The sequence below is a fragment of the Plectropomus leopardus genome, chromosome 18, assembly GCF_008729295.1.
Source record: "Plectropomus leopardus isolate mb chromosome 18, YSFRI_Pleo_2.0, whole genome shotgun sequence".
Taxonomy (NCBI): Eukaryota; Metazoa; Chordata; class Actinopteri; order Perciformes; family Serranidae; genus Plectropomus; species Plectropomus leopardus.
Genome location: NC_056480.1, coordinates 20368430 through 20432563, shown reverse-complemented (window position 1 = coordinate 20432563; position 64134 = coordinate 20368430). Strand labels below are relative to the sequence as shown.

Genomic DNA, 64134 nt, shown 5'->3' with positions numbered 1-64134 from the left:
CTTGTTTTTATAGTTTCCAACATCATTTTTGATAACAGTGAATGTTGGGTGGCAACACATAAGACCACTTTTTGAAGGTCTCGCCCTCTTAAGCAGAAGTAAAATTTAAGACTGTATGTTATTTTATGTTTTTAATCAATACATATATTTTGTATGTTATCATTTGTCATGTTTTGGTGGCTTTTTTAAATTTAATGTTGAGCTGCAATAGTGTGTTGTATTCTGTAACTTGAGTAACTGTAACTTGAGTTTGCTCCCAGTTACTTTCTCTGGTATAAAAAAAGGTTTTTGACTAGTCAAGCACTGCCCAGTACAGCACAAAAAAAAAAGCTGAGTCAAGAGTCTCCATACGAAATTTAACAGATGTTCAACGCAGAATTTAATCCTTTAAACTTTCTCTTTCATTTCTGCTCATCAAAGGATATCAGATCTCAGGAACTCAGTTTATGAGGAACATTCTTTAAACCATTTTGAACGATTGCCAAGTCGAGGTCGCAGAAAGGGACTACCTCCCAAAACTTTCTGTTTTAAATCATAACATGAGCTCTTCTATTTGATGTTAAAGTCCTCTTACAGGAACAGTAAACATGTGCATTTGCTTTAGTGTAGAGAGTTGGATAAGAAAATTGGTACTCTCATGTCTGTAAAATAAAGTAGCTTCTTATTTAAAAGTAAATAAGAAGCTGCTCAGTGATGACTGTTGGCAGCCAGAATCAGGACAAATCTGGGGCATCATTCATCCCTAGACTCGGCTGAGTCGGGCAACCGCATGCAATCTGACTTATTTCCTTCGGCATGCGGGGTTCAGACCGATGCACGGCCAGGTTATTTTGGCTATCTGGTAGTCAGCAGCTGGAAACGGGTGGAAACAGCTGGCTTGGTTTTTGTTTTGATTAAAAAAACAAGTTACAACCTTTTAATCATTGAGCTTTAGATGTGCTGGAAGGAAGATTTTGACACATTTGTGCAGAGCCAGGCCAGCTGTATCCTTTTGTCTCCAGTCTTTATGCTAAGCTAAGCTAACCAGCCACTGGCTAAAGCTTGAAACATTGTCTCTGTGTCCATCAAAGCGTTTTTTCTTTTCCCAGCTGAAAATACCAGGCGCTCCTCAGAAAAGGCTGGTTGCACCTGAAAGAGCTTTGGAGTCACTGCGTTTTTTCAGCTGAGACGCTTTGGTTGAGTTTGGTTGCTATGATACAGAATTTCCACAGAAGCAAAAAATGTCAATGTGAGATTTTAATATATTGTATATTAATATATTTCTTCTCCATTGTTGTTGTTGGTCAGTGATGTGATTGTTTGTCTTTGTGGTAATTTAACCGCCACTCTTCCACTGTGATTGGATGTTGGGTGAGAAGTGACAGTGACGAGCGCAGCATTTTACCCAAAGTTGAATACTTTTCATCTCTTGGTAACCGGAAAAATATGGAAAATGTGCAGATGCTCAGTGCCTTGTCATGCTGCTGTGGTCTCAAAACACAGACATGATAGTGTCAATCTTCCAACTCAATGCAAGAATAAGTTGGGGGTTTTTTTAAATTAAAAATAAATTTTGAACTCCTTTAAAAAGTTATGGGGCTTGTAAGCACTTTTAGATTTTCTTTAAAGTCAGCATATTTTGTCTCAACAGCGCATTCAGATTAATAGCCTTTTTAAAAATCAAAAGTCAAATTTTCTCAGTATTTTACAATTTAGAAATGTTCTTATTGTAATCATAATGATTTACGGTATGTTATTCTGAAGGACAGACAGGAAGCTCGGTGTGGGAGTCTGAGGGTGCAGGGGACAGAGAGAAGAGCACGACCCCAGTGTTAGTGTTGGTACGGCCACAGGGACCCAATAAAAACAGAGCTGTCAGTAGCGCTCCTGACTGTTAGGCTCTGTGTCAACCCACAGACCAAATAAACAGCAATCAGTGCTGCACTAACCACTCTGTGACAAAACACACACACTCACACACAGAAAAGCCAAGGCAGGGTGAGCGAACCCGAACTCAGATCATAGCAACCACACACAAAGAATAGGGGAGCATGCATGTGTGCGCTCACACAGATACACACGTGCATGCATGCGCACAAATGCATACACACGTCACTCACAAGTCCAAAAGCAAACAAGCCGGGGAAGTCTGTCTAATTAATGTTTTGAATTTGGCGTCTGAGTGATGTAATGACAACACGTAAGTCAGACTCTCTCAGCCCGGTGAGTGTGTGACTTCCCACAAACCTGGATTTGACTTGTGTGGGCACAACACACCAGGGTGTCATCTGCAAACTGAACAATAGGTTATATATTATATTTTATTATATCATCAACTAATATACATAATGTCATGTTTGTTATTCCATTTGATGGAGAAGTCATTAATTGGACGTTGAGAGATGATTTCTCTGACACAATATTACATTATATGGATTTCAGAGTTCTAGTTAAAAGTATTTATCCATAACATCATGTAAATGACGGCGGTTGATCATAATCAACCTATGATGATTACTAAACTTAAAGTGACAGTTCAGCCCAAAATTAAATACACATATCTTTCCTCTCACCTGGAGTGTTATTTGTCAGTGCTGATTTTTTGGTTCTGAGTTGCAGTCAAAATAAAAGTGAAAAAAAAACCAGTTTAAGTTAATACCATTAAAACAGATGATAGATCATTTATTTATCCTTCAGAGGAGATTACATTTGTCACTGCAGTTCCAGTTACAGCTGACCACACACAACCAACAATAACTGAAAAAAAACTGAAAAATTAAAAAAAAATCTTGAAAATAAATACTAAATAAATATACTAAAAAAATACTCACTGCTAAAAATATCAAATAATGATAAATGTAATGTAGTATATAAAAACTCAGTGTGCAAATTGCAGTAGTTAAAAACAGTGGTTATTTAAGAGCATTAAAAAGTCTAATGGCAGCAGGCAGGAAAGTCTCTCTGCAGCGTTCAGTCCTGCATCTTGGTGGCTGAAGTTACTCTAATTAAAACGTTTATATTGCATGCTGGAATATGGCCAGATTATACAGTTTAAATCAATACAGCAATGGTAATAAATATATTTTCTGTCATTAATCACAATAGAATCTTTGAGGCTTTCTAACCAATAATGCTGAATTATTGTGCAGCCTCTCTTAATAGTGGTTGGTGGTTTACAGTGTATTGCATCATATTGGGCATAAGGAAAACACATTGTTGCACTTTTACTAATGTCTCTTTCTGCATTGTTTCTCTTTAAAGGAAATGTGCAAGTCTTTCCCAGTTGGTCTGTTTGAAGTGACACCTTCCATTACCCTCACCACCCTTCACATCACAACACAGAGGACATCAGTTCTTGAAGACATTCATGGCATTACTTCAAAGGTATGGTAAATTCTTGAAAATTTTCTGTTTTTTCATTTAAGCAAACCTCAAGGAATTTCTGAACGGGGTGTGCCGCATTTCCACGCCGGCCCCATGTGCAGTGGAAGGATCAGACATCACAAGTCCCGACTAATAGATCTGATTGTTTCGAAATGTCTGCGCAAAGCCTCCAGGAGGGAGCAGACAGACAGAAAAGAGCTCACGAGATCCCTCTGTGATTGAATAAGCACGGGGAGGGATTGGTTTTGGAGCTGCCGTAACGAGCCTGCACATATGACTGAAGTGGTCGCATCTAAATAGGCAGAGCAGACAGACAGCAGAGGTTTAAGAAGAATAGCAGATGCTGGAGATGAAAGAGCAGCCAGGCCTTCACTGGAGGGGTCCGTCTCTCAGATACTGACACACGCACACATAAAACAACCTCTTCTCATGTGTCTCTTGCCCTCTTTAACGTTCAACTTGTCCCTATCTAAACTCATTTTTAAATTGCTTTAATGGGATTAGCAGATGAATTATCACTGATAAAACACGAAAAAGAAACGTCAATCTCATAAGGTTCTCTAGAGGCTGTTCTGGAGATTTCAGTCCGATCACATGATCTTCCTCAGCAGATTAGGTTGTCCCAGTTGTGATAGAATTGTAGATGTTTAGATTTCATCCATGTTGGCTTGTACTTGTTCTCATGTTCTTGAACAGCTGAAAAAGAAATAGGACAGCTCAGGAGGAAGGCTGGATTGTTTTTGATCACAAGTTTAGTGATTCAATCCCCGGCTCCTCCTGTCCTTACGTCAAAGTTTCATTGAACAAAACACTGAATCTCATATTGCTCCCTATGAGCACGCCAGTGTCTTGGATGCCAGGGGGTGCATGGTTAAACTTTAATTAATTGCCTGATAATGTTAAATGGTGCTATATGAATGCTGTCCAACTAACTAGCTGTATTTTCGGCAATACAGGTATACTTGAAGATTAATACTGCTCTTTCATTTGTCCGCAACCCAGTGGCCCGAGAAAAATGTTTGCATTTGGCGTTTCTGCAAACCACAGAGTGTTGAGTTTCTATGTTTGATATGCGGTGGATATGTCGACGCTTTACGTTTCTTACCATTTTAATTTTCAGTTTTACTTGTATGAGGTACCAATGCTGTCGTTACCATGCGGTTAGGCTTCGGTACAAAAACACTTGGTTAGGATTAGGAAAATAATACCTGGTTTTTGGGGGCACAATGCCATTAAGAAAAGCAGCAACACCTCAGCAAAAAACAAGTTTTGTTTTTGTGATAATATGCATAACACTGGCGTTTTGAGCCTAAAAAGCAAATAGAAAAATGCCAGCAGTCTTCTTGCAACAAACACAGATGGAAATGTCCCAACATGCAGTTAAAAATCCTGCTTTTGTTCTTTATTGTTCTCAAACAGTCGTCTGCTGCGTCCCTTCCTCCTTCTGATGAGAACCTCAAGTCGTACATGTAATCAGAACTACGTCACTCCAGAAATATGATGTTAAAAAATACAATGTCTCCATGGTTTGCAGAGACATACAATGTCAACATTTCATCATGGTGACTGGACTGTTCATTTTATGTGTGGCTAGTGCTTAGCTTAGCTTGGCATAAAAACTTGAAACTGGGGGAAAGGACTAGCCTTGTTACAAAAGTGATCAAGTCTGTTAGTAACTGAGCTTCCAGCCAAGGAATAGTCGGGCATATAACACCCTGTTGAGCCACTACTTCTAGTTTTTACATATACGTATTTGTTTGGACTAAACAAACAACATATAAGGAAATAATTAGTCAGTGTTGTAGATTGATCGTGGATTGTGTTACCCTAAGACGGGGCCCTGGTTCCGGTCTTCTAAGCTAAGCTAACTGGCTGTCTGCTCCAGCAGCATATCTTACTGTGGTGGTATCAATATTCTCATCTAACCCTCGAAAAGAAAGCGCGCTGCCCTTTTTTCTCACAGCCCAAAACTCTGAATCCCTGGTCTGAAAAATATGCCAGTAGCCTGAAAGCCCATTTTTCTGACAGCCCGTTATCCCTAAAGTAAACACCCATTGCTCCGAAGTCCTGTTTCTCCCAAAATACACACTTCTTGCTGCTTGACAACCCATGTCGAATGCATTGTGCGTTTCTGCAAACAACAGACATGTTTCATTGTACATTATTTTGTAGATGATATGTTGAAACTTGGTGCTTCTCAACAATGGTGTGTAGAATGTGTGGTTAGGTTTAGGCACAAAAACCACTTGGTTATGTTAGGTCAAGATCGTGTTTCAGCTAAAAACACCCTGATTTGGTGGCACAAAAGCCTTTGGAAAAGCAGGGATGGGTCAGTATAAACACTCTGGAACAGTGGCTCAAACGCAGCTGGGAAACGCTGCAAAGGGTCAGTAAAACACCTGGAATCCATGTCTCACATGCCACTGGAAAAAAAGAAACTAATTGTAGGGAGTGTGTATTATTGGATAAATAGGACTGTGGAGCAGTGGGTAACCAGCTATGGAAGAAATGGGCAGTCCAGTGGGACTTCTTTTGGACTAACAGGGTTTTGGAATTTTTGTGCACAAACAATAGCTTGGCACGTTTTAGTTTTACTTTTTCCCAAAATATCAAACAATTTTTTTCTGCTTTGTTGGCTTTTTGTGCTACATTTTGCTATTTTAACTATGAGAAATACTACTTCAGGGGCCTCATGTGCTTCTTTTTTCTGTCTCACAAGGCAGAGAAGCATAAAGTCGTCCCAAGCTTTTCCCTCCGCTGCCTCCTGTCACTCCTGCTGTAGACAGGCATGCAGACAGAGCACCCTGGTCACGGCAAGACAGGCCAACCACTGGGATCTACCATTTCCGCTGGTGTGTCTCCTGTCGCAGTCGCTCCCCTCCTACACGCACACATACACACACAACCACCACACATGAAAATAAATACACACCACTGCTCCCCTCTGGAGAGATCAATTTCACGGGATCACACGGCGAGCTCTGGTTCCCAGGCGCTCCCTCACGCGCTCTGCAGACGTAGACGGTTCCTTCACACAAACTGACTCCTGACCCTCCATCATTACCAGGGTCAGAGGACCAGCAACCCCTCGCTACAGCAGGAGAGGGTGGGGGTGGGGGCTGCCCTCTCCCAAGACTGCAAAGATACTGACGGGAGGCTCGTTTTGTCTTTTTTTCTTGAGGCCAAATGTCAAACGTTAAAACATGTTTCCACTGTTCAGGCTCGTTATCGAATTAGTGAGTAAAGATGAGTGATTAGAAGTTTGTGTGCCTGTTGGAGTGTGTGTGTGTGTATGTGTGTGTGTGTGTGTGTGTGTGTGTGTGTGTATGTGTGTGTATTTGGCAACTTGACATACCTTCATGTCAGGCCCAGAGATCACACTGCAGCCGTATCAAAGGATCAAATTTGAGGCAATCTGAGTCAATCCTCAGGCACAAACCATGAACTTCTGACGCTACTCGTGACTTCTGTCGCATGCCAGCAGGTTATCCTTGTCCTATATACTCTTCATTATATAAAATGTCAAAACAGAAAACTCCCAGTTTGCCAAGGGCACAAGGCCAGTTTGAAAGTGTGACTGGGTCAAATTCAAAGCGAATAATTACCTCAAGCTGAGATGAAAGTTAAATAACTGCCTTTGTTCTCCATGACTTTCTCTCACTCTCTCCTCACAGTGACCACCCACTAGGAGTTTCACCAACTCCAGACATGAGTCACACCCAAACCCCTACAAAACCAGCCGCTCCACTTCCCACTTTAGCTCTAGATTAAAGTCAGACAGCGCCGGTTATGACATCCTGTGAATATTCGCCAGCAGGTACTTCAGCCTTTTTGATTTGACTCGACTTGACGCAACAAATGGGAGTCAAAGAAAATATGACTCCCGTCCACCTGTTGAATTTAGATATCAAATGTACCAGACTGAGGATTAGCAGTTTGGAAGATCAGAGAATGTTAGATGACGGGGGTGTGCTCATTTCATCTGAGTTTCCTGTAGCCACAAAATCACAGACATGATCCCTGCAACAAATGTCCATCAAGCCTGTCTGGGAACTGCTACAGGTGCTTCACAGCCTCACATCCAGACTAACGAAACAGACTCTTTCCTGAAGCTGTTCAGCTAAACCCAGCTTAGATTATGCTAACTGAATCGTTTGTATTTACACATACTCAGTCCCAGCTCATCAAATACTGACACCCCACCTAGGCTTGTTGCATTCATTGTGTCTTTTCGAACAAAATTAGAACGAGGTAAAAAAAAATCTTTGGTTGTAGGTCTCGTGAGATATGTGACATACGTGATGTCGGGTATTTATAGTATTTCAGTTTTTCTACTTTTTCTGTATCAATGTATTTTAAAGGTTATGGCTGGTGACTGTCATTTTAAATCCAGTGAAAAGGCCAAAACTGACAATGAATTGATCTTATTAATGTACGTGGTTAGCAGTTTATTTTCAGACAATCCTACAAACAGCTGCTGCCGATATTCCACAGAGCACCAATTTTCAGCCTATTTTTGTAATGAAATTCTAAATTATATGAATCATTGTTAAAGGTTCTGTATGTGACATTCAAAGTATTAATACAGCAGCAAACCAGTATTTGCTATGTAAAGTAATGGCGTCCTAAGCAGAGAATGAAGTCACACAGTCTCTGTGTGTGTTGTAATCCAACCGTCTCTGCTCTCTCTGTGTTGTGGTAGCGGGCACAGGTGTGTGTGCATGTTAGCACATGTGAGTGTGTGTCAGTAGCCAGCTATTGTCTGCTGCTGTGCACTGCGCTTATACAGTGGTTACAGCTGATAACGCTGCCCCAATTCACATTGGCAGGACAGCATGCTGCAGTGGTGTAGCGCCCAGCCTCCAGTTCTTCAAGTTAACACCCTTAGTTCTGTCAGCACTATTGTCGTTGTTAGCACTGTTAGCTGATAGCTGCCGGCTCAGCCACCTCCATATTGAGAGCCGTGTGTAGACAACCTCTCAATCATAGATATGCTCCAAAAGTCCTGTAGATCTCCTTTGAATATTGGCATCGGGACTAAGAGCCACATGAGTAGGAAACATGGATGTATAAAGAGAACTGGACATGGTGTCTCAGAGGAGCATAGAGCCATAAAAGCTTGATTTCAACAATATGAAATTACCCAGATCTTCTGCATTGTGGTACCCATAGATTTACAGCAGCCAAGCGGAAAACTTCCCATTTATCTGTCCACTAACTTGGATGGGGATAAAATGATTAAGTTGTGCGGCTCTTGTAGACTTAAGAAATGTTACAGGACTGTATGGATCAAATCCTGATAGTAAAATGAAACATTTTGGGGTTGTGACACTCAAAAGCATGTATCCACTGATTTATAGTCTCTTTCACAGTGCAAGTCTATAGGAGAAAGTATTTTTGGGCCCCATCACATCATGTGATAGATATTGTAAGTCCATGTTTGGCTTAACAGCACGGTGCTGTTCCTGGGGGTTTGCTAGGAAGTCAGAAAGTAAAAGAGTTTATATCAATATATCATTGGTTTGGTCTTTTCTGCTGTGGTATTAGCATGTTATATGTTTACAATAAGGATAATCCAGAATACATTTTGCCTTATCCTCTTAATCTAAATCATGTACCACTAATTATTATCTTATTCTGCTTAATATAATGCCACTTTTTTTCGTTGTAGTTTCTAACTTTGAGTAGATTCATTGCAGTACAGGTCTACAATAAACAATACCATGATTTGTTTTATGCAAGTATAATGACAATAAAGCTAAACTGAATCAAATGGAATTGATAGTGTGTCTTTGAGGAATATTACAAGAGTTAATATTGTAAGTAAAAGGAAGAAAAGTAATTTAAGTACATTTTATAGATGTGCTTTATGAACCTTTTGCAGCTTAGCAGATAGGTTCAACACTTATTATGTCAATCAAAAACATAATTCAAATGGCAAAAAAAAAAAATCAAAATGTATCTAATGTTGAAAATTCCATACTCCTAGCAGATAGCACTACAAGGTGCTTTACTAAGCAGTTTATGAATAATATTGGCAGCTAAATGGTTAAAGTGTCCAGACTTTGAATAGTTTGGGTCAATAGAGAAAAACCAACTATCCAACCTGCGAAAAAGGGCTCTTTTTTGCATTTTGCAGTGTGTTCAAGAAATATAACCTATTTTTTGCAAAAAAAAAATGCACTTGTGGAGCACAAAAGGAGAAAAAGACATTTGTCTTGTGTCCTCGAGACAGAGGCAGTTTCTGTGTGAGTGTGACAGAGAGAGACAGAGGGAGGCCTTCAACACTTCCCATGGGGAGAAAAGACAGAGATGAGTGTCAGTGGGTCAACTTTGACATGTCCTTCACTTCCTCAATACACACACACACACACACACACACACACAGAGTGAGAAATATGTTCTGTGTAGAAACACTGTGAGAAGAAGACCCCATTAACAAAACTCACAGGGGAACAAACAATGAAACCACGTTTAAAGCCCCCACCCTCCTGAAGGACAATACCAGGGTGCCTCTCTCTCTCACACACACACACACACACACACACACACACACACAGAGTCCTCACCCCTGCCTCACAAACAACACACCCACCTAAAGACACACAAACAATGTCTCTATCTCCCTCGCCCTCTCTCTCTCTCTAAGGCACAATGGTCGGGTGTCACACACGTCTGGAGCAGAATTAGCCGCTGCTTCCTCTCCCTGTCAGGGGAAACAAAGTTAGCCTTCCTCAGTGCTCCACACAGCTCTATTTATAAACAATAACAAGGCTCGCCCCCCGCGGGGTTTCACCAGAGAGCGGCTCGCCGTATTGTTTTGGAGCGGACGAACATCTGTCTGTGGCTAACCTGCAGACGCCGCAGCTCTCAGTGGCTCACCGTGACTCACCGAGGGTCACACCTTTAAAATGGTAATATGCTGCCAAAGATATGTTTGTGACAGAAATATTTAAAGTTCCTCTCCACTCAAATGTGTATATTGAGCCTCACTGTGCAGAATGATGTTTAGATTTTAGATTCATCTGCTAAAGAAGGAAAGCCTTTCTGCGCTCTCCTTAAAGGGACAGTTCACCCCCCAAAAAAATCAAAATACACATTTTCCCTTTATCTATAGTGCTATTTATCAGTTTGGACTGTTTTGGTGTGAGTTGCTGAGTGTTGGAAATATGGACCGTAGAGATGTCTGTCTTCTATCAATTGGAACTAGAATACACTCGTTTTGTGGAGCTCAAAGCACCAACGTTTAAAAAAACAACAACTCAACAGCAATGTCTTTTTCCAGAAATTATGACCCAGTTTCTCAAGATAATACACAGACTTTGTTGTGAGCAGTTTCATGTAGGAACTATTTTCTTTCTAACAGACTACACCACCCCAACCGCATCCCTGCACAGAAGGAAATATGTGTGTGTATGACATCATAAGTAGATTTTAAGACATTTCAACAAGTTTATTGATATTTTTGTAAGACAACATTTAGTAAAGTAAAGGCTTTGTGCACTTCTAGCCCAAAATATTAACAACTCTTTAAGTGATTTTCATGCTTATTGGACATGCAATTACTCATTAAATGCACTCTGTATGCAGGATGAAATCTCCTCTTTAGACTGCTTAATATTTTCCCATGAAAAAGTTCCATATCTTTTGGTGGGGTTTTTGCAAATTACGGTTAGAAGAATAGATGCTTGTACAGTTTGTAAAGCCCTGAGGCAATTTTTTTTTATTTTTAAGGCTTGTAAAAGAACTTGACATTTTATTATACTGTGTGAAAAAATGGACGGGGGTTAAGAAGATGCTGGGATGAAGCAGGAAACAGAGGCAGAACAGAAAAGAACACCAGCTGTATCCTTTAATATCAGTGGTCACGAGTCAGTCAGGATCTGATTCATTTGTGTCGAACAGGTTTGACTGATACTTTAACTTTATTATTATACAATTATTTTGAGCTGGTTACATGTTGCACAGTTTTGGTCATTTCTCAAGACGTTTATTTCTATTGTTGTAGAATTTGCAGTTTACCCTCTTTCTGACTGAAACAAGAAACAATTTTTGTATCAAAATGTACACTGAATAGTCGTCCTCATTGTTTTTTTGTTTTTTTTCGTGTCAATCCAATCACCAGAAAAAATGTTGGCCTTATATGTGTCTTTAAACCATGGCTATGTAACATCTTCACTTTATTATGTAGTGGGTGTGTTGAAACTCTATTTCAACAATGCTGTGGTAGCTTTAGGCACTAAATCCACTTGTAAAAAATATCATATTTTGGCTTAAATATGTTTTGGGGACACAATCCCAGCAGGAAAACCAGCGATGTCTCGCTAAAAACCTATGACACTTAACCTGCTGATGGATTGCTAGAAAACACCCACGTTTGAAGCCTAAAAAGCCACTGGAAGAAGATGAATGCATCACTACAGAACACGATCTCGAGCCTAAAAAGCAGCTGGAAATACGCCTACAATTCGCTACAAAACAACAGTGTTAGGAGCCTATAAACACCCTGGAAAAACACAGACAAATTGCTATTAAACAACGGCATTTGAAACCTAAAAAATGTAATGGAATCGCATGATGAGTCGCTACAAAACCCTGACATTAGGAGCTTAAAAACCGCTGGAAAAACATTGACACATTACTACAAAACAATAGCATTTGAAGCCTAAATAGGTGATGAAATCACCTTGATGAGTCGCTACAAAACACTGACATTTGGAGCCTTAAAAGCCGCTGGAAAAACAGTTCGCTACAAATCAACAGTGTTTGGAGCCTACAAAGCTTCAGTGTAAATGTAATGGATGTTGTATTATTATTCTCCGGCCACTGAGCTGTTAATATTATTTCTGTAAAGTGAAAAAGCTTTTAATGACATGAGTCCTCGACCAGACTGACCTGAGGCGGACGATACCAAGAATATTTGAAGCAGTTAACAGTTTCGCATGACTTTGTTTGGTTTAGGAGTAACTGAGAGTTCCTGAATATGATATCAACATCATTCATCATCGTCACTCTGTCAGCATTGCCACGAAGCTTAATTTACACTCGCTGAAGTCATGTGAATCCACACGCTCTCAGCAGGAAATCAAATCTAAACAAACTCATACAGCTAAACACCTGATGACATGTGGATCATTGTGCAAATATGTACAGCAGAAGTCATTACACTTAATGCAGAAAATATGGACTGTGTACTGAACAGCGCTGAAGTGAATTTATTGGTGAAATCCGCCTTTAAAACAACTTCAAAGCCTGCGTGTGCACACATAACTCCAACCATTTCCCTCTAGTAAGACAGTCTAGACTCAATTTATGTCTGCACTGATGACATGTTATTGCTGAAAAAAATGCACTTGTGGCTTAGCGAAAAACTGAAATTCAATCCCCTTTTTGATTGTACAGTTTGAGTCGGCAGGAGCGGTGGAAACGTATGATTTTCTGGCCAAAATGTCAGGGCGATCCAACATTTAATTTTTAAATAAAGGTCTTAATGTTTCCCCTTTAAACTGACCCTAACCATGTGTATCAATAGTCAGTGTCTGAGAGGATTTGGCAGTTAAAAAGAGCCAAATTACCTTTGGGTTCAGTCTCAGCAGCAAATTACTGATTGAGAGAGAGAAAAGACAGAGCGAGGACACGATTCAAGAAAATAAGACGGAGGAAAATATGTGAAAACAGGAAATTAGACATGAAAGAAAAAGAGAAATGAATACAAGAGAGGAGAGAGCAACGGAGGTGAACCGTCACTGTGAGCCTGATTATTTTGGCCCTGAGTTTGAGTCGGTTTGGTGGCCTGATTTGCAGCAAAGAGAAGAGGGGAGGGAAGGTGGGAGGAGGAGGAGGAGGAGGAGGAGGAGGGTGGGGATTTGATGATGTTGTGTAGGCGGGCCCTCACCTTCAAAGGGCGGCCCCTGAAAGGCCCTACTAATCACAACATGTGATGAGACCGGTAGAACAAAGACAGCCGTGCAGAAAATAACAGCGTGGGAACTCTGGGTGAACTTGAAATACAACAAGAGGGCTCACCCCCACCCCCTCCCACTCCCCCTCCTCTCTCACACACACGCACACACACACCCGCGCACACACACACACACACACACACACACACACACAATCAGAAACTAATGTGGACTCACACCTGTGTTTATTGTGATAAAGGCTTCAGGTTGCATGAACTTGGACGTATGTGAACGCAACTCCCACACTCCCACTCTCCAGCACACACGCGCACACACACACACACACACACACACACATACACACACACACACACACACACACCCCAATAATCAGTTCGATGAATGTGAGAGTGCATCTGTGTGTCTGTGCTGCCTTAAGCGTAGCCTTGTGCGACAACAATAAGATGAAAACAGCCCTAAGTGCTTCCTCTCATTCATATAAACCAAACAAGGCGGCCTCCTCTCTCTCTGATGACTATTACGCCTCGGGTTGCTTTCGGCTCCCACTGATAAGGATCACCATATCACTGCGTGTGTGTTTGTGTGCCTGTGTGTGTGTGTGTGTGGTTAGTCACGACGGATCCATAATTTAGTGTTGATCTATATAAGATAAATATCAGCAACAGTACATTCCCACAGAGAATAAATGGCGGCGTGTTTGATTCATTTTGCAATATTCTTTTCATGTCTGACGAATCATGATTTTGTGTTTCCTCATTCTGTTCACACAGTAGTGCAGATTTTCTCGACTCATTCATAGAATTAAGTGTTGTTGCTTGGATGGGATATTAAACAGGAGACATTTATTAAAAAAAATATTTTAAAAGCGCGTTGTTGACATTTTGAAACTTGTTCTTTTCAGACGGTCGGATGACGTGTCAATAAACATCATGTAAACGTTACAGTATGTTTACATGATGTTACATTGTGTTAGGCTTAAAACTGGACTTTTAAAATATGTGTGAATATAGTAGTTGGTCTGGCTGAAAACTGAGCTGAATTACTCCTACACCTTAACTGGCCTGTGCGTTCCTCACATGCTTCATAGTCCCTGCGCTGGGCTTTGACTCGGAAGCCAAACAGCATAAATTTGCCAAGTGCTTGTTAAGTGCTTTTAAAACCATGTACGACACTTGAAGTTTTAATTTGAGGAATCAGTTACACAGTGTTATTTTCCCCTTGTGGTGCCTTGATATGGAGGTATTTCTTATATAAAGTATTATATGTCAAGGCATATTTCAGTAAAGTAACATCATAATATGATGCAATATGATTGTTTTTAATTAAAAGTAAAGTTGTAATAAAACCTAGCCCTCTTATATTATAGATAACGGGCCTGGGCAACAATTTTAAATAGATATCTGCAAGTGATATCTGTGATAAATATCAATAAAACTGCACCAACCTTTACGTAATAGTTTGAAATTTGGTAAAATACACGTATGTGCTCTCTGGTGGAGGATTAGATGAGAAGACCCATATTATTACATGTAGTATGTATATACTGTAAATGGATTTTCTTCATGTACCTCCATCTGTCTATCAATAGATTGATATTTATGCTTGATACTGAAATGTATGTTGTTTCTGCTTTCTGACTAATTATTTGCAGTGATTGAGGCATATAAGGTGTATTTGTAAGATGCCTTTAGTATATCATGGCTATCTGGCCAAAGACCTTTATGGAGTACTACAGGATTTGTACATATATATACTGATACTCTCCTTAATGTCCATACAGATATTTCCTTCATATACTTTTTTTGCACTTTACATATGCAGCCTTTGTGTGATATTGATGTATATGCATTCTTTACTACTATTTATTTATGATTTTTTAAAACAGTTGTGTGTCACATGATGCAAGTAGGCATCATGGGTAATTAAGATGGCAACTTTCTGTTTTTTTATCTGAAGTCTGATGAAGAGAAACTTGATTCGAAACATCACACAGAATTGAAATCATTCTAATGGGAGCTACTCGACGTGCAGATTTAATTGTTTCTACTTTGCGAGATCGATTCCATTCTGGTGTGTTTTGTAAGTGGTGAAGCTACAGCCAGCAGCTTAGCAGAAAGACTGGAAACAGGAGGAAACAACTCGCCTGGCTCTGTCAAAGCAAAGTGAACAGAATCTGCCCGCAGCTTTAACACCTTATACCTTTGAGAGTGTGGGAAAACAGCAATTCCCAGTTCTATGTGGGGTACTGGAGTATTTCTTGGCTAGGATCAGTAACTTCCTGAAGTATCCGCTGGTAGCCTTGCAACAGCTCAGAGGCAAGAAATATTCCAGCACATAACCTCCAATAAAATATGGAGTTTCACACTTTGTTTTTTATAAGGATTAAACAGAAAACAAGACAAGTTTGTGTTGTGTTCAGACGGTCTGACATTTCCTTGCGTCTTATTCACTGTATACAGGCAGCAGTGCAATGCATTGTGGTAGGGCTATATAGCATTTCAGAGTGTCGGGGCATCCACTACTTATTTGCATGAAGGTGACTTCACACCAATCAGTGGCGTTCAGCGTGACTTTTGCATCTTGAAACTCCGAAAAAACGCTTTAACTAACCATGTATTTTATGTGGTAGAACAAAACGTGAAAGTCTCTTAAGTTTGTGTTAACCTCAGACCCTATTTAAGGTTTCTGACCAAAAAACCCACTGACTTTGAGACAAGGGGACCAGGTCTGCCGAAATGCTAACTGATTTCTGGGTTTTAGGACTCTTTACGAGGGCGCTTTAAAACACTAAAATTACAAGGTGCTTTAACCCTTTGAAACTTGGATTGACATCCCTTTTTTTTGGTTATGTTACGTTCAGCCAACTTCTTAAGTATTCAAACCTTTGAACCCTGAGAAAATGTGCTTACTTTTAAAAAAAAGAAACATGGGGGGGCAATGAGCAACTTTGCAAGAAATGTCCTGCAAATGGCAAGAGTATAGTAGATTTAGAAAGTTATTTTTAAAAAAGCTTGGAAAAAATGTTAAAAAAGCCATATTTATAATTATCTTGATTATTATTAAGCACTTTTCCCCAGGGTATCTCCTTGTTTGTTTGTTTTTCTTTATTTTTTTGTTTCTACATTTTACTTTGTCTTGATATATACTTTTTTTTTTTTGGGCTAATATTTGGGTCACATCTTGCTAAGCTGCCCATTGCCTTCTTCCCATGTTTTTGAAAGAAATCAAGCCAATTTGCAAGCCAATTTGCTCAGGGTTCAGAGGGTCAAAGCAACAAAGTGCTTTTACATGTTGACGTAGAATGATTTAAGTTATGTAGGCTTAAGGCTTATTTTATGATGCTATCTTTTTCTACTGAATGCCAGTTTACTATTAAAATAAGCCACAGTCTGGTCCCTGCAGGAGACCCTCCACTGAAGAGCTGCAGCTCCTCATGCAGTAACATGAGCCCTTCATGTATACAAAACACACACCAGCGGCTCTGTCAAATCATTTGGAGAGTGTGACCATTATAGGAGCCACCAGTCTTGTGGTGGTGATGATGTGGAAACTCCTGCGGGAAAGGGACGGGGACGGCTTTGATTGCATTATGGTCTTTTGTTGAGAGTCCTTGAAGTCCCCACAGCGTCTTTACGGTGCATGAGGTCTCTCTGTGGGGTAAGATTAGACTTGGTGGCTTCCTCTGGTTGCGGCAGTGCTCCCTGTCTCTCCTCCCGGGCTGAGTTAGTATTGGATTACAGGTTCACACGCTCGCTCGCAGACCGCCCGTCGCCCCGACCAATTGCTCCATTCATTCCAGCGCCGGAGACGGCCGTCGGCCTCTGATTGGTTATCAGCGCTGGTTAGGGAACTTTCCCACGGCCAGCGCGTGCTGACAGCCGGCCAGCCACTCCTCATCACCACCGGGACGCACACGGGGGAGGAGGGGGCGGGCATGGGTGGGGGCAGTCACGGACCGAAAGTCCATTGGACCGCTGTCAAAGTTTCTCCAAAGATCCTCTATGTCGGGAAGAGGAATTACTCCAACGTGTGGTGTCACAGAAATCCATGAAGCTGCACTTAGAAGTAAAAAAAAAAAAAAAAAAAGCAGGGAACTTTATAAAGATAATGAACTTAAAATAGTTATTAAAATTACTGGACTTATCCAGATATTTTATACTCTGCTTTTTCCCTATCAATTTATATTAATATTTTAAAATTTAATGTTTTAAATTGTATTTTTCAACATTATAGTTTTTCGTTTTTTTATTTTTGTTTTCAAATCAGTTTTGTTTCATTTAGCTTCTAGTGTGTGTTTAAGAATAAGTTTGTTTATGTTGAATTTTAGTTTAGGGTTTAATAGTAGTCTCAGTTAGTTTTACTTATTATTTCTCTTATAATGTAGGGAATGTTTGTTAGATGCGTGATTTAAAATGCTCAGAATAAGTATTATGAGTATTATTTTGAAGGCAATAAGTTATGATCAGGAAAATGATGTTGCTGTTGTAAAAAGAACACCAAGCTTTAAGTGGCAAAAACAGTGTTCAGACAGCATCAGTGATTAGGTTTTGGCAACAAAACTACTTGGTTGTGGTCAGGAAAATGTTGTGGAGTCATGAACACTTGTGTTTGTTGGTCCTATTCAACTTGAGCAGATGTTTGTCCCATTTTAAGTACGTCCATTCATGTGAGGATGTAAAAAGTGGATGGGTTTAGATTTAAGTTGATGGAAAGCCTGGTGCATCTCTCACAAATGCTTCATGATACCTCTGTAGTGATGCCGGGGGCACAATCCAGGCAGTTTGTTTTGACGTCCTGGTAGTGAGATCAGGTTGGTTCTCCTTGAGTGTAGTTTTTATTATTTATTTCAGTTTAACTAGCCTAAATAGTTCACCTTGGACTGAACTCATAGATGCACCAAATGTTTATTGCACTTTGTTCAGATACTAAGCTTCTAAAAAGTTCAGATTAAAAATTCATTGTTGAACTTTGTAAAACAATCTCATCACCAGCTCCATTCTGTGGCTGTTCTGGAGCTTTTGATAATTCTCACAATTCAACAATCCGCCACAAATGAAATTTTCCAAACTGTTGTTTCTAAGGTTGAAAACAAACTTTTAATCTCAAATATAAAATCATGCGCATGATGTACTCAGAAATAATTAGTGGGTAAATCTTTCTGCCAAGAAAGTTAATGTGATGTGATCAAAAACTTTGTCAACGACAAAAAAAAACAACTTTTGTGTAAATGGTCACAAAACATTTAACATATTGAACATTTTATAAGATCATGAGACCTAAAAATGGAATTTCACCTTTTTTGTTTATTTATGTAGCTATTTTAGATGTAATTTTTTTTTTTTAAATTCTGGATGGCAAGATTAATAAGGCACTGATGGTCTCATCTCACTGACGGTACACTTTTACATAACTTCCACAGCCTACAGTAATTCCCACAGAGTGAGATGTCTTTTCTTTATGTCTCCTCTCTGACTTGTCAAAGCGCACTTAGATGTGCTTGGGCCAACTGCGCTGTCACTCAAACCCACGGCCGCTCTGTGATTGGCTGCTCTGTCCCCGGACCCCGCCCCTGCTGGCCGGCACCAGCGTTGAAATGACACCGTGGGAAAGCTGAGAGCTTCAAACGGAGGCGCTTCGGGCAGACCTGTGCAGACGCGCGTCTGGAAGACATAACGGGAACACTAAAGGACTATTGTGGACGAATCAAAATGAAAAGGAATCACGATTTTAGCTCCTCGGACAGCGAGCTGGATGAGACCATTGAGGTGGAGAAGGAGAGCGCGGATGAGAATGGGTAAGTTATTTGGCCCTTTAATGTGGGCTAGTTTGTCTGTCAAAGTCGTTCAAAATAAATGATGCAAAAATAAAAACGCCTTCAACATCAGATGTAACAGTTAAGACTCATATCTAAAACTACGTCTGCCGTCTTATTTCTTTTTAGGAACATGAGCTCGCCTCTCGGCTCCATGTCTCCCACAACATCTACTCAGGTGCAGGCGAGGAAAAGGCGTCGAGGAGTAAGTACATTTTTAAAGAAAAGTAGTGTCGGGGACTTTGTGCGTGATGTCATGTGCACATATTCTGTAAATTACCAAATAAATGACCACATGCATGCTGTCTTTCCTCAGATCATTGAGAAACGGCGCCGTGACAGGATCAACAACAGCCTGAGCGAGCTCCGCAGGCTGGTTCCCAGCGCCTTTGAGAAACAGGTAAGCAACAGGCAGCACCACTAATATCACCTATACAATGTACAAATGTATTTTTATGTTTAATTCCAACTTTGTTTATTTATGCACTTTTGATTTTTTTGTACCTAATCTTATTTTTTGTCACATTGAAGGGCTCAGCCAAACTGGAGAAAGCGGAAATATTGCAAATGACTGTTGACCATCTGAAGATGCTTCATGCTGCTGGAGGCAAAGGTATGTCTGAGATCCACTCACTGCCACAGAAACTTGTTAAAGAATCATATTCATGTGCTTAATAGGGAAAAAAATGGATATGTAATACTTTTTTTTATAATTTCTGCCAAAAAAGAGGGAAGAGCTAAATAAAAAACAGGAATGAATAAAATAAATGTGCAGATTAGAAACTGGTTTGTCCCGTTCTGACTGAGTATTTACTCTCTCACCGTCCTTTAAGCCAGGGGCGTATTGATTCATGTCAGACGCAGCTCCTTCAGCTCTGGACAAACTTGTTTGGTAGCAGTTCAGGTGACTTTTTAAACTCATCTGCTGTCTTCTTCCTGTCCCCTCAGGTTATTTTGACGCCCATGCTCTGGCGATGGACTACCGTGGTTTGGGTTTCAGGGAGTGCCTCACTGAGACGGCCCGCTATCTGAGCATAATCGAAGGCCTGGACGGCACAGACCCTCTACGGATCCGCCTGGTCTCCCACCTTAACAACTACGCCAGTCAAAGAGAGGCCCACTCCGGCCTCAGTCATCTGGCGTGGGGCTCTGCGTTCGGATCCCCTCCTGCCCACCTGACCCACCCCCTCCTCCTCCAGCATCAGCAGGGTGCACCGTTAGCACCTTTACCCCGCAGCGCCACCAGCAGCCCACAAACTCCTCTGTCGACTACATCCACCTCTTCCTCCTCCTCTTCGTCGTCATCCATTACAGAAACCCACGTCCCGGGCAGGCGCAGCGGCAGCGCCACCCCCCACACAGATCAAGGTCCGATCCGGGTTCCCCCCCCCACTGCGGCTCCCAGCACCGTCCCACACCCCGCCTTGGTGTCCTCATCAGCATCCAAGCTCTCCCCTCCTCTCCTCTCCTCCCTCTCGGCGTTCCCCTTCCCCTTCAGCGCCTTCCCCATCATCTCCCCCACCATCAGCGCCCCCGTCCCAACATCCAGTGTGGGCAAACCGTACAGACCCTGGGGGATGGAGATAGGAGCTTTCTGACTGAGATGAGAACACAATTTACACATAGACTCATGACCCAGCTGAGCTGGACTTTCAAGGACAAGACTTTTTTTTTCAGCTACGAAAGTACTATTTTTTCTATGATCATCCCACAGAGGATACACCTAGCTGCTCTGTAAAATCTGACAAGTTGATTTTTACAACAAAAAAAAAATCTAGGAAACTGATTGCCTTAAAAAATGTAAGTAAATGTAACTATTGATCTTAATTCATGTTGACTTTATATGTAATTGTTAAGTTTATTAAAAATTTTGTTATATGTACTTGATTTTGTGAAGTTATTGCAACTTAAAAATGACAAATTAAATTAAATCAATCTTCCTAAGTTTAAGCAGCTTCAGTAAACAAAGTATATCATGTTGTATATCTGTATTCTGCTGGTTGCAAACTAGTCAGTCATATTTGTATTTTCATAAACAGTGGGGAAACAGAACTGGCAGATTTTCTGACTTCATAATTTGCAAAATCATCTTTGTCATGATGAAGTTAAGTCAGACTAACTTGGTTAAGTTAAGTTGCTGACACTGAATAAACCAGATTTTTTTTTTTTTTAAGTTGCAACAACTTCACAAAATTAAGTAAATACAGCTACATTTTGAGTAAACTTAACAGTTAGACATAAACGAAACATAAATTAAGATTAATAGTTATATTTCCTTTTGCAAGGCAATCAATTTCCAAGATTATTTCAAGTAAGATCAACTTGACACATTTTATAGTGTGTAGGTTTTTTATTTTCTTGCTAATGCATTGTGTTTTTTATAGAAGAGAAAAACAGTGAGGAGGGAGACCGCGACTAAAAAGCAACACGAGTGATTTATCGTGATTGATCTCTGTTCCTGCCCACCCCCTTCAGAAGTTTCACCCACTGTTGTCAGCCTATCAGGAATGGCTTTTCCAGATGGTCAAGCAGTCGCCGCCCGTCAAGTTCCTGGGCGAAACTGTCCCCCCCTTTGTTTTCCCTCTGCGCTGAAACACCCAGCGCTGGTGCCCTGGTTACATACAGAGAGGGGCGCGAGAGAGGAGGGCTTGAGGTGGTTGAGAGTCACCCCCTTTTTACAGCATTTTATGGGGTGGAATAACCGAAACCAGGTGTTTGTTTGACTAAACACTGGGAACAGAAGTTAGCTACCAGCTTGGTTGAAATAAACATGATTTACCCACGACCTCTGGTGTTCGTATGGTGGTCTTTTGTTCAAACCTGCTTTCCCATGTTTCCTCTTTACAGTAAATTGTGACCTTAACATCTGAGGCTTCACATATGTTTTACCAGTTTCCACCACCTGTTCCATATGTTTTTGAAGTTCTCGTGTAACTGATGTTTGGGTGATTTTGTCATCACTTTGTGCTCAAAATAACAGCATTATTGAACAAGAGGGGAGCTCATATGTATTCGTCACAGTAGTAAAAAAAATTAATCTTTTTCCCATTTTCCACTTCATATTTGGTGTCTCCTGGTAAACCTCACTGTAAGTTTGTATATTTTATGCTTGTATAAAGCACAAGGAAGCACTGACAAATCAGATTTCAAAGTTGTTGCTGGTGTTAATGACAACTTCCCTGTAATAAAAGAGTTCTGTGAAATCACCTGTGGCTTTATCAGTGTCTTTTTATACGTGAATGTTCATTTGCATGTCTGTTTGCTCAAGTGTGAATGTTTGGTGTGTGTGTGTTTGCTTATCGATGCCCGCAGCTATTTGTGTGTGTGTGTGCGTGCAGTACGTGGCGACGCCTGGTATCAGATGCTTGTTTCTCTCAGCAGCCCTCTGTGTGTGCACAGGAAACCATTAACAAGGAGGGGATATCCTGGACAATAGCAGCCCGGCTGGCCCCATGTTCTGCGTGGGAACTAGAGGAGGAGGAAAGAAGGAGGGAGGGAAGGTTGGAAGAGGATGAAGAAGGAAAGGACGGAGGTATGGAGCGTGGAGTGGGTTATGGAGGGAAAGGGGGGAGAAACGGGACAGGGGGATCAAAGGAGAGAGAAGAAGAGAGGGACTGAAAAACTGTGAGAAAGGAAGTGTGCAGGCAGTTTTGTCCCTTTGCCATCGTTTCAGCTCTCACCAGCTGCACCTACTGTTCTCGGCTCCAGCATGCCGTCACCTCTTCTGCTCAACCAAAACTTTACTTCATGCCAAAATATCCCTCGCTCTTTCATCTATTTCTCCAAAATGTACACTCTGTTTCTCCCCTTTGATCTCTCTCGTCATTCTCCTTAACCCTTTTTCCCTTTATTACAGAGGATGATGCAGAGCCAGGTGATGATGTAAGCTTCACTGCAGCCAACATCACAAGGTCAGTGAGATGTCTCAGTCCAACTTGTCTTTTGTCTCCCCCAGCTGGTCGTAAACGGTACTTCATCAAGTGATAGCATCTCAAAGATGGCATTAGTGGCATGTAACAGTGTATAACAAGTTATGCGTCCTACATTAAAGACACCTCAGTAAATGTACTTAACCCTTTGAAACCTGGAGAGAAATCACTTCCCTTGTGCTTCCTTCAAATGCCTTTCACAAGTATTAAACTTTTGAACCCAGAGCAAAGTGCTGTGACTTCTTTAAAAAAAAAAAAAAAAAAAAAAACTTGGGAAAAAGGCAATCAACAACTGGGTAATAAAAGTTTTACAGATAGCAAGAAATCATTAGATTTAAAAAATATTTTTTTAAAAAGCTAGGGAAAATTGTTTGAGGAAAAAGAAAAAGCGAGGGAAAAATGTGTAGCGCAAAAAGAAAAAGCTTAGGAAAAGAACTACATTTCTAATTGTCATGATTACATATATAAAATTATGTAGCAAAATAGTGTAATTTTTTAAAGTACATTTTCCAGGTCATTTTTGTTTTCGTTTTTTAAATTTATTTTCTTAGTTTCAGCTACATTTCTTTTGCTCTTTTTGTTCTTATTTCTTACTAATTTTTGGGTAAATTTTTCTTTTGCTGCTAATTGCCTTCTTCCCATATTTTTGAAAGAAATCGAGTCAATTCGCTCAGGTTTCAAAGGGTTGAAGGTATTGATGCTTTTAAACCTTTGAAATTGTTATATTATGTTGTCTTTATTATATTATTGAATTATTATTGATGTATTAACTTGTAAGCAGTATTTTGTATGGGGTAGCTTATCAGTGTGTAGCAGGGATTGTTTAATGTTTAAATAGGCCATCACATGTAAATCTTGTAAATCTGTTTAAAATCACCAAAATACTGGTGCCATCCATGTGCTATGAAAGCACTGTTGGTGGTAAAGTGTTTTTTTGGTTCATTTCCTGAGGATATTTGTTTAGTTTGGTGTTTTTGACCGTGGATTTTGAAAGGGGCCTGAGAACATATGGTGACCAGCAACAGAGCTTCAAGCTTCCTGGAGCATATCTTTTTGTAAAAAAAAAAGGTTGAAAACATGGCGACAACAACTAAAAAGTTGGCAGAAGAGCTGGAAGAGATTAAAAAAACACTTCATTTCATGTCTGAGGAGATCAGCAAAGTGGTTAAGCAGCAAGCCAGTTTGATGGGCCTAGTGGAAGAAGTCCGTGAGCTGAAGGCCGCAATCAAACTTAAAGACCAGAAGATCCATCTGCTTGAAGAAAGGATTGATGACTTGGAGCAGTACTCCAGGGGAAATGATCTGATCATCACTGGGCTGGATACCAGACATCGTAGCTATGCCAGGGCTGCAGCCAGCGACCAGCAAGGTGAGGATGCACCACCTGAAGAACTGCTCACACTAGAGACACAAGTTGTTAAATTTTTGAGCAGTAAGAACATTGATCTGGATAGTGAGAACATCTCAGCCTGCCACAGCCTTCCACGTAAGGATAAAAATGCCAAACCAACCATTGTTGTTCAGCTTACTAACAGAAAGTATAAGATTAATTTACTACGACAGGCAAAAAAACTAAAGGGCACAGGGGTGTACATAAATGAACATCTGACGAAGAAGAATGCTGAAATAGCTAGACATAGCCGCATACTTAGAAAACAAAATAAAATTCATTCAACATGGACAAGGAATGGGAAAACATTTATCAAGCTAAATGGACCACCAGAGCAGGCAAAGGTGATTGCAGTGAGGAATCTGGGAGACTTGGAACAATACAAGTGACAATGGATGCAGCTTTGTTAGCAAATGGCACACTTAATGAGGATTGGAAAATGTTTGTTTGTTTATTGGAATAAAGAAGCAAGATAAAGAATTAATGCCAAGTTTGAAGTATGAAATTGGAATTTGTTGCTTTCACTTTGAGTTATATTCGGTGCTCTATGATAGTACGAGAATATAAGTATATTGTACAATCTTGTGACTTCTGTTTTGCTGATTTGTTGATTTTTACTTTTTTAGTTAAGATATGACAGATAAAAACATATCTTTTCCTTTAGAACAGGAGTATGAGGATTACTATGAGAATGAAAACTATTTAGCTGAGCCTTGTTTCAATAGAATATATGAAGAGTCACACTTAAGTTTTTTAAAGTCAGCTGAACATAAATCATTTAGTTTTGAGAATGACATTGATCCAGATGCAAATTTATATAAAGATTGGAACTCTAGGTCCAAATATTACACGGAAAATCAGTTTAATGAACTCAGTCTGAATGGATTTTCAATTATACACTTTAATAGTCGAAGCCTCTATGCAAATTTTGATCAAATCAAAGAAATTGTGCAATCATCAAAACATAGTTTTCAAGTCATTGCTATCAGTGAAACCTGGCTGACAAATGAAAAGGGCTCCAATTTTATATTAGAGGGATACAATCATTTTAGTGTAAACCGTAAGAATAAAAGGGGTGGTGGAGTGGCTTTCTTTGTACAGAAAGATTTGCAATGTAGAGTGGTTGACAGTACAGTTGTGGATGATATCATGGAGAGTCTGACGATTGAAATACACTCCACAAATCTGAAAAGTATTATTGTGAGTTGTATATATAGGACACCTGGCTCTTGCATTGATTCTTTTGTTAATTTCATGGTTGACATTTTAGGTAAGGTATGTGATAAGAAACAAGTTTTTGTTTGTGGTGATTTCAATATTGATTTAATGAAATGGAATGAACATAAAATGACAACAGAATTTTGTAACACAATGTTCAGTCTAGGTGTCTGGCCCCTGATTGACAACCCGAGTCGAATAACCAAAGACAGTGAAACACTAATAGACAATATTTTTACGAATACTCGTCACCAAGTAACAAGTGGTTTGCTCATAAGTGATGTAAGTGATCACCTTCCTGTTTTTGTAGTTGTGCATAATTTAATTGCAAAATGTTCGGTTGATAAGAATAAACGTCCCTACAAATTAAGGAGATTGACAACATTAGAAAGAATTGAAGCCTTAAAGATAGATCTTAGAAATTGTAACTGGGACGAGGTTTATGTTGATGATCCAGATCTAGCATATGAAGCATTTTTATTTGCATTTTTAAAATTATATAATAAGCATTGTCCTATAAAAATGTGTAGGGTGAAAGATCAATATGAAGGTAAACCCTGGATTACAAAAGGTCTGCAAAAGGCATGTAATAAGAAAAACCAACTGTACAAAAAGTTTTTACAGCTGAGAACTAGTGATAGTGAGGAAAAATACAAGCGCTATAAGAACAAACTAACTACTATTATGAGGACTCAAAAAAAGGAATACTATAGTAAATTGTTGGAGGACAGTAAAAATAACATACAAAAAACTTGGAAGGTGATCAATTATATTACACAGAATAAAAGTAATAATTCAGAACTCCCAGATTTCTTTATAAATAAAGTTAATAATAAAGTGCATGATTTAAGAAGTATTGTTGACGAGTTCAATGACTATTTTGTAGATGTTGGGGCTTCTTTGGCAAAACAGATTACTGTACCTGATGACAACAAATATATGTTTAATAATTTGATTAATACTAATGCTAGTTCTATGTTTTTAAGTGGGGTACATGAAACTGATATTATTGAAATTGTAAGAAAATTTAAAAATAAGAGATCACTTGACATACATTCCATTGATACTGTAATTATTAAAGATGTTATTGATTATATTGTCAGACCCTTGACCTATGTTTGTAATCTGTCTTTCCAAAAAGGAATTTTTCCTAACGACATGAAGTTGGCAAAGGTGATCCCAATTTATAAAAATGGAGATAAACACTATATGGAAAATTACAGACCAATATCACTTTTGCCACAATTTTCTAAAATTATAGAGAAATTGTTTGTGAAACAATTAAATTTGTTCATTCATAAAAATAAATTATTAAGTGAAAATCAATATGGATTCAGAGAGAGCAGAACTACTGCCTTTGCAGTAATGCAAATGGTAGAAGAAATAGCAAATGCAAATGAAAATGGTGAGTGTTCTATTGGTCTGTATATTGATCTGCAGAAGGCGTTTGACACCATAGATCACGGACAGTTATTGAAGAAGCTAGAGATGTATGGAATACGAGGGGTTGTTCATTCTTGGCTGGAAAGCTATTTAGGCAATAGACACCAGTGTGTACAAATTAATGATACTATGTCAGCACTGAGAAAGATTACATGTGGTGTACCACAAGGATCAGTGATTGGTCCAATACTGTTCATTCTTTATATAAATGACATCTGCAATGTAACCGATTTTTTTAGATATGTAATATTTGCAGATGATACCAATCTGTTTTGTTCGGGTAAGAATTTAAAGGAACTTTTGTGTTGTGTAGAAATGGAGCTGGAAAATCTCAAGACTTGGTTTGATGTCAACAAATTATCCTTAAATATTAAGAAAACAAAATTTATGGTATTTGGGAATCCAAATGAAAGTGACTGTAATGTTAAATTAAAAATCTGTAATATTGACATTGAAAGAGTCTCTGAGACTAAATTCCTTGGGGTTGTCATTGATCAAAAGCTAACATGGAAACAACACATTGAGTATATTAAAGGGAAAATCTCAAAATCACTTGCAATCCTATATAAATCCAGAAATGTGCTGAATTCCAAGGCTTTGCATTTGATCTATTACTCATTGATTGTTCCCTATATGTCTTACTGTGTGGAATTGTGGGGATCCACCTTTAAAACCACCATAAATTCAATTGTAAAATTGCAAAAACGAGCTATACGTATCATCAATAATGCTAACTATTATGCACACACAGAAATACTTTTTCTAAATTCTCATGTTATGAAATTTAATGATCTGTTTTATTATAAAATAATGCAAATTATGTTCAGAGCAAAATCAAAAATGCTCCCTGACTCAATACAGAGGTTCTTTTCAATTCAGGACAGTCCTTATAATCTTAGAGGTGTTTACAAGTTCACTGTACAAAAAGCTAAAAAAGGTATGAAAAGAAGATGTGTCTCCATTATAGGCGTTAAATTCTGGAATGATGCCGACATAAATTTAAAAACATGTCATTCTTTTTTGGTTTTTAAGAAAATGCTTTGTAAAGCTATTTTTGAAGCTTATAAGTGTGATTAATTATCTGTTGTTGTGTCTTCTTTGTTTTTCTGGAGGTTGGTGGACCAAAAAGTTGATAATATAGGATAGGCTTTAATAAGCAGTCTGCTTCTGCCTATGCCTTTTCAGTCAATATTCAACACATGATTCTTGAGTTAATGATTTTGTGATTTTGTGTGAAATGTCAATACTGTGTACAATATTTGGTGTTGTCATGACTGAATAAAAAACTAAACTAAACATGATTTAAATACTCCAGAGATAGAGTTTCTATATTTTTACTCCCCAAATTCTTGCACCCAGAGGTTTGAATCAAGAGTATGAGATCAAAAATTTTCACTAGAAAAATAAAAAATAAACAAATAATAATAATAATAGTATTAGTGATTGTATTGTGATGGCGCTTAAGGTGTACATTTTTCTAGACTCTATACATAGTGTGTGTGTCTTCTCTTATTGTGATTTTCTCCCCATAATTTGAATTTTACTTTCTAGTTTTAATTTTTCTTACTAGTTTTACTTCATTGAAATTCAATCTTTTTTCTCTCTTTTTTTTCCTTTTTTTTTTTTTAAGTGTGTCTCTTTTTTGTGTGTATGTAGGCCTATTGGAGATTTCTTCTGCCCTCCCTTATCCTTAATACAATTTTGAATGCAGCTGATTGCTAGAATTTTTTATCTGTTTTTATATATCATATATATATATATCAGTTATTTTATTAGTCATTGATTGGTAGATTGTTGATGAATTGTATTATAAAGTATTTTGACATGAAGAATCTTGATCAATTTAGATTTGTTTGATGTTTTGTCATATGCTCACTACATCACTGTTTTCTTTCCCTGTTTACTTTTTCTGTGTATTTTCTTTGTAATTTATTGAATTGTTGATTGTCACTTGTTTAACCACCTTGAGTGGTTCACTGCCACCACAGAGCTCGTAAACCTATTGCTGTGCATTATATGGTCTTCATTAATTTTTTTCCTAAATCCAATCCAGAAATAGTTTGAAGTAGTGTGAACAATACTTTGCTGTAATGAATATTACCTTTTAATCCCATATAAATAGCTAAAAACAAACGCACAAAAACCTCGCAGATCTACTCTTTCCTCACTGAGAAATTCTGGATCTGGCCTCGCGCTCCGCCCACCGCTGCTCGCGCTAGGTTGACCGGCTAATAAATGGCTTGTGATTGCTAGTTGCTAGTGTTAGCATGAGCAAACATTGGGGAGATTCAGTCACACGTTTGAACCGCAGTCCAACTCAGTCACAGGTGAAGAGTTATAGCGCACCAATATCAGCTACAGGCAGCAGACGCGTCGGTAAGTGTAAGTGTATGGTAAGTGTTTTTAGCAGTTTTAAAATGTATGTTGTTTATTAGCTTGTAGGCTAACTTTACTGGCTGACAGCAGTAATGGTTGTGACAAGTATGTCAGTGTAGTGTAAAAAAAGCTCAGGGACCAGGGTTACATCCAAGAAATGCTCAAACTTTGCTCTCTGTACTGACATGTCCGCTCTGCACTGGTTTAAGGTGTCTTTGCTGGTGTTGTATCGAAGTCTGTTCCCCTAAATTCACAAATTCTGTATGTGTTTCCTGTATAACTTGATGTTTATTTCCATTTTCAGTATGACGTTGTGATAAGGCTGTGGTTTGGTTTAGGCACACAAATTGCTTGGTAAGGGTTGGGGAAACATCATGTTTGGGCTTTAAGGTCCAGTGTGAAGGATTTAGTGGCATCAGCTGAAACTTCTCCTATATACCATGCATGTGGGAGGACCACAATGGCTGACATGAAACCACAGATGGCCATATCTAGAGCCAACGTTTAATTTCTTCCTTCTGGGCGACTTCAGAAAAAACATGGTGGACTCTGTGAAAGAGGACCCACTCTGTATCTAGATATAAATGGCTCATTTTAAGGAAATGAACACACAACTATTCTTATTTTCAGGGGATTATGAACTAATGAAAAATTGTTGTGAATATTAGTTACAATTTCTGCTTACAGATTCCACTTATTCCTATGTACTGGGCCTTTAAAATACTGGGTTTGGTCAACTTTTTATGAGAAGTATGCCTAGAGGGCTTTCTGCCAGAAAGTGACTTCTTAGATAACATTAGGAGGGGGAATTGTGGTTTAAGTTCATATGCATGAAATGTGCAGATATCATATATTTGCAGGCACGCACAACGACAATAATTTATTTCCTGGTCTCAGCACATTGATCTAATCTGACAACACAATCTCATCCCACGTCGTCACATGTCAATGCTTTGCAGTGGACGTCCGCGCACAAATATTACGTTTTAGGTATCCTTCTATATCTGCTGTTTATGCTTCAGGATGGCACTACCTTGATGTCAACAAATGCACAACACCAGAACGTCAATAAAAGCACATGTTGGCACAGATGGTTGGGATTAGGAGAAGGAGGCACATAGTAATCTGTAGATAATAAAAAATCTGTAGAAAAAAAAAATATTTAGACACTGGTTTTCTACATAAAAGTACAGGGTTTCCACCACCTCTCCTGCCTGCCCTGTAGGCACCCTCATGCTCTGTATATTACATCGCCCTGACACCATCCTGCCACGTTTCATACAGATGCCACAGGTTCGGTCCAGCTGTCTGCTTGTTTATAATAACACTGCAAGAGGTTCTGTCCGGCCACATTCTCACCTGACACTGTCCAACAAAGTTACATGTGAAAAGTGACTTTTGGCATTGCTATCTTACACCAGAATCACTGACAAAGCTGCGATATTTTACAAGATCTGAATGAGAACGGGCTGAATCTTAAGTATGTGGCACTGCCTGAATGCTTCACTGAAAACATGACCGCTCACAAATCTGAAAGAAGTCACTCTCAAAGCCAGTTTCATTCACTGAACCCCAAATCTTTATTAACCACTGCTTGCTCACAAAGATATATGTGGAGAGGGGGAAAACACACAAATGGACAGAGGAGAGATAGAGAGGCAGGTAGGATCGTCACTGTCTGTGATGTACTTGAGTCATCTGTTACACACTGTAACGGTGTTGGTTTATACTTCACCGGGTCTATACAATGGCACAAACATTCGGTTATCTACCCGCCATTTCTGCAATACACACACACACTCACACACATCTTCTGGCCTACTGTGCGTGTGCGACCGACATTCGGATACTTGAATACACTCACATACACCTTTACAGATGGCAATACTGTGTTCACGAATCATTGTTGCAGCGATACCTGTTATGGCTTAAATATCTTTCTTGTGCCGACCTTTCGGTGGCGTTTACAGTGTCTTGGAGTGAAGTGTGATGATTCCTGTAGGCGCTGATGAAGTAGGGCACTACTCTAGCCTCTAGGAAATGGACAAAGGTGAGAGTTATTTGTATTTTCTCCGATTCACAGTAACAATTCTGGTGAGGCTTTTTTGCACTTGCACTTGTTCTTGAGATGCACTTTTACCTCAGTTGTGTTGTATAGTACAGTATCGTGTGATTGGAAGCTTGTTTCTGAGGAGTATACATAAGAGGCTGTTGGTCAGAGGTGTTATGTGAGCTTTCTGGGTGCCAGATGGACAGAATTTAGCGAGCTCCTCCTGAGCTCTGCGCTATGATTGGCTAAATGCCTGCCCATGTGGAGAGCGTGTGAGCGAGTGCTTCTACAGTATGTATGTGGAGAGATGAAGAGGCTGCAGACGGAGGGGAAGGAGGATGAGGATGGGCTCATTAAATGCTATAGTGTTCTCCTGTGGTACAGTCACCATCTACCTCACAGGAGTGGATGTGCAGCGACGGCTTGCGGTCCCCACAGAAAGCAAACTGTCCCCTTTCCATCTGCCAACTTCCTTGCACACGTCCCTCGCTAATTGGAACATTGGCAAAAACTGGATGGAAAATCACTCTGACCAAACACAGATCCAATTTTGTTTCCAGATCTGCAGGGTCAGATGAGTAAGCGCCCACTCGGAGGGATGAGGGAACGGAGCCAGGATGCGGTCCTTGTGAGGACGCAACCAGTCGCAGCAAACATCAGCTAGCTGGCAAACTCACAACAAACACCTACGCCCGATATAATTCTCAGGCTGAAATGAACAGAAAAAAAAACATGAAAATGAACAAATTATTACATCCATATATAAGCAGGGAGAGGAAACTTATATAGAAAAAATGGCACACTGCAATCAATACTTTTGCTGCTTGTATCGTACTGTATATAACAAAAAAAGAAGTATTTACAAAAACCAATACCCACTTTCACTTGTCAATTTGACTTTTTTTCTTTTCTTTCGCATTTGAAACGGAGCAAAAACATTCTTTTTTGGGAAGAGTGGGTGGGAGACATTAATTTTTCTTTTAATTATTTTCACTTTTTTTTCCACCCCCAACCCCATTTGAACCTCCCACTGTCTTGGGGTGGCGTCTCAGGCTGTGTTACTTTCGTAGTAGTATGGGGGAGTATGGCGGAGGGGTGGAGAAGGTGGGGACATGTGGTGGAGAGAAGGGTGTTCCTCAGGGTCGGGGGTGGTGGTGGTGGTGGTGGGGGGGGGGTTTGGAGGTGGGAACCTGTTGGGGCTTCTCACGCTGTCACTTCTTCTCTCAACTCCTTGTTCCTGCGCACCTCCTGAGCGTGCCTCTCCTAGAAAAAACACGAATTATGGATGTTGGCTTTTTTTTCCTGTAATAACTAATAAGTGGCACAAAAGCCGCAAGGAAATACCGCAAAGGGTCGGTAGAAACACCTGGGATCGGTGGCTCAAATGCAGTTGGGAAACTGAAACTAACTGCACGGAGTGTGTATTTTCAAAGAAACAGGACTGCGGAGCAAAGGGCATTTGCTTTTTTTACAACGTTCTGTCTGAGAAATGAGCTTTCAGTTCAGTAGTACATTTTTCGGATAAATGGACCTTTAGAAAAATGACGTGCCACTTTTGCACAGACCTAGCCTAGCTATAATGTAGAGATTTACGCGTCATAAATTAAACTGCTTGCACCATATAAACAAGCCACTTCTTGAATAATTGTTACTGATTATATACATTCAGTTACCAGCAGGAGTTAACTATTACGTAGCCAGCTGATCCAACTGATAAAGCTAATATATTGCATTAAATTACAAAACATCAGACTAAATAAGCAGTTAAATAGCATCAGTTACATTAGCATAATCAGATATTTCCCACACTGAACTGCATGAATACTACTTAACCTGAATGTATCCATAGGCTATAAAATTCAAAGAGTAAGAGCAGCACCACAGATTTGTTACAGCTCGTAATGCAACAGTGATTCCTTTTTACTGTGATTGGACACTGCTTAATATTGTTTTTAAGCAACTATTTCACATACTAATTCATTTTTTTTCTTAGAAATTAATAAGTTACATTGATACGTTTTCATTTTGCAACCTAATTTACTGTAGTAAATCATTAGTTTGAAACTAGCGAGCAGTAATTTAATCTACTGCACAGATGATGTAATTTGACAGTTGAAGATGGTAAATGTTACAAATTCAAATAATTACAATAATTGAGACTTTTTTGTCTTTGGTCAAAATATTCTTGGGGAGAGGTAACTTAAACGTTTGACCTCAGTATATCTAAAACCATGGCTACGCCCCGGTTCCTTACCCTCTCCTGCAGGCGCTCCATCATGGCAGCCAGGTAAGCCTGCCGGTTTTCCTCAATTTGCTCCATCTTCACCTGGAGCTTCTCCTCGGCCATGCGGCTGAAGTTGCTGTTCTCCTCCATGGCCTTCAGCAGCACGTCGCGCTCGTGGTCCCGCTTCTCGGCCAGGGCTCGCAGTACCTGGGCCTCCTGGGACTGGAAAAAGGAAGCAGAGGGAATGAGTCGGAGAGCAAGTGTCGATAGAGAGATGGCGATTGACTGAGTAGCTCTCACACATTAATGTTAAGCTAAAATTGTCTGGAGGTGAAATCATTTCTCTCCTTGCCACTTTCATCCTGTCTTGGCATTCCCCATAATTAATATATTGTATGTTTGACCTATAGTATTGGACATCTGGTGTTAAGAAAATTGTCAAACTGTGTCATTGATTCAATCATTGATTTGTTGGTGGGTGTCTGCATTTTGGCAGCTGCTTGTATTGACTATATTGATATTCAAATCAATGAAATGCAGGGAATAGCCAGTGTCAGATTAGATATTTCATCGCAGTTTTGCACCTGCAGTAGTCAGTGTGATGCGTGATTGACCAAACATCCAGACTTCCAATTAGATGTCATGGGAGGTCAAGTAGTTACTACAGCAAACCACTTTTATTTCTCCTTGTGTTTTGGGTCAGAAGAGGTTTATTTGGGGTATTACAAAAAGCTTTTCAGTTTCACAGTTACGCGTGGTCGCTGGGTGCAATGAAATTGATTGGAAATGTCCTTACTTTCCTCCGGTCCTCAGCTGCCTCCAGTTTCTTCTGGATGTCCTCCAGGGAAATGTCCCTCTTTGGGGGGTTGGTGATGCAGTGGGCAGCATCAGACACGGGGGAGACCGGCTTCAGGATGACCTCAAAGGCCTGGCCTGAGGCTCGCTTGTTAATGGGCTTGATGTCCAAGTCTGCGCATGGACAAGAAAGACAGACAGACAGACAGAAAAACCCTTTGTTGCCTCTGTATGACTTTCCATTCAAGTATATTTGAAACAGAAGTTGAAAAAGTAAATCTTCATACCTTCAAAGTCACCCATGATGTTTTTGCGAGTCTCGGGATACAGACAAGAGCAGATGAGTGAGAGAACTGAAATCTCCTTCATCTTCTCCTTGTAAGCTGTGGGGGAAAATTGAGACATGACTGACTGTGTGTATGTAAACTGCTAAAACACACATTCACACACACAAAATATCATTAACCCACTAACACACTAAAAAGATGAAACATCATTAACCCACTTCTACCTCCACAGGAGGCCCTTGATGTAAATATCCAGATTTTGTGGTTAATAATTATTCATCAAGTCTTCCAAAAAGAAACCTCATCAAAGGATGTCTTGCGGAGCTGAGCCGCTGTGGGTTTTGTCTGCATTTTGTGGTCTTTGTTTTCACCGAGTCGCAAGGGGAGCAGGATGGATGTGTCCTTTTTTTGGCCTAATTTCCCCAACAGCCAAGATGCTGCCGTCCCCACAGAATTCTCCACACATCATTAGCCATGCATTTCATTTCGGTCCATCACTTATTAACATAGTCACACCAACGCCCTATTGCCTCTCAGCCATTCACCAAAAACACACTGCTTTCCAGGTAATATAGAAAGCTCAGAAGCCAGGGTTTACGAGAGATGTTGGGATGATTTTTGTTTTCTTTCTTATCTCCTTTCTCTGTGGGTTGTGGATAAAGGCTCATATCTGAGGGTTTAGCTTATCAGCAGAACGCAGCAATACGACTGTCCAGCATTGGTCCATTTATGGTCCAAAAAGTTAATAACACTGAAGCAAATCAAATCAGGTTGTATTTTGCAATCTGTGCCCTGCTCAGTAGGGAGGGATGAAGTGCTCCAAAGGGCAGACGGTGAAAAAACAGGGAAAAAAAGAACACTCAACCTTGCTCAACCTTGATTTTTTTTTTTTTTTTATTGCTGTATTTTTGGCATCTACTACTTTGTAACGTGAGCCCAGAGTTCAGCAGCAGTCCCTGCAGGGAGAGCGGCAAAAATATCTGCAACGCACTGCAGCTTGTGAAATATTCCGCTTTTGCACATGGCTGCCGTGTTCTGTGAAGGTGCACTGCCTCAGGGTGGAGATTTGCATGCTGACTGTCACAGTATGGCATAATCCATCACCCAGAGCACAAGGCCTGCAGGGCTGAAGTGTGCCACGTTGATTCATGGTTTTCAGCCGGCTACAGTGGCAAAGCCAGAAATGAGATTTACTGTGAAAGAGCTTCTCCACGGTGGGGTACGGTGTACAGTATGATTAATCCAAATCCTCTTCCTCACTCATCTTCCCCGCTCGCTCTCTCCTCATCTTCTCTCTGTGTCTCGCTTTCTGCCCTGCAGACTGGCAGACGCCACAGTAATATGATCAACTCTCAGATGTAGCTCTCACTACTCTCTGATGGCCTTGTTAACCTCTTCCCTGAGGAGGAAGTAAGAGAGGGTGGAAGCACGGCAGGGGGCGAACAAAACCGAGAAGGGGTTGAGAAGGAACAAAAAACTGTTAGATTTCTGTCAGATGAAAGAAAAGACGGGGTGTAGGAAGATGGAGAAAATGCTCGGCTGTTGGGTGGAGCTTTACAATCATGGCAACACCTTTCTGATAAAAACAGAAATCACAAACAGGAGGATTAAAAACCAGTAAGGGGGGCAGCTCCCAGTGGGACCTGCAGCCGCCATCAACTGTCCCTAGAACAGCCTAATGGAAGCAGCCACCTCAGGTGGATAGCACTTTAATTTGCAATTAGCGGGCCGCACCATTTCTGCTGGCAAGAGAGGGGGGGACAGAGCTTTTGGAGGGTTGACACAGGCTCATTAAGTGGCGTGTATATGTCAAGACCCCAGCAGCCATTTTCTCCCCCACACAGCTCCACTTGACAGCTGAAGGCTCAAACAGTTAACAATTCAGTGGAGCAGGTAATTTGGGTTAAGTGCTTATGGAGCAGATCGGCAGAGAGTCTTGTTCAGTGGTTTCCAAGTACTGGGACGGGCTTTTTATCTGTTCAGTAATGTTTTCATCCAGATCTAGATTTCTAGTTTAGGCCACCAACTAACAATTATTTTCACAACAGAATAATCTGCGGATTATTTACTTCATTAATGTGTAAGTATGATTTCACTCGTTTATTTTGTAAAGGTTAGATACAGTTTGATTTGAATTATCTTTAATTTGAGGGATTAAGCATGAGACTGTAGTAGCATATGTTCAGATTTTTTTAATAGAGGGAATTTGAAATGTAGATTTTAAACCAATCAATTCTTAACAAGTTGGGAATGGATCTGACTGACGCATATTGCCTGTCATGTGTAGAGATATAAGGTCTGTGAGAAGTTTGTTGAACCTTATTTTATCATCGGATGCAAAAGATATAATTTAAAAAAGCAGTGAATAGGAGAGTTATTATTAACCAAGAAAGGCTGATTATTTTCTTGATCATTGGTTAAGGTCTATAAAACACAGAAAACTGTGAAAAATTATTTGTTGAACAGTCCAAAACCAAATATATACTAGTTAGAATAGCAAATCCTCACATTTGAGATGTTGGAACTATCAAATATTTGTTGTTTTTACTTAAAAATGACTTTAGGGAGTAATTTATTATCAGAGTAGTTGCTGATTAATTAGTTTTCAATTGAACTGTCAGTCAATCAGTTGATTAATTGATAATTGTTGAATCTCTATTGTGGTTTGTTTAACAATATTTAAGTTGAATGAGCAGTGGCAGATGTTTTCAAATGCAGCAGCTGCTGCTGAGGGCGCTCAATCAAACAAAACAACACAGAGCATTAGAGTAAGACAGAATTAAATGCAAAAGTAGTCTGGGGTGCAGTACAGAAACAAAACAAAGACGAAATCAGTAAATTTGCATGTACAGTATTTTTATATGTTTTTTATTTATAATTATTGTTAGCTAAATTATTAATTTGTGTTGATTTCTCATTAGCTCTTGTTGTTAGTAATAAAAAATAAAAGTTAAGGATAATAATAATAATAACAATAGTTTGATTTCTGTGGTGGCGGGGGGCTGTCTGCTTGCCCAGGGCCCTGAATGTGCTAGTTCCAGCAATGTGAGTGAGCCTGTTTTTACTACAACTGTATGAGGGGCAAATTTAATTTCTTGGAAGATAAGTAGTCACTGTAAATTGAAATGGCTCTCTGACTCATAGCCCTGCAGATTTTTCTTTTATACCCCTAATCAAAAATATATGAGTTTCTCTATTGTGCAAAAATATGAAATTACCTCTGCATTTCTCTTGAGAGAAGAGATCTTTTCCTCCTGTACCCGCTGTAGTAATAAGCTTGTTCCCAGTGGATCAGACACATAAAAATGACAAATGATCCAGAATGACATTCCACAGCAGGACGTGTCCAAACAACAGCATCTTTTAAAAACACTCACTGAGTTTCAGACATGCCGAGTCAGGCGTGTCAATCTGAGACGAGACAAAATCATTTCAGACAGACATGACACCACTTTAATGCTCCCACTCCACTCCAGCAGGCTGGTTCCAACCAGTCAGCTCTGCATCCTCTCACAGAGCTGCTCCTCCTGTCCCGACCACAGACACACAGCCAGCAAACTGCACTTCCTCTTCCAATCCATCAGCCAGAGCACGCAGCTCATCAATATCTACTGTACCTCCTCCCCCGCAAGCATCCCTCTTCCCCAGCATCCTCTGCACCCCCAAGCCTCCGTTTCATCTGTTGCTGATGCATTCTCCCTCTAGTTGTCTCTTTCCACTCGCTGCATCTCCTGGGAGCTTCAACTCTGCATTTGCACAAACCACCACGCCTCTGTTTGGTGCCGTTATTTCTCTCAACAACACTCTTCTTCTTCTTCTAAATGCCCAGCCCCCACTTTAAGAATTTAAACACATTGAGCAAAAAGGCACAATGTGAGAAGCATATGAAAGACACTGTTGACAAGTCAATGCGCAAACTGTGACTCAGTTTATCGCAGTGTTTACTGCTTTCCTGGGTCCTATAACCTAGCAGCAGTGCAGGCTTCATATCTGCGTTCGACACATTCAAGCCCTTTACAGCCATGCCACCTGGCAACAATATAATCACAGAATTATGAAGGTATTACCACGGCAAAATTGGCTATTAAATGAAACAATATGGCACCCAGATGACCAAGAGCAGGTCGAGTTATTCGGTGTAGGAGGGATGGGCTGTTTTTTTCCTAAACCGCACCCAAGGAGATCCGTGTATAGAGCCGCATCTAAGGATAATTTTCAATAAATCGCTTATCATTTGGTTGATAAAATGTATGATTATTGTGAAAATAAAGTTTCCTAAATGTCTTGATTTGTATGACAAATATGCCAAAACTCAAATATATTCGGTTTATTGTCACATAAAACTGAATTTTCAGAATTTAGAAGCTGTAACAACGGATATTTTTGGCATTGTTGCTTAAAAATGACTTAAATGATCGACAAACTATCATAATAGTTACCTTTTATATCATTACCACAGCAAATTACTACTACTAAATTAAACAATATGACTCCCAGATGACCAAGGGCATGTCCAGTCAGTTGATGCAGGAGGGGTGAGCTGTTTTTTTCCAAAACCGCACCCTAAGTCTATACAAGGAGATCAGAGCTGCAACTAAAGATCATTTTTCAAAGAACTGAGAAGCTTCTGGTTTAGTCTTAGTTTCTCAAATCCCTGTGATATGTCTTCAAATGCTGTGTTTTGTTTGACAAAACCAAACAATATTCAGTTAATTTTTACACAAACAGAGAGAAATCCTCACAATTTAGAAACTACCAAGATTTTTTGGGGCCTTTTTGCTTAAAAGATGACTCATCGTAATCTTTGCAAATTACAATTAACTAATTAATCATTACCTTCTGATCAGTGCATTAAAAGAGCAGACCTCAGAGGTGGCTGTATGAAATGTATCTACAGTCAGAAAAACACCTGAGAATACCGTCAAATTTGCCAAACTAGGACCCTAAAATCTCCGAACCGTCTCATCCAGATGTCGATTGTCACAAGTGATGAACGGAGCACGAGCATATGGCATACCATCGCCACCGCTGGATTGATGTCGCCTCTTCCTCTCAGCCTCATTGTAAAGAGCAACAGTCATCTGAACCAGTAATGGGAGTGTGCTGATCAATGAGACTGGGCGGTAAATCAGCGTGAGTTACGAGTCCCTCCGAGGTTCATGCACGCGTGTGCATTACGACAATAGTGATGCAGATGATAAGATGAAAAATGTGGCCGGAATTTGGACTAGTTGCTTGAAGTTGATGGTACGATTGTCCGAGGAAGTTTGTGTCTCTTTACACAAAGGAATTGATTTTTAGGGGCTGAATGACCACACCTAATTGGATATGACAAGTGTGTGGGATAAGGATCAGGAGGAGAGCTCAGAGGCTTTGATATGCACAGGAGGGACTCTGAGACGAGATTGTTTATGGGATAGCTGATTTGTAGAGGCTTCAGGGTGTCTGCATCCTTAGTTCTCCTTCAAGAAAGGAAAAAAAAAACACACAAATTCATGTATTCACAGATGTTTTAAAACCAAATTGGCTTGATTTATTTCAAAAACATGGGAAGAAGGAAATTCACAATGGAAGAAGAAATGACCCAAAACTTAACAAGAAATTAGCACAAAAGTACTAGAAAATTACTTGAAAATTAGTTTTTTAAAAAATATATTTTTTTAAGAGTAAAAAAAATGTAAAAAAAAAAAAAAAAAAAAAGGTAAAAAAATGTAATTCAGATGATTAATAATATATATATTTCCCTTGCTTTTTTTATTTTATTTTTCCTTAGACATTCTTACCTAGCTTTTTTTTTTTTTTTTTTTTTTTTTTAATTTCCTAAACATTTCCTACTAAGTTGCCCTTTTCCCCATGTTTTTTGAAAAAAAAAATGCACCAATTTGCTCAGGGCTCAAAGTTTTAAATACTTGTGAAAGGTGTCTGAATACAGCACAAGAAAAGTGATGTTGCTCCAGGTTTTAAATGATTTAAATCCTAAAATATGTTGTTTTTGTGACTCGTGAAGGTGTTTCCGCTCCTCCATCTCAGAAAAAGCAGGCTTAATTTGGATGTGATTCTAAAAATATTAAGAGCGCAACAGTGTTTCTGTAAGAGCCGACATGAACTCGATGACCTGCTGGGGTGCTGACTGGCATGATGACTGCTTTCTCCTAGAGTGTCTGCTCCCTGCCCATCCCATTCTGCCTGTCCACAGCTCAAATCATGGAGGAGAGAAGGGGAGGCGGAGGAGGCAGAGGAGGGAGGAGGAGGAGGAGGAGGAGAGGGGAATAAATATACCAGTCAGGGTTTAGTTGTCCCTCAGCACAGACACCATACAGGACCCCTTAACCGCTGTCTGTCTGCATGCCCCTCTATCCATCAAGGGCCTAGTCAACCAGAAAATAAACAGACTATCCCCTAGACTGGTCACACACACACACATTGCACGCCTCAGCTCATATGCACACACCCCTTGCAGCCAGCACTTTCCTTGATGTTAGTTATGATTATAGACTTAATTTTGATAAAGCCTGCAGGTCACATTCAGTGTTTAAAGGCCTCAGAAAGTGATGTTTAAATAATGGAATCCAGCCTTGATGTGGAAATGGATACAAATAGAAGGCCCCACCTGCCATAACATGCAATCTAATTTTATTCCTACATCAAAATAAAGTCTCGATCATAATACATTCATCGCACATATTAGACCACATTTACAATCTATAACCGTCCTAATAGGATTATGGTCTCATTTTCCTGAGACGACATTCATTTTCATCGCCGGTCGTAAATTCTTCCCTCGACTGCAAAGCAATTCTGCAAAAAAAAAAAAAAAAAAGATGCTCCTTTTCTCTCTCTCTATCTCATTCATGCCTTTAGCGGTCACCCACAAAACTGCTTGAGCAGGCTTTACTCTACAGGAACATAGGATGGCCCAGTTTTTCTAAGGAGATTTGTCACGGTGAAATATTTCACGCCCCGGAGAGAGCGGCTGGCTCGCTTTGAAGGGACCGGAGATGTTGGGTGGGGTCGCTGGCGCTGCATTATGCTGCACGGCTCTGAGTCAGGTGCGGCAGGCTGGCATCGACTAAATGCTGCTGTAGGAGGGTGAAGAAAAATCGCCTTTTTTGTGTTGAAATGAATTCTTTTTCAATATTTTTCATGAAAGTGAATAAAAAAATATGCGTCACTAATATGGCAAACTGAATTCTAACTAGCTCATATTTATGGGCACTCATTTGGTTTTAGGATCGAGCAATAACCTTAAACATTGACTCTCAAAACAAAGATTAAAAAACATCAATTTCGCAACTTCATTTTTAAGGAGTGACTTGCAGAGGAGTTTGGCCGCTCCCTCTAATCAACCCTCAGCATCCTTTTGTGCCATGGGTGTCGCCACAGCCTCAGCATCCTCAAAGCTGCGAAGCCGCTGATGTCTAATAGAAATAAAATGTCAAGAGCAAAACTCACCGATTGCGGTCTTGGACATGTCTGTACGGTGGTGGTGCCGGGGCGAGCTGACCGGAGGAGTGTGCGTCGGTTGCTGGATGCGGTATCTCGGGTGAAGGGACTGCTGGTAAGGCACTGAGTCAGCAGAGACGGGGACTGCCGGTGCGCCTGGTGGTCTGAACTGAGCTGCGTCAAGTCCGCGGGAAATAACGAGTACAGAACCGGAAGTATGCGGACTGAGCTTTCAGAATAAAAGACACAAACGTGTCGTGGATTAACACAGTTTCATGTCGATGATACGATCTTTACCTATCCCAATATAATGTTAAACTGAACGATGAGTCAGTTAATCAACTGGCTGAAAATAAATCTGCAGTTCTTTTCATAATTAATTTTTACTATTGAGTCAAAGGGTCAAAAATAAAATAAAAGTATGAAATCAAATAGAATATTATATACAAGAAGAAACAAATTGGAAATACAAAGACAACAAAATATAAAAGAATAAGTGAACATTTTCTTTTATTTTGACGTTTATTTGTTCATTATTTATTTTACATCTTCCACAATATTTACTTGTACAATTAAAAAAAATACTGATTCACTTTATGCATTTAAACTACTGTTTTTTAAGTTTTTATTTTTAGATATAGTACCATGTTTAATTATATCCCTTTAATTGTATTTACTATTTTCCCTATTGCTGTTGCTCTTTTATGTTGCTTTCCTTTTATTTGAAAGAAAAAAAAAATCCTTTTATATTTTTTGCACATTATTTTTTTTATATAGTAAAAAGCAAAAGTGAATATGTAGAATATTGAGCAGTGGGCAAACAGTTTGAGCCCTCTTAATTAAAGCCTGTCTCGATCTTAATCAGACAAATTTGTTGAAGTTGAATCCCATTTTTTATCTCTAACAATCTCTATTTGATTTGATTTGATTTGATTAAAATATTCTTGCTATTATTTTTTAAACACTTTCTTTTTTGATTTAAAGTGCCATTTAAATATAGGTTTGTTTACATCTAATAGCCTGCCATAAGACACATCAAGCATGCACTTATGCATGTTCAGCTGGATTTTCCAATATTTAAATAGCACTGTTCTGTGTTGTGGTGTCTGATGCATTAAGTCATCCAATAAACTGTCAGTCCCCAAAACACCTCCTAAACGTCACATTACAATGCACCATATTTTAAGGGCTGTATTGTGAAATTAAGGACAGGAAGTGTAAACATACAATCTGATTGGCTTGACGGTGGGTCAGTAATGAGCGTTTATGTGCCTTCTAGAGCGTATTAGCCACCACACTCCCTTGACGCGCCTCTCTTCGCCAAAGGCCTGACAAATCCAATGTCCCGTTGTGTTGGAGAGTTCAGGCCCTCAGCAGTGTGGGTGTTTCCTCTTTGTTTCTGTGGTGATGAGCAGCCACCGTCTCTGTCCGTGGTGCTGAAAGGTGAGGACTGACTCTTGACAGGATTAAATTTAGATTTTGCATACTTCACAAAAAAATGATCACAATATAAATTTTTGATTTGAGGTCCCGCCAGCCAAGTGACGCCATGCAGGGAGAATCAGGCTAAAGCTGAATTTTCATACAGACTTTATGGTGACACACACAGCCTAAAACATCCCTTATAGACTAATCTATGCAAACAGTCAAAAGGCAAAATCATAGCAGTTAGCACCTCTTCGTAGCTGCAGAAAATGCTGATGGTCAAATCATGACCTACCAAATAAGTGGGTGGAACCATTAAAACAGCAATCACTAGATGGCAGCAGATCTCAGGTTAAATGAGCTTGAAGGAAAACAGCACGCAGCAATCATTCAAGGTCCATTGAGACAGACATTCAGCAAGACACTTTAATTCATAGGTTTTTACACTTAGTGGCATATATGTGCTAGTTTTTTTTTTCTTTTCAAAAAATTGAATCTATGCATGATAGACTGCAATTTAAAGCACCACCACGGTTCAGCTCCAACGGCATGTTCCTTATCAAAAGGCGTGTGTTTGCAAAGATAACAAAGCAGTTAGTACTGTTTATTTAAAACGATGCATAGAAGTCAAGAGTATGACCTTATGAATGATTACTGATTAACCAGAGCAGAATTTCTAGTTGTGGTTTGTAATGATGCTGTGGATATGCTATGAACACCAGCAGGCACATAAAAAATATTTGAGGTACAAGAAGAAAAAGAAGCTTTTCAAAACAAACAAAAAAAGCTTTGTAAAAGACAACTGAAAACTAATAAACAGGATGCAATTTAAGTGAATAATAAAAAATGAAAGTAAAAGAACAAATAGGCTACAAATAGGCTTATGAGCATAACATAAAAATGACTTAATGGGGAACTATGCCAATTTTAAAAATTAAAACATGTTATTCCTATGGTCTAAGACAGTCTGATGAGAACAGCTCTCTCTGAAATCAAAAAATTAAAGTGCTAAAACCCAAATGTGTGATGCCATTAAGTATATAGTACTGCTTCATTGACAATCAGTTGGGAAAGATGGCATAGATGACACAGATACATCTTTTCCACCAAAAGACCATTGTAATCAAGGATGCATCATCAATAGAAGGTGATGGGTAATGCATAACCGAAGTAAAAACCATGGAGCAGCTCCACGCTTTATATATGATGAAATTGCATGTTTACGACTTAGGGACTGATAATTAATTACCTTGTGGGGGGTGATAAGAATTTCATCATACATTTTTCACTTCCATACATAAAAGGGTAAATTTGTAAAATCTAAGAACTAAGTCGTGGTAAGGGGGGGGTGCATTTTCCCCAGAAAGAAAAAAATCTTTATATTTTAGGGAGGTTTCAAATAAAAAAAAAAAAAAAAAAGTCACACTCCAGCTAGGCCCCTCCTCTGACAGGTAAAGAACAGTCCCTTACTTCTCTGTTTTCTGGCTTTTAGAGAGAACAAATCATGCACCGAAATAATTTATCCGTTATTAATTAAGGTGGTGTTTCCCTTTAAGAGATTACTATGCTGAAAGTGCGTTTTGAACAGATTTATTTATTTTGCCCTTGCAGCTGTATGACCGCATCACTGCTCAGTCACAGATCAATGCGCTCACCCGCTGGTATTTACTGTATGTGCGCGTGACGTGTTCGTTACTGTACATTGAGCGATGGAGGCAATGCTGTGACTGCTGTCATCGCTTAAAGACAAGGTATATGACAAACATTCGTGTTTTTACCGGCTGTTTAATTATCTCTCACAGCGGTCTTCCTGTGGGTGTTTCCAACCATCCTTTCAGCGGTTGGTGATGAGGAGGAACTAGCTACAGATGCTGCCTGCCTGTGAAGTGACGTTAACTAGCTAAAGTTGGTCCCTCAAATCTGAAGCAGAGCACATGAGTTTTTGCTTGTTCCATCCGAAGGAAGACGGCACGACCAAGGTTAGTTTATTTGATATTTTACTTATGGGTATATGAATTATCTCCACTTTTAAATTCTACCCGGAGCTAAGACATGGCGTGTAGTCGAAGGGTTTCCACTCTGACTAGCGTTAACAATCATATAGCCCATATATGATAAACTAACGTTAGCATCAAGTACGCTGCATCAATAGAGCAACTCAGCTTGCACGGTTAGCTGTGTGTTACAGAGCAAAGCAAGTTTAAGATGGGTACTGTTTAGACGGATGCCAGTTTTAGCTAGGGAATTAACGGTAACGTAACACGGTTTAATTGTTCCCTCGCTAAAGTTATCCTATTTTCAACGTGTTATCGGGCCAGTGCTAACAAGGCTACCCATTCTTCCGACACTAATCATTAACAACAAGCGGTGTTTTTGGTTTTGTAGAGCGGAATAACATGACTGGGTGTTTTGTTTACAGTGAACCACTTTGGCAAAGCTAGAGTGGTAAGTGTTTTTAGTGAAATTTTGGATTAAATTAACGACGAGACACAGTGTGTGTAGTTCACGTTTCACAATCCTCATCCTGTCTGCAGTCCGACTGTAGTTTGTATAGTTTTTAAACTTTGCTGTGACATGTGAGAGGTGGCTGTTTACTTTATGTTTAATAGACGATAGCGTTTTCAGTGAAGTTCGGTAGCTTAGTAACAGTTTGATGAACGTATCCACGTGGTCTTCTTTTGATCACGGCGGTTAGAAAACTGTGGATGTATTCATTTCCTCCACAGAGACGACCTTTTTTAGCTTGTGAGCACACTTATATGCAGCAGCCATATTGCCTTAAGCATGCAGAGCAGATGCTACCGCATCGGTCAAGTAAAGGGACACATGGCGCTTGTCCTTCACAGACTCATTACGACTGTGTTCTTTTATAGTGTTTGGCATCAAGTCAGTTGCTTTAAATTCAAGTTCTGCTGAAGCCTTACCATCTGTCCAAAATAACATAAAACACGGAAAAGCAATCTCACCTAAGTACTTGTGTCACTGAATGACTGAAACTGGGGCATTTCAAAGTTGATCAAATCAGGCCCATGTCAATGTTTTATTCTCATTGTCATGTGAGACTAGTAAGTACCATCCTAGATTTTGGATAAGGTAGTACTGAACGTGCTGTCTCTCCCTGGTTTTAAAGGCTGCATTTCAGTTAAGTGATTTAATTTTATAAACTTACCAGACTGCTCTAGCTGCTCTATTATTTGTCTTTACTCACACAGTCATTATATCCATGTTTATGATAATTACTCATCCTAAATCTAATTGCATAAATATTTTGAGAAAGCACCAGTAGCCAACCCTACAATGTTGATTTCAATGCATTTGGTCAAAGATATTGTGATGTTTGATTTTCTTCATGTCGCCCAGCCCTACATCTAATCTCCCTGAAAATTTGGCAAGGAGTGTTGATCTAGATTTAATAAATCCTCATCTAACACTTAAGAAATTGTTGGATGTTGGATGAATATTTCACAATCATACTTTGCTATGAAAAATAGAGCAAGAATTGAACTTTTCAATCAGAAAGAATGTGTTTGTTTGAAAAGCAGAGAGGGGTTGCAGTGTGTACACCAACACATCTCTGTGACTGTTCAGGCAGTTTACTTTGAAGCACTAGATTTAGTGAGCCAGATTATGCTCTGGAGACACTGTATCAATGCAACGACCTGTCAAACCTCAATTTAGTAAAGATGGTTTGGATGTGAAAACACCCCACTCTCTCTAGCACATGGCACAAGGCCATTGGCCATTGTACATTGATATTAGAAACCTACTGTATTGGCTACACCCTTTACACTGATAGTAACCGTCCAGACATGTCAGCATACCTCTGTAATATTTTCGGTTGTCTACAGAAGATTTAGAAGAAAATATGCACTTTTCTAATGTGCAATGTGATCACATCTCTTGAATTGTGTTTACCAGATATCAACATTTTGAATTGGAGTCCACAGTTAAATCTATCTCCCATTTCACAGTTTGGTAAGCTGTTAAAAAGTAATGTTTCTGTGGGGCTGTATTGTCAGTCTTTGTTAGTTTCCCATTCATCAGGGGGTGTTTTGTGAAGACAGTGTGATTGTGTCTGTGTTTGTGTTTCAAACATTGAAGGAGCATGTGTGGTGGGTGCGATATGAGGGTGTACACCATGGTTTAATGTATGTATGCATGCAAAGGTACCTGCAAGTGTCGAAGACCATATCTGAAAGTGGCCTTGATGGCATTTAGTTGGATCACAGCCAGGTGTAACTTAAGTCTATGCTGTTTGGTCGCATTCTTAAGAAAACAACATAACTGGTTCTGGAGCAGGATAACTTAAGAGGATCAGGGGCCCCATTTATAACCATTACATTTGCACAAAAAAGGGCTTAAAATATGCATACACCAGTTTGAAGTCAAATTGTAGAAATGAAATGTGAGAGAAGTACATGTGATATATCTCTGACACATTTAATTTCACTTCATAACACACGTCACTTATAGATCCACTTCATAAAAATCCAAACATCTTTTTTTGTAAAATTAGTAGCCAACTCAAATCTCAAATCAAATTCTGTTCGATATTTCCTCTGCTGTCTCACCATCACATTCCCCCTCAGAGCACAGAACAGACTGTATGACATTGACACTTGTGGTCAGTTGTGGAGTGAATTGTTCACAGCAGTTAAGATACTGGATGATGCCAGGATGTGGCACGTAGCAGGATTAAGGAAAGTCCGTCTTTCCTTTCCCAAATTTTAAGCACAAACTTACCGAGTCCTTTTCCCCACGCCCAGGTTAACTAAGCATGCTGATGAAATTATCATCATCGGTTGTAGAGATCATAGATAACGCCAAACAGCTTTAAAGAATTACAGAATACAGCATCAACAGATATCAGTAACATCCCTCTAATACTGTGCACCAAGTACAATTTTGGTCTTTGTGTAGTTTTTGTGTGTAAAATTGCTGCAGGCAACACGACTGTGTGCACCCAGAGCACACTGCAGAGACACCGCAAAAGCTGCCACTCGCACTCCAGCTCACATGGCACATCTATACCACCTGCACATTGGTTGTATAAATAAGCAAAGACAGTGGAGTATTATTATACTTAAATTCTGATCACTATTTGTAATTTCAGGTACTGTCCTGTTTGATGAACGCACTGCATTAATTGCAGCAGCAACAACTTTCTACTTCCGGCTCTTGTTTTGGCTTGTGACCCCGCTGCTGTGGCCATCAAACAATATGTGCTTTCTAACCTCCACCTCACCCAGAAGGATCTTGATTTCTGTAACAGAAAACATTTCTTTCTCTGGGTTGTTGCCATGATTCACTGAACCATGGATCAGCAGGCTCATTAATATTCATGCAGTGCTTTGCATTGACAATTTATGGTTGAAAATGGGCATGTAGAGGAGAGGCTCATCCACATGTGCAAAATTCTAAGTTAGTTTGGGATTTCTAAAATGAAATTGTATGCAAGTGGACACAGTTTTAGAAATCAGATTATACCTTTATGCATTCATACTTAAATATTTTGTACTGTATATTTTGGACTCTCCGCAGAGTTTTATAAATGAGACCCCAGATCACAACCTGTCAATACCAAAACTACTGACCAGTTGTATCACTGGAAAAATATATTGTTTTTGATCTGTGGTCAGGTCAGAGCTGATCAGATCATATAGTTGCATGAGAGGAGGAGCTGCTGTAGAGGAAGGTGGAAGCAAACTTTTAGACCGAGCAGAATTGATGATTTAGTTTCAGTTTCACTGCACATGGCGTTCTGATGCTCCGCCTGTGCCCACAGTATGCTCTGCACTCCGAGGGGTAAGTGCACTGCATAACTGAACAGTATGTATATATGTATTCTAATCGCCCTTCTAATGAATGGTTAAACTCCGAAACTTCAAAATCAAGACATGGCGCCGCGTTTTGACTGCGGCAGGCTGTCAAAAATAAATGAATGTGTGGGAAACCCTGTCTTACTAAGCTTAAGCAAAACTACAGAGATATGTAAATGACTTTGCGACACTGTGTTTCCTTTCTCTCTTACAGATTATCCCAAAGGAGAATTACTCATCAGATTCAACCATGGCTGATTAATATTGGGAGAGTCTCAGCCTTCCAGTGATACTTCCACCTCCCTTTCTCTTGTCTTAGTTACACATCCCTGCATTTTATCTCAGTCTTTTGCCTCAGTTCCTGGTGCTGCTGGGAATCACTCTGCCCTCTTTATCACTCTCCGTTACTTCCCTGTTACCTCTTCTGAGCTGAGGCTGAAGGCTCTATATCCCTCACAATGGTTGCTGAGGTAGACTCAGCGTCTCAGGGCAGCGATGTGCGGCTGAAGCAGGAGATTTCCCTCCTGCATGGGGTCTGTCTCATTGTGGGAAATATGATAGGCTCCGGTATCTTTGTCTCACCTAAGGTAAGAGTCTTTTTTAGCCCATCGAGTTATTCGCAGTGATTTTAAATGTATTTTCATATCGACAAAATGAGAAATCCGTACTTCCTCTTTGATTGTAAAATACTATTAAGACTATAATACTATTTATAACTATTATTCAAACTCTGTTAAGAATGAATGAAGTATAATGAGTAAAGCAAAAGTTTGTCTGTTTGTCTACCTAACCAAACAGGTTAGGTAGGAAACCAGAGGCGAGACAATTCCGATGTGTAATCTAAATCCTCATGTGCTTTACGGCTGTTTTGTTTTCAATATAATATGTTATACAGCACATGCTCAGATATCTTCTGCTCTCATTTGTTGTCTTGCAGGGAGTTCTTATGTACACAGGCTCATTTGGCTTGTCCTTGATAGTATGGGCCATTGGAGGGGTATTTTCTGTTTTTGGAGCATTGTGCTATGCTGAGCTGGGTACTACCATCCGTAAATCTGGAGCCTCCTATGCCTACATCCTGGAGGCCTTCGGAGGTTTCTTAGCTTTTATTCGGTATGTAGTTGTTTTGCTCTTTCTGCATGCAGACATAATTCTTTTAACTCATTTTATGACACAATAGAAGCTCAACGTTTATTGTGCACCATTTTCTTGATTTCAAATCTACCAAATAGGAAGACCATTTTCCCAGTGGTAGAGATATATGAAGTCTAATATTCATTGTTATTTTACCAAAGTTTTACAGTAATATGTTATTTATGCCTCATAATTAAGACTTATCAATTCTGTAGCCTGTGGACGTCGTTGTTGATAGTTGAGCCAGCTTGTCAGGCAGTGATAGCTCTGACCTTCTCCACCTACCTGGTCCAGCCCTTCTACCCCACCTGTACAGCCCCCTATGCTGCCGTCCGTCTCCTCGCTGCTGTCATCATATGTAAGGCCCTCCTTTTACTAAACACGCTAATATGCTCTACTTAAGCTGCTGAATGTTTTTTAGGTTGTTGGTGAAAGGACACATGTGACCTGTGCGTGTGTGTGTGTGTATGCTTAACAATCGTGTTTATAGTGTTATTTAGAGTATCCGTAGTTAGAAGAATGCCACTGTGGTACGAACCTTTGTCTTAGTACAATTAAGACAGCTTCTCTTTATTCACACGGCATGTTCAAAATATCATCTTCAAACGAAATTTTAACCAACAGCAAAAGACTTCAAAGGCACCAAGTAGATGCAGTGCAAATGTTTATTTGCACTGTTGACTGTGACATTACTGTCAAGTCCACTACACTTGGTTTTAAGATGTCATGAAAACCGCAAGTTTAGAAAAAAACAATCACAGTTGATTTGTTCAAGTGTCATATTAGAAATGGTTTGCTCAATCCTTTTGCATCTTGCTCTTGTGCACTGTTGTGTTTACAGTTACAGCCTTATTTACTGTGAACCTCCTATGCAACCATTGTTAAGTTATTTGCAAACTGTTGATGTTTGAGGAAGAATTAATGTGATGCACTCAATAGTTGAAAGGGAAAGCATGTATTTCAAGTAAACACAGTGTGACAAAATGGTCCCTGTAGACTGTAGTTATTATTAGTAGCAGCACTTCTGATAGATGTTAAACCATGCATGCAGCATTTAATTAGTCTTTGTTTCCATTGCACTTAGGGGGATATGTGTGTAACTACACTTAATACCTGTTGATTTCCTCTTAACTCTGCCTTAAATCTGCTGCACTTAGTGAATGACAACCCTTAAGCTTTGTTATGCCTCTTTAAAAAGGGTTTTTAAGAGGAATTGCTGCCGTGTAAATACAGCAGTTCAACCTAAAACCTTTTGTTAACTCTGACTTGTGTGACCAAGTAGGGCATCAAGCTCGGTGATGGTTTCAGCAGATTAACAGGACGATCTGCCAGCTAGCTTGAATGAGGAAGTCTTTTCTCAGTTCTTAAAGGCCTAGATACAAAACCGGGGATTGGTGGAGTCTGTGCTCTTAAATGGTGCAGGTTTTTAAAGTTGATAAATGAATTTTCTTACAGCCCCATCCCACTTATACACAGGGATTCAATGTGTATTTGTATGTCCATGTCCTCTTTCCATTGAGTTTATTATAGAAATGAATTCGAATTTAAATCATAGAAATTAAATCAATAAGTATTTTCTGCCAAAATTATTTGACTTTAAATTTAAATCCATGCTCCAGATACTCCTTTGCTTGTTTCCACTATTTCATATAAACTCTGTAGTGGTTATAATGGTTAACTGCTGTTTTCTTCTTTGTCTCTGTCAGGTCTGCTGACTTGTGTGAACTGTATGAAAGTGAAATGGGGTGCTATTCTTCAGGTCATCTCCACCGTCGCCAAGGTCCTAGCTCTCATTGTCATCATCATTACTGGCCTGATTAAGCTGGGACAAGGTAGGATATCCTCCAAACTCTGCATTACCACTGCTCTGACTGTACTGAAAGTGAAGGGATGGAGCACTACTGCAATATTGATGATTAAATCAGTTTCATTGAATCAGTGAACAGAATTAGGTAAATGGTGAAAATCAGTCAGTATCAGTTCCTTCAAAATGGCACAGAGGTAAATATTATGACACGTTCTGGCAAATTAAAAAGTAACCTACATCAGCAGCCTGTGCTGACAGCACCACGGGGCTGAAGCAACGTATTTTTCATCAGTAATAAACATCACGACAACGTAATTAACACAATAACAAGTCTGTTTATAAACAGACGAGCAACTACAACCTTGCCAGATGTAGGCGACTGCCGTTTTTAGAGCCTGGTGCTACAGTTACTTTTCATCAACTGCAAGACCCAGGGCATGATGGGAAACGCCTGGCTCTAACTTGATCTAATAACTGATTGGTTTAGATCTTGACTCAGCAAGATGATGTTTTATGTAAGCTTCTCATTGTTGTTTAATTGGATAGATTTTATTTGTCTGATCTGAAGATTTATTCTATGAGGAGACTGCATTATGTGGCTGATGGTGATATGTTATTGTTAACCCTTTGGTTGTGTAGGTTTTGACCAGAACTTTGAGAATTCATTTCAAGGCTCTAAGCTGAACCCCGGTGACATGGCCCTGGCTCTTTATGCAGCACTCTATTCCTACTCTGGCTGGGACACACTCAACTTCATCACAGAGGAGATCAAAAACCCAGAGAGGTATGAGGTCTGCTAAAGATTTTATGGCAAGTGCCATTGATTGCCTCAGCTCTCTTCAGTAAATATTTAAGACACAACTTAGAGCTTTGAGTTATTAAAAATAACACTTTTCTCATCTTCAGGAATCTGCCCTTGTCCATCGCTATTTCCATGCCCATAGTCACTGTGATCTACATCTTGACCAACATTGCTTACTACGTCGTCATGGATGCAGACAGAGTGCTCAGCAGTGAAGCTGTTGCTGTGGTGAGTAATTTCAGTGCGTTCTTTTTGTGCACTGAAGAAGCTTACATGAGCAGCAAGTGAATCAGACAGTCTGACCGCTTGCATACTAATGTCTGTCAATAAACTCTGTTAGTACATTACAGGACTTATTCAAATTGACAGCATCTGCTCAGCCTCTTTCGGGCAGCAGGTTTTGATCTCTCCTTCCTGTCTTTCTGCTGTCATCTCTTTCAGTCTGGCAGGCAGCCACAGCACTAGTCTCTGGTTCGGTACTCGCTTTTGGTTATCTGTGACTATAGGAGTCGAGATGATGACAGGAACCTCATTTAGCTAAAGAGGTTAGCGCCCCACACAGGAACAAGGGGAAGCTGATGATGTGATTTGTGCATTGGAGGAGGAAGAGCTGTTCTGGTATTTGATAATCATTTTAAAGTGTTTCCCACAGAATTACAATCTATATGTGGTGGTAGCTGATGCTGAGGTTAACTTTGCAGGGTTTTTTTTTCTATATGTGTGTGTGTGTGTGTCCGTCCCTTTGTATCATTATTTGTCCCCTCTCTAAATTTGGCATTTATTGTGGGTCTGGGAATGGAGCACAGGTACAACTCTTTGAGTGTTTTTTGTCCTCAGCAGCACTTTTTTGAGCTTGAGTTGTGGGGTTGATAATTGACCAGATCAGAGTTGATCAGATTGTTGGATAATAGGAGATGCCCATGCAGAGACGAATGAAATCAAATTTTTATAACCAGCACAAAGAACGATTAATTTTTAATTTTGCTGCGTCTGTTGTTCTGTTGCTCTGTCCGGAACCAGAGAGTGCTCTGCGCTCGGAGAGTGTGGCACAATGAATAACCGAATTGTATATGCAGTATATTACAACAGTGCACGTAAATAACAGCCCAGCGCCAAAAATTGAAAATCAATATGTGGTGCCAGATGCTGATATCATGACAGGCCGCCACAGATAAAGGCTTGGGAAACCTTGGAGTATTCTTTCTAATGGTTTAATAATGTGTACGCAAGTGATTAACTGTGTGCTTTCTTGAACTGAAGCTAAGAGACACAAAAAAATATTTTTCTCATGACTGGATTTGCGGATAATTTTATGTAAATCAACTTTCGGTCATTTATGGTGCTGTCAGGTTCCTGCAATACTGCCCCGTTAATACAGACGTGTGCCTCCCTTCTGTGCTGTAAGCTGGAGAGAAAACAGTTTTGCGACCTGTAGCCATGCAAACAGTTTATAGGAATATTGTCTTTTTCATAACGAGGGTAAAAAATGTTGGATTTTCAGTAAGGTTTGACTTCTTGCTCTGAGATTAACTGTTGGAATATTGGAAATATTTGGATCACATTAGTTGTGTCGGTGAGTCGATGACGGTGATATCTGTGAAGTTTGCAGATGTAGATTACAACAAGGTTATTTTGTATAGTGTACATATCTTACAACAAGATTGAGATTGAAAGACAGTTTCCCTCTGTGTTTGTGGTATTTGTTCAGTTTGTGAAATCCCATAATATCTACAAAGCATTACTTTTATCTCAAGTTGGCTGGCTGACAATAACAGGGACTCTGAATCATCTCTGTTGCTATGTTTTTTAGCCTGTGTCTTGCTGGAGTAGTAGGCGAGGTTTCTTTACATTGAAAAAGTTATTTGTCAGACCCAACATATTTCCATGGAAATAGAGATAACACTACCAACTATTTTTAGAGCAAACCACCCTACAATATTGCATTTTGATTATATCTTTAACTTTGTCGGTGACTGTTGTATAACCGCATAATTGCACTCAAGGGTGAGTTCCAGTGATGCGTCAGGAACAAGACATCCTCACCCTCTTTTGTAATATTGTTAAAGTGTCACACTGGGATGTTGCATTAGAGTCTTTTGGTTACAAAGTTGTCTTTATTTGTTGCCTTAAGTCATAACTAGGAGATTAAAAGCAAAGGTTACAGATGTTCACACGTAGAGTGTGTTTAGGCGCAATACTTACCTACAGCTACATGTGGGGGAGTTGATTTTTCATAGTTGTCACACGTCAGTATGCATTTACCGTGGGTGACATTATTACTTGACCTAAAAATAATGTTGTGTTTTAAAGATTTAAAAATGTATTATCAGAGTAAGCAGCTGTTTTTACTGTTATTTGCAAACACTCTAATCCTGTGTTTTAATACTGTGGGCTACTGATCTTATCGGTAAATTCATATGAGCGCTAAGAAACTATGTTGAATGTCTCCACAGACATTTGCGGATGAGGTGCTAGGCTGGGCTCGATGGCTAATTCCTTTGTCTGTGGCCATTTCCTGTTATGGAGGCCTCAACTCCTCCATCATTGCTGCCTCAAGGTCAGTACATACAAGCACACCTGAATACAGATTTACTCTGCTATTTCTGTTTCTGTCTGTAATGTTTTGAATTATGAAATGTCAGGACAAATGTGAGCAAATGTAGTCATGTGTTTTCATCATTTTTTTCTCCTGCAGGTTGTTTTTTGTTGGTTCCAGAGAAGGCCATTTGCCTAATTTCCTGTGCATGATCCACATCAAGCGTTACACCCCAATTCCTGCCCTGCTTTTCAATGTTGGTACCACACATTTTTGTTGGTTGTAAAATGAAACTGTGTATTTCGTTGTTTTGATCACCTCTTAATGCCTGTTCCCCGATGCCTGCTTGTTATTTCATTCAAAAAATGTTTCTTTTTTTGTTTCTCTCTTCAGGGTGGAATGTCTCTGTTTTACCTGTCTGTGCCTGACGTTTTCCAGTTGATCAACTACTTCAGTTTCAACTACTGGTTGTTCATCGGCCTGTCAATAGCCAGCCAGATCTACCTTCGCTTTAAAGCTCCTGATCTGCACCGACCAGTTAAGGTAAAAAATTGATAGAGCACCAGTATTGATGAGCATGTTTAAGGAACATAGAGACTCTGCCTTCCAGGATCACATGATTCTGTACATCAGTGTGGTATGTAACATGCAGAGACATGAAATTTACATAAGGAACAAAGTGGCAAAGAAAAATACGCAGCTTCAGAAATGTTGAGTGACACATCTGTGGCAATGCAGTTTTGACAACTCATCAATGATTATGTTTACATGCACACTAATAATCCACTATTATTCCAAATATGACAATATTCTGAATTTGATACGGGTCATAGAAACAGCATATTTTGCTTGGATGTCCTGAATTAGGCCTTTTTTCTGAATGAAGCGTTTTCCAATCAAGACGTGGGATATGCAGATATTATTTGGTTTAGGCATGTATTCAGTGCATTCATAATTTGCATTTCAAGTGTGATTTTTAATTTAAAGATTGCCAGACACAGCCTCTTGCATGTTGATGGTCAGCTTCATTCGTTGTACACACACCAACTAGCCAACATTTTGAGAAGAAGTTGGATTGGAGATACATGCCCAAAAGAAACACCCACGTTTCGTGGTGGGAGGCAGAAACACAACTATTTTTAAACATTAAGAAAGTCTTGGATATTAACAGATTTTTGGACAGGTGCAAATATTGTGTCTTGAAGGTGGTTGAAGGACTGAAATTGTGGATAACTTAAAAAAGTCCTATTGTAACGCAAAGAAGAGAAAAGGATACAAACTCTTCAACTTTTACATATTTTGACGACGGCGTATGTTAGTAAGGTATGTAAATCATAGTGTATATGGCTGCGTGTAAACAGGATTATTAGTGGAATTAGCCATGCTAACAGTTTATAGGAATATTGTCTTTTTCATAACGAGGGTAAAAAACAGAATATTATGCGCATGTAAACATAGTCAGTGTTGTTTATTATGTGGTAAACTTGGACATAGTGAAGCTTCTGAATCACATTTGCAGCTGTGTTGTTTAATCACCTGGCTCTGGGTTGCAATTTTTTTATGAATACAGTAGGTCTCAGAACATTCCCTGCTTGCAGCTCCGACCAAAGAAGTAATGCAGATAAATTTGTATATCATGCTTGCATGAAAACTTTTGAGAAACCATATATCTAGCTTTCTAGCCGAAGTGGCTAGAGACACATAGAAAAATATAATACAGTTTTTCCCTTTGCTTTCACACTGTTAGAAAGATATGTGCTGGGAAAACAGTGCCACTCTTTGGCGAAAGGTGTCATATCAAGGCATCTCTTAAAACCCTTTAGGTATCCAGGTGATTTCTCATCATGTCACTTACAGTCCTTAACCCTCAGTAAATGACAGACTCAAACAATAAGAAAATACAAAAAGCTGCCATCTGTCCTCTAAACTGACAGTCATATGGATAATGTGCCATCTAATCTCTCTGAAGTATTTTAGGCCTTTACTTACAGTTGTTTACCCATCAACAGTACCTCCATTGCATGCCTGTGCAGGCTCATCAATGACTTTGAGTTATGATGATAGCCCATGATGTTTTGAATTTGATCACTCAGTTTATTTGATTCTCTCAGTAACCGTAAAAGTGACCGTGCTGCGCTCTGGCTGAGCAATTTCAAGAGAGCTAGAGCTAAAATCATCAGAGAAATTTGGTTTAAAGTAATAATATTTCTCATTGTAATTGTTTCAACTTTTATTTTCTCTGCTATTCTTTTCCTGACCTTTTGCTACCCCTATTCACCCCCCCCCCCTCTTTTTTTTTTTTCCCTTGTCATGCTCCTCTGCCTGTCCTCTCTCCCGTCCCTGCAGCTCTCTTTGTTCTTCCCCATCGTCTACTGCTTGTGCAGCATATTCCTGGTAGTGGTTCCCCTCTACAGTGACACCATCAACTCTCTGGTGGGAATTGCTGTGGCGCTGTCTGGTGTACCAGTCTACTTCCTTTGCATCCACCTGCCGCCGAGCTCCAGACCAGCCTTCCTCAAAGTTATGCTCGGTAAGAAGCTTCACCTGATGCTGTCGCGCATGTCACAGTGGCAGTTCTGTTTGTTCTGGGATAATCTTCAGCTGCTTTTCAAAACATTTTTTCTTTTCACTTTGAAATTGAGATTTTAGAGATTTGCATACCAATAGATGCTGCACCAAAATGTCTGAGAAAACATGGAAGGTTGATCCTCTGAGCTGCTGACTGAAGGGTCAGAGGTTGACTTTTCTTTGCATTTAAAAGGTGCACCCTCTCTTTCAACAAGAAATTAGTGTTTTTGTACGAATGTAACGCTGACATTAAAAAGGTAGTGTGGATTTTTTCAGGGGGTTTTGCATTAATTGCCCAGCCATAGTCAGTGTTACATACAGTAGCTCAGCCTCGGAAGTAAAGCAGAGTACTGCTGTGGATGGAGGCAGCAGCAAAGCATACTTTAACCTCCAAAAAAGATCAGTATCACTTAAAGTGTATGCTATATTAAGAATATTTTCACCACTGTATGGTGAATATTTTCACCTCTTGCCGCCAAACAGCCCTTTTTGACAGGGAACCTAGGTCGTTATCTATGCTCTCATCAAAACCACCAGACTCCATTGACAAAAAAATTAATATTGCCTCATAGAACCTGGGAGTTGCTGGTCTACCATTGCGTTGATCCATTAGTTTGTTTGTTATTGTGTGACTTTGGTGAATCTGACCTGATCCTTTGAAACACCAAAGATGTCAATATTTTAAAAAAATCAGATTATGATATACAGCATAATGTTAAACTAATACGTCCTCAGAAATACACTGCATAGAATTCTGACTAGCAAAAAAAAAGACAGAAAAAAAGACTGCTAAACTTGAAGCAATCTCAGTCGACTGAGGGTCTCTGACTAATGATTCGAATCTTCAGCTTTCATGTTGTAATGTTGTATGCAATGAGCATACAATATTTAACTGTTGAAAAATCTACCTGTCAGTTCTCTCCGCTGGATAGACCATTTAATGGTAACACATTTCCCAATTCTTATTTATCGGCTGAACGTCACACAGATTCATCTGCAACATGCAAATATCTGCCGATATCTGCTGGCTGATTAATAACTTTCACGGTTCTGCGACTTTAGCTGTGAAATTTCCATGTGGATGAATGTGGCCGTGTGATGTTATTATGGATAACCTCTCAAAGTAGCTTACTAGTCACACTGTAAATTGCATATAGACCAACTACCATAGGCACATGTAAAAACTCTGTGTCTTAGTGTTAAGAGCTGAAGAGTGATTGAGATTAGTGTATCAAAGTTCAGTGTAATGTAGAGCCCTCAAACTGTAAACACAGTTCACACAAGGTGCTTGAAGTGCTTGAATTTTGAGGGGAAAAATGCTTTGAAAATAGCCCCTTTTTTAATAAAGTGCATAAAAAGTCACTGAAATTCAAATAAAACACAAAACACAACAAATTTTGACCAAAGTTTTTTTTCATCAAGTCGTCATAATTTAAGCTTTTTTGTAAAAAAAATTCTGATCTCATCTTTCTTCCTTGCCTTTATGTCCTGCCCAACACAAAAGTTTATTTTTACTTCACTTCACTGTTAAAACCTTCAGCAGCGCGCCAATGTAATAGCTCTACTGGAAATTTAAGTTCTAGCTGGCATCGTTTTATTGTGCTACTTTCCAAGGGTTGTTTTTTAAAGATGATTTTCAGTTTCATCATAACGTTTATTCCTTTTTGTAATGAGTTGACAGTTGTTTTGATCAGGCAAGTATGTTATGTTCTCTCCCTCTTCGTTTGTGCCACGTGCAGACGGTTGGTAGGTGTGGACAACTGACAGGAGTTCGGTTGTAGTGAGTTTCTGGGGTTACGTTGATGCTCTTGCTCTGAAACTTTCTCTGGATTGGAATATCTTTGAAGCACATGAGAGTTGTGTTATCACAATATTGTAATATCTAATTTCGATACTCTAGCTTGAAAAATATTGACATTCAATAAAATTTTTGACACCACTGGGGGAAAAAAATTGTCGAGGGCATGCTAGAGTTTCATGGAAAGATAAATATCACAAGGCTATAACATGACAACAAACAACTTTATCTTCCTTTGTTAGTTGCAGAAAACAACAGAATGACTGAACTAAACATGAATGTTTTTACATTAATAAAAACAATATTCTTCCTGTGGTAGCGCAAATGTCCAAAAGCCTCTGAAAAGTTCAAGTAAAACACAAAACAAAACCGTGCTGCAAAAGCCTGTATGCAACTGGAATGAATGAGAAGAGTGAAGAAAAGACAGCACTGTGAGTGAGACAAGACAAGACTGCAGCACACTGCAGCATTGTGTGTCAGGTCGCTGCTGGAGGGAAGAGAGCGAGGAAGAAGTATTGATAGAGTCGATACTGGGGAAAATGAGTATTTAAGAGAATGTGATTTTTAGAAAGAAGTTCTCCTGTGCCACGATCAGAAAGAAGAATTTACTAAAAAGCAAGACATTGATCCAGTGAGTAATAATGTGCAATGAAAATGTGTTTGTAAATTAATTATTTGCTTCAAGTGAAGTCGTTGAAAATGTAAAAAACATGCTTGAAAAAGTACTTGAATGTCTTTGCATTTCATTTTTGTAGTGTCTCTATGAGCCCTGTGTAAAGGCCTCTGCAGCTGAAGAATATCCTCTTCTAATAATATTGACCGTGCAAAACAGTTTAACCCTTTAACACCTGGATTGACATCAATTTTCTTGTGCTGCGTCCAGACACCTTTTTCACAAGCTTTTAAACTTGTGAGGCCTAAGAAAATTGGTTTGATTTCTTACCAAAATGTGTAGAAAACATAGGCTGCAACTTGGTCCTGAAAATTGCAAAAACTTGGAAGTGAAAAGAAATGGGGTGGTATTATTAAAAATATCCATAAAACTACATTTCTTGTAATTATACATTTAAAAACATTTTACAGAAAAAACAGATCTATATTATTTTGAACATCAGTTTTTTTTTTTTACTTTTTAAAATTATTTTACTAATTTCTTGATATATATATAAATTTTTTTTTTCTTATTTTTAGATTATTTTCTTGCATCTTTTTATTCATTTCTTGCCAATGTTTGCCATTTCTTTTTAAATTGCTCATTGCCTTCTTCCCAAGAAATCAAGTCAGTTTATTTAGGTTTTAAAGGGTTAAGCCCGGTAATGCTTTAGGCTGTTTTAGAACACTGTATGCTCACTCTGCTTTCAAAGATGATCTCTAGATTGCAACCCTTGATTTTCTTTTTTTTTCTGTCGCCGTAGATGAGATCTCTCTGTACACCCAAAAAGTGTGCATGTGCTGTGTGACCTCGCCTGATATCGACCTGGACAATATAGACCCAGACAAGATGGAATGATGGAGTAACAAAGGCCTGTAAGGAGGGATGGAGGAGGAGGAGCGGACACGAAGGAAGCCGTGAGCGGCAGGCAATCAGGATTTAGATGAGTAGAGCTCGATTGATTAAAGAAGGATGAACAAACTAGAGCGGTGAGCTCAACACACCTCCACTCCTCCTCTTCTCTCACACAGGAGTCTATGTTTAAAGACGTAGGATTTTACTCAGAATGAATTAAAATTGTGTACGTGATAACCCTCCAACAAACAGCACTGTACAGATTAACTCAGTGAGCACATTCACATGCTGGTACACACTGCGGTGTTGGCTGTGCAATTCCCTCCACACACGTGCCCATACACTACAGCTCACACACACATAATGAGCTGACCGAGAGCCTTAGGGTGACACTGCGACAAATGAAAATAAGCAACCTGATCCAGGAGGAAGTGACTCAGCAAAGATGCCTGAGGTGATTTATATACTAACAGGAAGTTGTTATGAAAAACACACAGTGGATTTAAAAACGTTCATGTCTTACATGTGTTGAGTCACGTCTCTGATGTTAACAGATTAAGTAACCGCGGATTATGTCTGGATGGCTCACGTGTGACCCTTTTTAAAGGGATCACTCATCATGTGTTGGAAATTGTGATTTTTACTCATTTGAACACTGTAAGAGGCCTTAAAAGGATAATTAAGAGGCGGTTGTAAGACAATCGTATCCATAGTCTGTTACATACAGTAGATGTCAGTCAACTGTTTGGACTAGCAGGCTGGAGTCCGACATGCAAGCTAAGCAGTCTACTGCTGTGGAGGGGTCAGCGACAAAATGTACCCGAGTCATCTAAAAAAAAAGTCCAATGTAAAACAAAAAAATGAATAGCAAGTGTATGCTATGTTGAGACTATTTTAAATGCTCTCTTCAAAGCCAGACTCGATTTAGACTGATTCAGACTGATTTAACATCGTTGAACACAGGAGCTGCTGATCTACTGCTGCCTTGAACAGTTATTTTGTTTGTTTAATTGTGTGACTTTGGAATTTAAAAGAGTTTGATCCAATTCACCAGAGAGACACAATAACACAAACTAACGAAAAGAGCAGCAGTAGACCTGCAGCTCCCGTCAGCGACTTAAAATGACTGTTTTTCCTCATTGGAGTCTCAATGGTTGCATGGATGAAACTACAGATGGGGAACTGAAGTCAGTAACAACTTTCCTGTCAAAGCGGTCTTTCTGACAGACAGGTAAAGCGTTGAAAATTCCTCTTAATGTAGCATACGCTTAAACTGATGCATTTTTTTTTTTTATAGGTGGCTTAGATGTGTCCACAGCAGTACATTGCTTCGCTTCCATGTCAACTCCATTCTGCTTCTCCAAACTGGGAGCGTGCCAGCTGACATTAAATACAATGACTATGGATTAGAACTCTTAACAACCAAACTTTAAAAAACCCAAACTATCCCTTTAAAGGAGGAGTCAGCAATTCTGGAGAAAGATGGTTGACAGAATGGACAGCTAGCTGACCACGAGGAGATCCCGGCTGAATTTGACCAAAAGTGTATAGAATCAGAATCACTGACTCCACCTTTAAGACCATAAAATGACTCAATTCAAAAATAACATTTTAAAGTCAGATTTCACAAAACCCCTCAAGTTTGTCTTTAACCCAAAAGTGGAGGGTCCTGACTGCTGGTTTAAATGCTAAAAGTTGCAGGCAAACGTCCTACTGCTGGTGTGTGTGGCTGTTCAGATTAGTTTGCGTCAACATCAGATGGGTAATTTGCTAGTGTGCGGTAAATTTGTTACAGCTCTTTTGTTTTTTCTTTCTCATGAGCTTATAAATATTTTTTTTGGTATGGCAGCAGGACAATATCCAAAAATGGTGATCTTGACGGACCTCTGAAAATGCAGCAGATTTGCACATCATTGCATTTTGTGTTTTGTTACCGTGGTTATAGAAAAGCTTTATTCTGATCTATTACTGAAGGACCAAATGGTTTCTGATAGCTAGTTTAGAAGGAGGAAGAGATTATTTACAGAAGTGCCGTTATTTATTGCAGTTTGAACAAGCTTTTGATGTGTCAGTTGACTTTTAATATGATCATAAATCTGTTAAAATGTGCAGCCTGTGCTTTTGATCCACCTCAGTAATGCAAGTTAAATGTTTTCTGCTCTCATCTAAATCCTTTGAATACATCTTCAGGGCTATTTGATTTCTGGTGCCTCCTAGTGGTAGCCACTTCCAGGGACAAGCTATGAGATTTTTTTTACAAAGTGTCACTCAAGCTACAATTTGCATGTTTCTGTTTATGCTGTTACTGTCACCTCATTCTCAATTTTTTAAACAAACTGGTGAGATTAATGTTTTTCAAGTGTTATGGATGATTTTGGTTGGATGGTATGGATGTTTTTTTTTTTAACAGAAAAAATGTACCTAATCTGTGATTGGACCTGCAAAAATTTAGCAGTTAGTTGTAAACTAATTACTTAAATTTGTG

The 64134-nt window shown here is 39.5% G+C and overlaps 3 protein-coding genes across 6 annotated transcripts; 2 read left to right on the top strand and 1 right to left on the bottom strand.

Moving 5' to 3' along the window:
* The first annotated feature begins 18923 nt into the window (after positions 1-18923).
* Positions 18924-21301, top strand: hey1 (hes-related family bHLH transcription factor with YRPW motif 1). Its single transcript, XM_042506698.1, has 5 exons — positions 18924-19080; positions 19228-19303; positions 19415-19498; positions 19630-19711; positions 20047-21301. The coding sequence occupies exons 1-5, from the start codon at positions 18995-18997 to the stop codon at positions 20694-20696; spliced, it is 978 nt and encodes a 325-aa protein (XP_042362632.1). The 5' UTR covers positions 18924-18994; the 3' UTR covers positions 20697-21301.
* Positions 21302-31526: 10225 nt separating this feature from the next.
* On the bottom strand, positions 31527-42419 carry stmn2b (stathmin 2b). The gene is made up of 5 exons (XM_042505912.1): positions 42263-42419; positions 34811-34906; positions 34525-34697; positions 33759-33950; positions 31527-32767 (listed from the first exon to the last, which is right to left on the bottom strand). Exons 1-5 carry the CDS (start codon positions 42279-42281, stop codon positions 32708-32710), a joined length of 540 nt encoding a protein of 179 aa, XP_042361846.1. The 5' UTR covers positions 42282-42419; the 3' UTR covers positions 31527-32707.
* A 2948-nt stretch (positions 42420-45367) lies between these two features.
* Positions 45368-62438, top strand: si:dkeyp-120h9.1 (Y+L amino acid transporter 2-like). 4 transcript variants are annotated; one of them, XM_042505909.1, is made up of 13 exons: positions 45485-45657; positions 46098-46123; positions 49712-50084; positions 50435-50610; positions 50847-50989; positions 52338-52463; positions 53078-53222; positions 53345-53468; positions 55694-55797; positions 55936-56032; positions 56170-56319; positions 58123-58306; positions 61558-62438. In XM_042505909.1, exons 3-13 carry the CDS (start codon positions 49956-49958, stop codon positions 61650-61652), a joined length of 1473 nt encoding a protein of 490 aa, XP_042361843.1. In that variant the 5' UTR covers positions 45485-45657; positions 46098-46123; positions 49712-49955; the 3' UTR covers positions 61653-62438. The 4 variants fall into 4 exon arrangements, with proteins under 4 accessions (XP_042361845.1, XP_042361843.1, XP_042361842.1 ...); XM_042505911.1 differs by lacking the exons at positions 45485-45657; positions 46098-46123 and adding an exon at positions 45368-45429; XM_042505908.1 differs by lacking the exon at positions 46098-46123.
* The last annotated feature ends 1696 nt before the right edge of the window (positions 62439-64134 follow it).

Excerpts from the sequence above, each read along its gene's own strand:
- hey1 (XM_042506698.1), top strand. The coding sequence starts at position 18,995 with ATGAAAAGGAATCACGATTTTAGCTCCTCGGACAGCGAGCTGGATGAG. Across the intron at positions 19,081-19,227 it reads GAGAGCGCGGATGAGAATGG|GAACATGAGCTCGCCTCTCG; the intron begins GTAAGTTATTTG and ends ATTTCTTTTTAG. Across the intron at positions 19,304-19,414 it reads CGAGGAAAAGGCGTCGAGGA|ATCATTGAGAAACGGCGCCG; the intron begins GTAAGTACATTT and ends GTCTTTCCTCAG.
- stmn2b (XM_042505912.1), bottom strand. Across the intron at positions 33,951-34,524 it reads CAGCTGAGGACCGGAGGAAA|TCCCAGGAGGCCCAGGTACT; the intron begins GTAAGGACATTT and ends TCCTTTTTCCAG. Across the intron at positions 32,768-33,758 it reads TGGAGCGCCTGCAGGAGAGG|GAGAGGCACGCTCAGGAGGT; the intron begins GTAAGGAACCGG and ends TGTTTTTTCTAG.
- si:dkeyp-120h9.1 (XM_042505911.1), top strand. The coding sequence starts at position 49,956 with ATGGTTGCTGAGGTAGACTCAGCGTCTCAGGGCAGCGATGTGCGGCTG. Across the intron at positions 50,085-50,434 it reads GTATCTTTGTCTCACCTAAG|GGAGTTCTTATGTACACAGG; the intron begins GTAAGAGTCTTT and ends GTTGTCTTGCAG. Across the intron at positions 56,320-58,122 it reads ATCTGCACCGACCAGTTAAG|CTCTCTTTGTTCTTCCCCAT; the intron begins GTAAAAAATTGA and ends CCGTCCCTGCAG.